General features: G+C 36.4%; 1 protein-coding gene and 2 long non-coding RNA genes across 3 annotated transcripts in view; 2 read left to right on the forward strand and 1 right to left on the reverse strand.

Moving 5' to 3' along the window:
• Nucleotides 1-11,086, forward strand: part of LOC145279068 (uncharacterized) — a 16,758-nt gene extending 5,672 nt beyond the window's left edge. The window contains exon 2 of the long non-coding RNA XR_013868391.1: nucleotides 8,392-11,086. This is a non-coding gene — a long non-coding RNA (uncharacterized LOC145279068). The remainder of the gene's footprint in view (nucleotides 1-8,391) is intronic.
• Nucleotides 11,087-25,352: 14,266 nt separating this feature from the next.
• On the forward strand, nucleotides 25,353-26,186 carry LOC145282655 (uncharacterized). Its single transcript, XM_080132255.1, has one exon. It carries the CDS (start codon nucleotides 25,353-25,355, stop codon nucleotides 26,184-26,186), a length of 834 nt encoding a protein of 277 aa, XP_079988381.1.
• A 12,202-nt stretch (nucleotides 26,187-38,388) lies between these two features.
• Nucleotides 38,389-51,717, reverse strand: LOC145279079 (uncharacterized). The gene is made up of 2 exons (XR_013868392.1): nucleotides 51,183-51,717; nucleotides 38,389-41,438 (listed from the first exon to the last, which is right to left on the reverse strand). It is a non-coding gene; the product is annotated as an uncharacterized LOC145279079 (long non-coding RNA).
• Nucleotides 51,718-72,089: the final 20,372 nt, after the last annotated feature.

A 72,089-nucleotide genomic window follows, 5' to 3' on the forward strand; every position in this document is an offset into this window, starting at 1 on the left:
TGACTAATTACTATAGAAAAAAATGACTAATTACTATAGAAAAAAAGGCTAATTACTATAGAAAAAATGACTAATTACTATAGAAAAAAATGACTAATTACTATAGAAAAAAAGGCTAATTACTATAGAAAAAATGACTAATTACTATAGAAAAAAATGACTAATTACTATAGAAAAAAATGACTAATTACTATAGAAAAAAATGACTAATTACTATAGAAAGAAATGACTAATTACTATAGAAAAATGAAATATGAAGAAATTAGAACAATAAAATTCAACAAATAAGAATAAAACTATAAAAAATGAGGTGACATTAAATTTAACAATGAAGCCATGAAAATATTAACAAAATAAAAACAAAAAACTTGAATTAAATTTGGCAAAACAATTCTAAGAATTTAGGAGATAAAACTCTCAATTCTAAAACAATTGAAGAAAATACTAAAACATATTGTAACGCAATTAAAATGAAAAATTAAATAATAAAATAATTTAATGAAACATTTAAGCAAAGGACATTTTTTTGTAAATATTGAAAATAATTTTAAACATTTACAGTCGTTAAAAAATAAATATAAAAAATAAAAACACATGCAGGGATATTAAAAATGGGAAATATTTAAGAATGACCTCGACATGGTGGGATCCTTCTACCGCTCCAGGAGATATCTCACTACTGATGCAATTCTCTATCTATATAAAAGCCAAGTACGTCCAAGGATGGAATACTGCTGCCATATCTGGGCAGGAGCTGCTAAAAATAGCCTATCCTGCCTTGACAGAATACAAAATAGATTTTGTGGCTTAATGGGGGATGCCCTTTTCTCTTCTTTGCAAGCTCTCTCCCACAGAAGAGACGTTGCAAGCCTATCTTTGTTTTATTGTTATTTCCATGGTAGGTGCTCACCTGAACTCCAGTCTCTGGTCACCCCTTGCCAATCTTTTACAAAAAACACCCGTCTAGCTGAATCCACTGTCAAAAACTTTCCCCACTCTTTATCTATGCCTAAATCAAAACGTAGATTCCATGAACAAAGCTTCTTTCTTAGAACTGCACGCCTGTGGAACTCTCTTCCATCTGCCTGCTTCCCTCCTGACTACAACTTGGATGTCTTCAAGTCCAATGTAAACAAATTCCTGATGAACCACCTCTTTAAGTAGACACTCTAAAATATCCACACTAACGTACTGTACTTACAATAACCCTTATCCATGAGTGGCTTCAGGGCCTTGATAAGTGGTGACCACCTTGTAAAAAAAAACAAAAAAAGAAAAAAAAAAAGACATGGATATTAATTTCTGAGAAAATAATATTCCACATGTACATTCCAAAATAATATAAGTGTAGGGGAATAAAAGGAACAACAACAGGTTACAGTGTAGATTAAGGAGTGATGTCCTTTGAAAAAGATAGACGGAGTTTGGACACGTGTAGAACTGACATGTAAATTCTCCCCTGCTGAAACAATGTCGGACAAAACAGAATAGAATTCTAGACCACGACCCCACCCTCGGCCGGTAAACCCACTAATGAAGTGAGTAATGTTTTATGGCGTTGTTTGTTATTGCAATGTTACGGTGTGTTCATGTTTATCACTAAATATTTGTCAATGTACTTGTGTTACATTTCCTATTTATTTATGCTAGTAGGTAGTTTGGTCATAACCTTAGCACTTACCACAGAAGCTTTCTTTTCTATTGAAATACCAAACTACAGATACATTGATTTAGTACATCAATAAGAAAATTACCCAATATTCACATTGTAATTGATACATTCAAGTAATGTTTTGAAGAATGCATTCGGCATTTGGTCATTAAAATTATACTCTGCTAATGTCTTTTTAATACGATTCTGTTTTTTGGGGTGGGGGTTGTAGAAGGTCTTCTGGTATCTCAGTACATCTATGCTTAAGAGGTGAGAATTTACTGATGGTCGATTTGGTCGGGTGAATTTAGAGGGGAATGAGGGATCATTGTAGTAAGTTTGTCACTTGTATTTATGCCATGTTTTTTAGATGTAGACCGAACGAATAGAATCTAGTTCTTTTGTCTAAGATGGAACTGATTCTATGAAATATTTCATTAGTCACAATATTAAATTTTTTAATGTCATATTGTACCAGTTCATTTTTGTAAAAAGACATTCAGCCAAGATGTTTTCAGATTTGGGATACATACACTTTCACATGTCTTTTAAACTGAATGATATATTAATTTGTAGATGAACATTTTTGCAAATAGGCTTAACAGAACCAATAAACTTTCATTGCTGTTACTTTTGAATAAATTTTGAGTTTGAAAGTATGGCTTTTCTATTTGTGGATTCTTTTGCCTCTGCAAGGAGTAAAATTTTGGATGTAAGAAATAATTTCTTTCAACATTAGCATATTCACCGTAGATTATTAAATATAGCTGTTCAAAGCAGACATTAGTAGTATGAATCTAGTCAGAGAAGCTTTGAATTTCATGTAATCAAAATTAGAAGAGCATAGTTCCATTCTATCGGATTAGTGTGTTCTATCACCCCCACATTATAAATAATATTGTCCAATTTTTTGTGATCATAATCGGCTGTCATATCAAATATTGCAACATGATTAGAAGTTGTTTGTAAGACCCTGTAGATTTGACAACAATATTCTATTCACGGGTTAATGGTGTCTGTATAAAACTGGTTAAAAACATTGGCGTAGCAGGTAATGCACCAATAGATTCATTTCTTACATAAATGCATCTGGGAAGTCGTTTATGAAAAGCAGGAATAATAAAGGTCAGTGATCGAACTCTCTGGCTCAGTTATATTTATGTAATGTTTTTAGATGTATAGTCAGCGAATGTGGATTCTTCTCTTGTCTAAGATGGATCTGATTATATTAAATATCCTTTTAAGTCATATTGTACAAATTCATTTTTATAAAAAAACGTCAGTGAAGACATTTTCAAAGATTTCAATACATACGGTTGCTACTCTTGTAATTTCATCTGGTTAAATTAGTCAAGTCTCAATTGTTAGATTTGACACACTGCTGCCAAAATTCCTTAGTTCAAAAACTCAACTCTCTGCTATTACTCTCTCAACTTCAAAAACACTTCTGCTGATCGAACTTTCTTCTTCAAAATCCAACTCCAGAATGAATGTTCTCTCTGAAAAATCAGCCCTCTTTTATCTCCAACTTGGAGCATTTCATTCCTATATCAGGTGGTAACATTGCAGACATATAAAGAGATAAGGCAGCCATTTTTATTTCTTTTTCTTCATTAATTTTTGTTCTACCCAGATTTACACAAATTGCACAGGGCAGGTTTGTAACAACTTTTGAAACATTTCAGACCACATTTCACTAGCCTTTTCAACTGAATATATAAATTCGTAAATGAGCATTAGCATATTCATGATCAAACAGACTTACCTGATTCAATTCTGTTGATCCAAAAAAGTGTATCACTAACGAGATGGTGAACTGTCATTGGATTGATTAATGAATCAAAGATTTTAACAAAAAGTGAGAAAAGATTATTGGAGTTATGATTATGTAAGTCAGTTTTTCCATAAAATTCTAGAAGATGACTATCAGTCAAGAAAGATTCAGAAATCCATTTGTTCTAGAATTTTGAGAGGACAGGGGTCAGCTACTGAGGATAACAACACTAGTATTTTACAATCAAAATTAATATTTTATAACCAGTTTTTAATATCTTTCAGTAATAAATTATCTAAAAATATTTTGTGTTATTCACCTTAAGTTGCCATTTAAAATTTTTAATGAGAAAAGTGAAGTTTTATATGTTTTTGGAAAGGTTTAAAGATAATGTCAGACAATTTTGTTTTGTTTCTTCATATAAAAATTAATTCTCTACTGCTTATTGCATTATATAATATCATTAAATATGCAGTGTTTATTCTATGATATAAAATCATTGATTCTCCAATGTTTATTCGATCATATGACATCATTAAATATGTGCTGTTAATTTCATCCTATAAATCATTTGGTTTGCATTGTTTATTTCATAGGATAAAATCAGTAAAGTTGCAATATTTATTTCATTAAAAGAAAATTGGAAAGACTGTCAGAAATGTGAGTATATAAAATGAACAGATTTCGATACTTTAAATATATTAATTAATGCAGGAACATTGGAGAAACCATCCTTTGATGTAACTATGTGCCAATAAACAACCATTCTTGTAGTGCATTACATCTAAGCAACAATTAATAATTTATATGTTAAACTTGACAATGCTTTCCTAGTCAGTCTGTTAGCACACTTGAAATGCAGTCAAGCACCTCAGTAATATTTCTGAACTACCTTTTGTGAATACTGATGATGTTTCAGCTAGAATGCTTCGGATGAATGAATTCTGCAATAAAAAAAATCAAGAAAATCAAGACACTAGAATCCCCTCACTAGAGGAATCAGGACTTCAAACCAAGTAGGCTCACGATCAATGAGTGTGAATTTGTGACCACCCTCTTAGGAGGTAACTCCAAGAACAAACTTTGCCATAAATTTGAGGATTCTATTTCTCCTCTTGTCAATTGATTCTTCACTGTACTCCCAACAAAATGTTATTATAATTTCCAAGGCCAATTTTATTATAGTAACAGCGATATTTCATGTTGTTTATTTCACCCCAGCATGGCTGCTATTTCTATGGTTTCATTTTAATTCTCATTATTGCCTTCAGCAATTATAACTAAATAACTCGCATGTTATTTCTTCTGTCCTTCACACTAGCAATTTTTTGGTTAAGTTCGACACTTGTCCAAACTTCCAACTTCCAAGCTTCTATACACGTAACACACTTTTGATTTGTTCAACTTGATGATAGCAACTAGCAAAAGTAGACATTTTGGGAACTCAATAATTTGTTTGTCATAGAGAGCTAACAAACTATTATCTATTGCTTTTATTTTAATTTTATTCTTTGTTGAACTTTCTCTAGTCTTTTTTTTCATACATTTTTAAGCCTTGGATTCTGAAACTGTTTTATCAGGTAATTGGACCACCCTATATAGTTATATATGTCTGCATTGCACTACCAATAATAATTTCCTTGATCAGTTTGATCTTCCTAAATCTAGCATATTCTTTTCTGCAATATAATGTAAAAGCACTCAGAATCAAGAAGTGCATTTTACTGTTTTTTCATGCATTAACACAGCAGAGAAATATTAACACAGCAGAGAAATATGGCTGCAATATCTCGTTTGTTCAAGCGAATAGCACCAACAATTGTGAATATTACTTATTTATAGAGGTAAAATCTTCATTTCACATTTCTTGATCCCATTATTGGCCATTTTCCAAGAGAATGATCCCACATGTCGAGGTCTAAATGGTGCCGGTGTTTGTGCACAAAAGTTAAGAGAATAGATGAAAAGGGCACAATGTGTTGTTACTTGACCTTTGAAGTGCCTGTCTACAAGTGCATATGCATAAATCCTTATGACTGTACAGACTGTGAGCTTTAAAGGAAAGTGGTATGATATGCATGAGTTGTGGGCTCAATGTAATGCAATCCATCATGCAAGCTATTATTACACTCTTGATATCATTTGGCCAATTTTGGATTAGCGAGCAAAGAACCAAAGTGGCTGCAGAATGGTGAGAGAGTGCTTGACAAGTTGACTGGCCGTCCTTTAATGACAACGATCGAAGAGATTGTTGCCAGAGTGCACTGAGAAGACTCCATACAAGGAAAGTGATGTCTGGGTGGTGCCGAGGTTAACATGTGGGCTGATGAAAGCTCCTTAGCCACTGGAGTATTGTTGAGACATAATGGTACCACAGTGGAGGATGCAAGCTGGTTAAAAAGGAAGGAGATACACAGCATATAAATCTGACAGTCTGATGTTGTGCTAAAAGGAGTGAACATTGCGTTGGTGTAGGTAGCAACCATGCTACATCTTTACACTTACTGCACAAATGGATCACAGACTCACAACAAGTGAAATTCTGATCATGTAATGGCTTGATATACTTGCAAGTTTGGTCAAGGAATATAAATTGTATGTAGATGCAGTCCTAGTGAGGTCAGAACATAACCAAGTGGTTTGATTTCATCAAAAAAGCAGATGAATCTTTGTACTGTGTGAGAGGCATGTCGCCAAGTAAGTATAACCTTGATTTAATGAAGTCTGTCCATCACCAAACTGGTTACCCTGGCAGAAGGTGGGTGTTATCCTTTGTTAAACAAGTTGATCCTACAATTCCTTAGGCGTTCATTAGGACTGTGGTAAAAAATTGACCCACGATGAACATGTTGGCCAAGTAGAAATTGAATGTTAGCGACACTTGCTTTTGGGTGGGAATATATGTAATCCACTACCAAGGCAAACACTACTTGTAGCTCATTGACTGTGGGCCCACACAGTTCTCAATCTAGTTTCATGTAAGACAATGGGATGCAGCAAGCCACTTAGAAGGCAGTTGACAATTATACAGTATTCTGTAACAGGGTCTTCAAGAACTTGGGTTAATGGGGAGTTTGACTGCACTTTCCTTGTGTATACATCCCCACTGGCAATGACATTGTGGAGTGGTATCATCAGAGTGTGAAGCAAATTGCAGAAATAAAACAGTGTTCTATCGCGGAAACAATCTATTGGCACAATGTTATCGTATGGATGATGTGTCGCCAGTCACTGTCTCAGCTAACCTGATTCATTGCTACTGCATTTGTCAGAAAGGTAATGATGGACCTCCTCTAGCCAATTTCAAACAGAAGCAGCAGAATAAATAGAATATGGGCAATCGTTTCTGGGTGAAGACTCCAATTAGGCGATGCACGCCCCCTTTATATGCAGGGGCATGTCAAAAAATTGAAAAGCCTATAGAATGTTCTTGTCAATGGGATAACCCACTATGTAAAATATTTGCACCCCATCATGGGCCTTGACATCATGTAGAGCAAAATTGACAACAAATCCTTAACCCAGGGTGTGTCATTGATTATCATTAACGAGTCATATGGTGATTCCTCTGAAGAAGATGCAGGTTTTTTTTACATCTTAACATTCTAAAATATTTTTTGCAAAGAACATATACAAACACATTTTATTTTTCAGATTTAAAGAAATCTCTTGATTCATTTGATATTTCTAATTTCCTTTTATAATATTTTATTATAGTTACATTTGAAACATTCCACTAAATATTGTTAAAACTCGTAAATCTTTCACCTGTAAAATTTAAGGCATGTTCAGTGTTTCTTCGCAAACCATTTCATACGGTTTTGATATACGTAAAAATACTTTTTAAAGAAATAACCATATTTAGTAGAATAAAAAGTCTAAAATAATGAAGTATATTATAAAATGTCTAAACACATGTTAATTTTATTTTATGTTCTATGCTATATCAACCATTTGTGAGTAATTTGGGTGATTTTAATATATTCTTCAATTTTTTTGTAAGCTATAAAAATGTGTAAATTTATATATCTATAAAAGTGAAATTGTCTGTGTGTGGACATTTCCCTACCAAACTACTCTGTCAATTTTCTGTCAATTTCCAATCAAGAGACTCAAGATTTGACATAAGGGCTATTGAGAATTGGGAAAATCTTTTTAATCGGTTTTCGGCCAGAAATTTTGTTGTGAACGGGTCAAAGTTCAACAATTTGACCTTTGAAAAGTCTACCAAACTCCATATCCAAGATTTAAAATTATAGATGAAGGTTACTTGGACATTGATCAAACGGTTTAATTTAATTTGAGCTCAAAACAATAAAGGTAAAGGGTCAAAATTGGGGTCAAAGTTTAAAAAAATTGACCTCTGCAGTCTCTACCTAATTACTCAGCTAATATTTGGTCTAAACATTTGAAATTTTACAAACATATGGAAAGCTTTCTAATCGGTTCTTGGCCGAAAATTTAGCTGCCAAGGGGTCAAAGTTCCAAAGATTTGACGTTTGTGGTCTCTAGCAAACTACCCAGCTAATTTTAGGTCTACACATTTGAAATTTTCCATTTTAATCAGTTTTGAGGCAAATATTTGGCTGCCAAGAGGTAAAAGTTGAAAGAGTTAACCTTTGCAGACTCTACTAAACTCATTCACCAATTTTGGGTCTAAACACTTGAAATTTGAGATGTAGGTTACTTGGATATGAGTCAAACTATGAGTATATATATAAATATGAACATAAAGTAATGAACAGTACATAGGGCCTGATCAAAGCCAGGCTGAACTGCTAGTTATTAAATAAATTGTTATATTTTAAAACTCATCTTCAGATTTTCTGGATATTTAGTTTGATTTTATAAAATAGAAATTTAATTATTAAATAAAGATTAACAAATATCCGCATATTCTAACATATTGTCTGTAAAGAACTTATATAAAATTATTGCTGAAAAATTACCGTTCTTTATTTTGCAGAATACTCAGCTACAAAGAAAAACAAAGGAAAAGTTAATGAAGTTTAAAGCGAAAAACGTCAGTAAACATATATGTGAACTATACAAGTTTTTTCTTGCATCAAATTATATATATATATATATATATATATATATATATATATATATATATATATATGGAAAACATTATTAGTATTTTTCCTACACTATTTTTCGAATTGGACAAAAACATTTAATTTTTCTTAATTCATTTTGTTTATGTTTTGTTTCAAACATGGAACAATAAGAAAACTAAAGAGACTTATACTAAAAAGTCGTGAATATTTTTTTACTTGAAAATGAACTCTAAATCAGAAACTAGACAGAAACCATATTCTTGTGAAATATGTGGCTTTTCTTTTACATGGAAACAAAACATGTTGCAACATAAGCGAACACATACTGGAGATAAGCCATATTCTTGTGAAATATGTGGCCATTCATTCACACAGAAACAAAATATGTTCATACATATGAGAACTCATACTGGTGAAAAACCATACTGTTGTGATGTATGTAGCTTTTCTTCTGCATATAAACAAAATATGTTGTCACATTTGCGAACACATAATAGAGAAACACCATATTCTTGTGAAGTATGTGGCTTTCCTTTTGCATATAAACATAACATGTTGGAACATATGCGAATACATACTGGAGAGAAACCATATTCTTGTGAGGTATGTGGACTTTCTTTTACACAGAAAGTAAACTTGTTGCAACATATGCGAACACATACTGGAGAGAGACCATATTCTTGTGAAGTATGTGGCTCTTCTTTTACAACTAAACAAAATATGTTGCGACATATGAAAACACACACTGGAGAAAAACCATATTCCTGTGAAATATGTGGTTTTTCTTTTACACAGAAAATAACTTTGTTGCAACATATGAGAATACATACTGGAGAGAAACCATATTCTTGTGAAGTATGTTCCTCCACTTTTACAAGGAAATACTTTTTGGTGACACATATGCGAACACATACTGGAGAGAAACCATATTCTTGCCAAGTATGTGGCTCTTCATTTACACAGAAATATTGCATGTTACAACATATGCGAACACATACTGGAGAGAAACGTAAATGTCACTCTCAAAAGACTTGTTCCTCTTAACATATCCCTCACGGAGCTGAATCAATTCACATATGCTGCAGGATTCTATATTGTGAGAAAAACATTCCCTCAATTCCAAAAACAATGCAAGTCCAAAACAAAAAATCTTACATCAACCTGGAAAAGAAAGCTCCAGAATCAGCTGAATAAAGCTAGAAAGGAATTATCTCAGATAAGACAATTCCTTATTGCTTCGACAATATAGGGGAGATTAAAGAACATCATCTACAGGCTCAGTTTCCAATATCAGGTAAAAATAGAGGACATTGAAAAAAATCTAGAAGGCAAGATATCAGCATTTACCAAAAGGATCCAAGCAAAGAAGAACAAACAAGGCAAAATATGATAATAAACTCTTCGGGAACAATGCTAGGCTATTCTATAGAAACCTTGTAAGAGACAAGATCACTGTAGAAAAACCACCAAAAGAGCAAGATCTAGAAAAGTATTGGAGGCCTTTGTTTGAGAATGAAGGCCCTTGCAACTTGGACGCCAATTGGATCCTGGAGATAACTAGTACTAATGAAAACAAGCCAGAAATACTAGAACCGAAGATAACATCTACAATGGTTAAACAAAAGTTGGACACATTCCAGATTAACAAAAACCTGGACTTGATAACTTCTCTAATTTCTGGCTTAAAAAACTAACAGCACTCCATATTCATTATAGTAGTTGCTTCACTAGACTGATGAAGGGTGAGGAAGCCACACCAACATGGCTATTAAAAGGTGATACCACTCTCATACCTAAAACGCTTGAGACATAATGCCCTGATAAGTACAGTTGCCAATCTGCTGCATTATTACTACTTACAAACTGTTCATTTGTTGTTGCAGACAGCATTTATGACTACCTTTCCTCAGGAACATACCTTAAAAAAGAACAGGCAGGGTGCAGGAGGAAGTGCTTAGGCACCAAGGACCAGCTGCTGATTGGCTCTACTAACTTAATGCACAACAAAAAGAACTCTTCTTCACCAGCAGCTAAACTGATGAATCGCCAAATAAGAACACTCTTACTCGTCATGAGAATTATGGCCATGATCTTTGCATATCATCCTCAAATGACAGAGTCCACTAAATATAGGGGATCATGTCCGAATACATAATGGTAAAACTAGGTCCAGAATAAGTAAAGTGATAAAACATTGCTCCCAACCAAAGTCATACTTGGTATTAATGGGAAATGGCGGAAATACGCGCTGAAATCACCGACATCTATTGTTAATAACTTGGTCAAAGATACCAGCAGCACAACCCTACCCTGACACAATATTTAGCTCACCCAAGCTGTTTCATCGACCAGAGTCAGGAACACCAAACCCAGCAACTTCAGAAGCAGGTTCTCGATCCATATCAGGACGACTAATATGCCAACAAAGATGGATGCAAGGCTACTCAAGTTCTTATCTTTCATCATCAAAGGATTTGGGAGGGGGAGTGTTATATATATGAAGGACAGTTACTGTGGATCTTCTTTTTTAGGGCTTTCAGCTAGTCCGCGGTTGGGTCTTCCAGCAATGTCGTTCTTGCAATAAAATTTATGTAAACATTCTCTGATGTCCATCTTCTTCCTTTTAGCTGTTGTAAAAACATCATGATTTCTTCTTTCTTTCAAGAACAAGAAATCTCATCTTCCAACGGTGAGACTATTTATTTCATCTCCACATTACTCATAAAGTGATAAACCTTGTTTATCACAACGTCATTACATTACCATGTGCTGAACGATGTATACTACACTATGGTCACAACTTGCATACTTGTGCCTATTATAGAAGTACTTAAATAGGATAGTATTGGATGACCGCATACCACTTGTTATCTCTCGATGTATATATTCCCTTATAAACTGTTGTGACCATAGGAAAAGAAAAAAAGAAGATACAAACAACATGGGGTTAAGGTATGAAGAATATATACTAAAAAATAAATACAAGAAAGGTTGCCATTATTTCCGAACAGTTCATTCAAAAATCTGTAGTTAGATGTTAGGTCGCAATATATTTTCCTTTCACGAGAGTATTAACCTCATGGTTTATATAATAGGTTTTTTAATTTCATTTTCACTCCAAACAAGGCAGTGCCACTTTGATGTAGGGGACTACTATCTGGGATATAAGTTGCAGGAATACTATGTAGAGAAATGAGCAGCAAGATGTCTATTCACATTACACTTGAACTTCTGCATGTAAGTACAGTTGAGGAAGCATGCACCCGGAAGGGAATTCCAGAATTTAGAGTAAAAGGTTTCCTTACATCTAAGGATCTCTACTATGTAGATGTTGGGCTTTGCTGTTTGTTGGGTTTGTCGTTGGTATTTATGTTGAGGAGGTACACATGGCTTGACGTTCATCGCATCATCCACCATTATAATACTTGTAAAACAGGGAGAGGGATGCAACATTTTGTTGATGAGACAGAGGTTGAAGCTTAGATGACAATTCAGGACCTATCAAGTTGGCGACTCTCTTTTGAACCCTGCGTAGGAGTGAGAGACTAGTAGCAGATGTACCAGCCCAAATGTGACAACAGTACTCCATACAGGGTCGAATGCTGGCCTTGTAGGGGTACAGGATATTTTCAGGCGTAAGTAGTTTTCTAGCACGGTAGAGGGAGCCTACCTTACTTGCAGAACCATTGGCAATGCTCTCGATGTATTAACAGTCTATTATGCGAGTACTGGAAAAAAAGGCGTGATTTGACATGAGGTTAATGTGTGGCAAGAATACAACGGTAGAGCAAAGGAGAAGGAAAAGAAGAGAAAAATGACTCACCTTGTATAAGAGGCATTTTAAAGCAAGTGTTGACATGGCAGAGTTTTGTGAACTAAGATATTTTAAAAATAAGCAGTAGACCATTATCGGAAAAGACTGGTAATAAGTGCCTTTTGATGAAACTGAAAAAAAAAGCTGAGTCGATTATTTTCGTTTTGTTTCCTTGTGACTGCCTCAGACACAACATGTGGGGCAAGTTTTAAAATGTAATGACACCATTAAAGAAGAATAACGACTACATTATATATTCTTATTTTGTGCCACAGGACCAGGCGTTTCAGAAAAAAAGGGTTTAGAATGAAGAGCAAAAGTAAAAAGAAAATAATATAAAAATTAACAGGAAATTAATAGAAATATTAATAGGAAAGAGTAAAAGACAGGAAATAAGATTTTCATGGAAGAATGCAGTTGCTAAAGAAGGGCTTAACACAAGCCCAGTCGAGAAAATAAAAAAAGACTTGCAGGATAGGTACGGCCAAAATGAATGCCGATGCTCAAAATGTATAACCATATTGACCCCCCCTTTACTTAAAAATTCACCAAGAATCAGGGAATTAACCAATTTCAATAAAATTTTCAATATTTATCAAATAATGATCGCGAAATATAATGAACTAATTTTTTTGTATCTAAATCTTAGTGGAAATGTATTATTTTGTTTAAACGAGAAATACCTTTACTAAAGTTATGGTTTTCAGTAGTAAATAAAAAAACGCCATAATTTATTTTTGCTCTTTTTATATAAATAAAGCATCGTAATTCGTAACAATAAAAAATAAAATAATTTTCACAGAAACATTACGAAAGAAGCTCCTAAATCCGTATTAATGAATTCGATATAGCTTGAAGAAAAATGAATTTCTCGAACTACCGCTATTACCATTGATTGCCTATTTAATATTTTCACACAAAAAATATTTCTACTTTTTTTTTTAAATTACAGATTTTGCATAATTTTTATATGCAAAATTTTAATAATTTCCTTGCTTGCAAGAATGTTAAACTTCCGGCGTAACATAATTTTTATATAATCTTGAACAATAATTAAAAAAACATTAATTTAAAAACAGGAACATAAAAAATAATTAAATTAAAAAATAATAAAAATTAATACAAACGTTCAGAATAGGAATGTACGGATGCACGTCTGGGAAAAAAAGAAATCTGACACCCTTACCTCCTTTTACGAGGGGCGTGTGGTAAGTACTGCTCCTGCCCCACTTCCATTTGTCTGATCTAGCTGAAATTTTGAATGTGCAATGATTTATATCTCTAAGGGTTATGTGGCAAATTACAGTTCTGAAGTAATTGTGGTTTCTGTTTTACAGGTGGTTGAACTGAGTCAGGTGGGAAATGGAGCCTGTTGAATGTCCAGCAGTGATCCAGTTTTTGTATTTGAAAAGACGCACACCAGAGGAGACTTTTGATAAAATGAAAGAAACTTATGGTGATAGTGCCCCATCATATGACCTTGTAAAACGCTGGCATCGTGAATTCAAACATGGCCGGAAGTCTGTGGAAACAATTCCTAGACCTCGTCGCCCCCCTTTCTGCCATTGATGAGGAATCTGTCCGTCAAGTTGAGACTGCCATTTTGGAAGATCGGCGCATTACTATTCGCCAAATAGCCTAAGATGTCAAGATTAATACAGAGTCTGTGGAAACTATCATTCATGACCATTTGCATATGCATAAAGTGTCTGCCAGATGGATTCTCAGGTTGCTCACACCATTTCAGAAGCAAGAACACGTTCAGTGCTCGAGGATGAATTTGGAGATGTTCCAAGAAGATAAGTCAAAGGTTTTCAAAAGACTGATTACACAGGATGAAACCTGGGTCCATCCCTATGATCCAGAGACCAAAGCCCAGTCACTTCAGTGGAAGCACTTGGACTCACCACCACCAAAGAAGGCAAGGGTGCAGCCCTCCGCCGGCAAGGTCATGCTCACAGTATTCTGGGACCAGGACAGAGGAGTGATGACCGATTTCCTGGCAAAGGGTACCACCATTACAGGAGCCTATTATGCTTCACTTTTGAGGAAATTAAGGGAAGCTATCAAAATCAAAAGGCGGGGCAAGATCAGCAAAGATACCCTCCTCCTGCAGGACAACGCTCCTGTCCACAACTTGCATTTCACTAGATCAGAAGCACGGGCATGTGGTTAGAAATCCTACCCCATCCTCCCTACTCTCCTGACCTTGCACCCGCTGACTTTCACCTCTTCCCAGCCATGAAGTTGTTTTTGAAAGGAAAGCGTTTGCCAGATGATGCAGCCTTGATTTCTGAAGTCACGTCATGGGTGAAGGACAAACCTGGGGTGTTCTACAAAAACGGTCTCCAAAGCTGCATCAAACGATGGGAGAAATGCATAACTCTGGGTGGTTCCTATGTAGAGAAAGACTAATAACTGTGCCTAGTTTCGTTGCTCTACTACTATGGGAAGTGTGTCAAGGGCATTACTTATTGCACGCCCCTCATACTATCATGACTTCATTTTGAAACAGCATTTCGATTGCCTATAATTTTTAAAATGGGAACCGGTGTGTCAATGTGATTATGTCATATATACGAAATCACTGTATTAACATGAAATAAACATTTATTTACGTGCTAGTAACCTTACTTTAAATTGTTCCAACATAAGTGTTTTCTTTTGTGGAATGTTCAAAATGAAAGATCAATCGATTGAGGATTCTGTGAAAATGGCATGAAGTTTGAAATTACTGATTTTTGTGATAAGAGTGTTGAGACACTTGTAGTCTGTCTAAACTGTACGAACGAACTGACTAAACCAAGATGGCCGACTCCTATTTATATCACCACAAGCAAGGGAGGTAACCATGTAACTGAAGCAAGGGAGGTAACCAATGTCTACATTAACATTGCTGCTGTCCTCAAGTGAATAATTTATTTCTGATTTAACAAGTCCCTTAGAAGCTCAGACGAAGCTCCTGCCTTGGTCAAACAATCAGAGACCTGATCACAACCCTTGATCCATTCTATCTGTATCTCTCCTCTACTCTTCATTTCCTTCAGCCTTGCTACATCTATTCTCAATCGTCGATCGCTTACCAGATTGTTGGAATTCAATGTCTCCACAAGTGATGCATTATCTGTCTTGCAGAGAACGTCTGGCAATTTAGATAACTGAAATACCTCTTGTATCATAACCGCAGTCAAAACACCAGCATCAGCTCCCTCATTCAGAGCAAGAGTCTCTGAGGCCAATGGGCTTTTTGTCACTCTGTCCAATTTCTTTGACGCCCAACACATGGGGGCCATTTTGTCAGTACTTCCTCCAATAAAGACAACAAAACCACCATGTGAAGATCCATCTTCCAGACTGGCATAAGAGGCATCAGTATAACACAAAATGTGTAAATCTGAGGGCTTTCCCAATTTTGGAAATGTTATAGAACCCTTCTTGGATTTCAATTTTGATAAGGCTTTATTCGCCTCAAATAAGGCTTTTACTTTGGGATGCTTTCCAGTGTTGCTCATTTTACACACATATCAGGGCGTGTTTGAGTTGAAACCCACATCATCTGACCTGCAAGTCTCTTCAACTCATGCTTTTCTTCTTCATTCAGTTCATCATTTTTCCTCAGTATCCTCCCTTTGCTTATTTCTATTGGAGATATGGAAGATACATATAGATCTTGTTCTACAGTGATCCCATTTTCCTGTTGATTAACATTCAGTCCAACATATTTGAATGTTCCACTTTCATGAGATCCCACCTTAAATTTTTCTTTCAATGTTGCAATCACATCCCTTTCAAACTCTGTGTTTCCACAGAAAACAAAATCATCCACGTGCATAGCAAGAATTCCAGTCAAATTTCCTTTAATATCATGCCACAAAAACAATGCATTATCATAAGCACTTGCTACTCCTTTTAATTCAATCAAAGCCTGAGTAACTCTCTTGTACCATGCCCGTGGAGCATCATTCAATCCATAGATGCATCTTTTTAATTTCCACACTTGAGATTTAGGACAAACATCAGATGGTGGCCTCAGGTACACATCTCTCTCTAAAATACCACCTTGCAAAAAGGCTGAGGTAAAATCTATGGTCTGCAGCATCCAATTCTTTATTGATGCGGTTAGCATGACCATTCGCATAGCTTCACGGCTACATGTTGGGGAGTCCGTTTTCAGATTACTATTTTCTTCATAGCCTCGTGCTACAAGGCGAGCTTTCATTGTTTTCTGATTATCCTTGAATTTTTCAGTAATCACCCATCTTGTGGATATTGTTTTTTGACCTGTGTATGGCACACATTCAAATACTTCATAGGTGTTCATGTTTTTTATTTCTTTATGCTTGGCATCCATTACAGCTTTCGACTGCTCTTGTTCAGCGGTGAGCAGGACTACATTTTCCTGTTCAGTATATTGGGGCACTTCTCTCCAATGATCAATATGATTCCAGTTGATACAAACTTGATCCTCGTTTTCATCCTCAGGTTCTATATTGATCCAATGACTATATTTGCCAGTTGATTTAGGCTGTACTAACATAACCTTTCCTTTCTTCCACTCCCCACTTCCATTTATTTTATAAGTTATGGTCTTATTTCGGCCAGGTTTTTCAGTCTTATCTCTTAAACTGGTAGAACTATCAACAACTTCTTCTCTGTCTATATCTTCACTTTCTACCACTTGTTTCTGCAACTCCTCCTCCTCAACTGAAAGGTATTCATTCTTCCCTTCTGTAGTGTTTCCCAGCATTTCAGCTTTTTTTGTTCTTTTTTCGTTGTTTTTATTCACTTTCATCAATTGGCACGGATGCATCCTATAAAATGCTCCGCCATGTCTGATTAAGAAAAACTGGCCTTCTCTGCCTAACACTTTTGCTGGACCACGCCATCCTTTAAAACCCTGCCTCCGATAATAGATTTGGTCTCCGGTAGCATAATCTTCATCAGCATAAGTTCTGACATTAGACCTGAGAGCTCTCCTAATTCTCTCACTGGACTCAGCTTCCAAAAAGTTTCTCCTTGCACTATGGAGAGCATTTAAATTTTTTCTCACCATGTCACTTGTAGTAGAGGACTCCATAGCAGGTAACTGGTCTGTCAGAATTGAGGGTGTATTTACATTGAAACCGAATACAAGTTCATTTGGACTGTGTCCAGAGTAATTGAGGAGGGCATTTTTTGCACAAATAGCCCATGCCAAGGCAATTTCAGGTTCACACTTCTCATCGTCAATTGTTTTTTTCATTGCCTCAGCAACTATCAAATTATGACGTTCTACAGTACCGTTGCTGAATGGACTTTCTGCGGCAGTAGTACAGGTCTCTATGTTGAGTTTTTCATTCATCTGTCTATAGTGTTCGTTGTTGAATTCACCCCCATTATCACTCAGAAAACGAACAGGAGATCCGAAATAGGTAATCCACATCATAAAGATGTTTTTGATGATCTCCTCCTTCTTCTTTGTTTTGATCAATGTTGCCGCTGAATACCTGGTAGCGGCATCAATGAGATGTAGTATCCACACCTCATTGTGGATGAACTCTTTCAAATCCATGCAAACTGTGTGATTAAATCTATTGCCAAGAGGCAATCCCACAACCGGTCGCAGTGGAGCTTTTTTAAATCTAAGGCAAATTTGACAGTTTTCACAAACCTCCTCAATCGCCTTTATAAATTCCTTGTCATTGAATTTGCCACTTTTTTTAACCAAGGAAACAAGTTTTTCCTTCGAGGCATGAGCAAACTGTCGATGAAGTTTTTCTGCTTTTTTTTTTCTGTGAAAGAACACTGACCAAAATTCTGAACATGTAATACAATGTTCTTAGTACCACTATGATCCAACAACTTATTTGTTAAGGGGAGACAATAGTGCCCTGAAGTTGTGGTCTTTAGTTCAATACATTTATCAAAAATACAGCACATATCTTTCCGGAAATCTAGCACTATTCCTGCTGTCTTCATTGATTTGTGACTTAATAGAAGAGGCAAGTCGTTTTTCACAATATCTGCTTCGATATAAACTCTTATACCTCCGAGTGTAACCGGAAATTTAGCAACTTTAATTGCTGTGACAGCCACTCCATCACCAAAACAAAAACTCCGGTCTGAGTTCGTATACTTCACTAGTTGCAGGTCACTTTCATTTAAAGTATCTAAATAAACATCAAGCCACACTTCGCCAGCCAATGTGCGAGTACAAGCAGAATCCAAGACTGCCATTCCAAATGTTTCCTTTACAAGGTTTGAGATTTTTTCATTTGTACTGTTCAAATAAATATTTTCTTGAATGAACAACGTAATGTGTATTTGTTCTGTCGCTTCCGTAAACCTGGGCGTATTTCTAGGACACTCTCTAATTAGATGGTTCGGAGACTGACATTTGTAACACAACAACACGTTTCCACTTCGGTCACATGGATTAGATTGCCCTCGACGAAAACGCCTTTTGTTGTTACCCGGTTTAGAATAATTATAGTTGACGATTTCGGGCTCTGATTTCACTGCCGGTACATTTTCATCACGATAAATGTCACCAAATACTTTCTTTATCGATTCCTTCATGTTTTGATACGTCAAAACAGAACACGTTGTCCGCGCTAATTTTTCGTTCTCTTCCGATATGTTAACCGCGTTCAAAACAAGAAAAGCTTGCACTCCTTCCGGTAGAATAATGTAGAATTTTTTTAATCTTTGGTACAAAAACTCATAACGAACAAGAAAGTCATTTATACTGGTACCTGACGATCTTTTATAAGTGTAAAATTCCTTAAAAGTCATGTAAGCGCGCGTGTGTTCATCCTTTAAATATATGTCATCCAGTTTCTTTATTAAGATCTTCAAGCCATCTCGTCCGCCGATGTCACTTGTTGGCAATTCACGGACACATTCTCTAATATTCGGTGGTAGCGTCAAAAACACTGCTGGCCCTTTTTTTTCCTCAGAAAGATCCGTGAACAACGACCACATTTCAACGTCTTGTTTCCAGTTCTCGTAAACATCCTCCCCCTCCAACAATGGAGGTTGTTTGTTCGAAGTTGCCATATCCGATATCCGATCTGTCTAGTGCTACAGACAAGCTGTACAAAAAAAAAAATTTTTTTTTTTTTTTTTTTTTTTCGTTTTGTCGCACACAGAGGGATATCTCTGCTACCATTTGTTGAGACACTTGTAGTCTGTCTAAACTGTACGAACGAACTGACTAAACCAAGATGGCCGACTCCTATTTATATCACCACAAGCAAGGGAGGTAACCATGTAACTGAAGCAAGGGAGGTAACCAATGTCTACATTAACAAAGAGGGCTGCACATGGGCTTAAAGGTTCATTTGGCTGTTTTTGTTTTTTATACAATCCATAAATCATATAAGCGAATGCATGTGTGTGTTCATATAGTAAGAAAAGTAATTTGAAATGAAATTGTTTAAAGAAAGATTTAAATTCTCGTTTGATGTGGTAACTTGCCATGATGGGAATTAAAGTTCATATTCATTGCGCGTAATATCAGTATTAGAGTTTTAACGTCTCGTTCAGACAAAGTTATCTTAAAAATGTGCTGCTCTCGAGAAATTGAAGAGGAAACTAATTTGAGTTTTGTCAGGAAAATCTTTATATACAGGCCTTCTCGAAAGTTCCAGCCTGTTCACTGTATTTTTACACAAGGGAGTATAACACAGTTTCTTTTGTTTTATGTGTGCGCTGGTCGCATCACGACGCCATGCACCTACGCATTCTTCATATGTATAGATGTTGAAATGGTGCATGCTATGAAATGTTTCTGCCGGGATTTATTCCAGCAGGGTATTGCGATTTCTACACATAAAAAACATATCCAATCCAAAAGAAGAAACAAACTAATTCTTTCAGTGGTTTATTTTCAGATGACAATCGGTCAAACAAGGCAAATATAATTTAAAGAAAACAAATGAAAGAATATTGGGATGCGACTTTTCCCTCTATCCTCGTAGTGTCCCTTTTTACATTTATCAATTTTTGACATTCTTCTGTCACTTTGTGCAAGTTCATTTCCGAGTCTTGTTCCATGATTGATAATATCATTGACCTTAAATCCTTGTCCTTCGGTGCTATCAGTCCCTGGACAAATATGTAGCACTTAAACATGTCCACTGATAAATCCTTTAATTTAAACAGTTTACACTGGGCGTTGACTTTGCCCGCATATGTGAGAATGTCATCAGTTTCGTCTTTTGACATATTTAAACACCTATACAATGTATGAAAAAGACTATCTCTTTCACCGAATATAACACACAAAATTTTCACCGTTTCAGAAAAAGAGATCTCTTCCGGTTTTTAGGCAATATCAAATTCGTGAATTTAGTATTTTCTTCTGTGCCCATTTTTTTAGTAATAGTATTATTTTTTCCTCATCCGACCACTTCTCGCATCGTTTTGTAAATATCGTTTCAAACCTACGATAATAGGCTGGAAAAGTGTCACCTTTTTCTGGGTCATATTTAAACTCTGAAAGCGAGTCCGCTATACCCTCAGCCGAAAAAAATCTGGATGCACCTTCCTTAGATTTTTCTGACAAAATCGTTTCACAAAATAAGCAATTATCCGTCGTTTGTTGTATTACAAGAGTTTCGAAATGTTCTTGTTGAATTAGCTTTGTTTTTGAAGATCCATTTGGGCTTTTTGTTGATCGATTAAACTCTCAGTTAACGTTTTTGTCAACGTCGCTATTTGTTCCGATGTCATTTTCTTTTTAAGTGTATCAATAGCAAGTTAACGTATACCACAGAGAAAAATAAAATATATATTGTTCAAAAACAAGATGCTTATTTTCACAGAAAATTGTCAACACATAGGAAAGTTCTGAAAAAAAAAATCACCGTTAAAATAACACTTGACAAAATTTCAAGAGACTCTTTTTTCGTCTACTTCAGCAGACACATGTAAACTTCTTTTAAGAAATTTTCTTTATCAAATAAACACAGATTCCTCAGTATTGTTCATTTGTTGTTTTTTTTTTATCGTATTAACCAAATACAAAAAACACGTAAAATATCTCTCATGAAGAAAGCCACAATTTACACACACACACACACACACACACACACACACACACACGTTATATAACGTCAACTCTTTGGGAGTTTAAAAAAGAGAAAAACGGAGTTTAACTCGTCAATAATATAAAAATTATTTTTTACTTGCGTAAATTTGTGGCAGACACCAGTCTTTCACTTTCTAAGAAGCTTTTTCTTCAATTAAAAGGGAACTTTGTGAACAACAATTTTCAGAATGTTCTCGGTTACCACGTGTTTTTTTTATTTTTTAGATGAATTTACAGTTCGTATCTCATCTTCGTCGCCAGTTGATATATCCTGCGGTGGGTGGCCATAATAAAAGGATATTCAAGAAAGGTATTTCACAAGGAAAATAAATGGATAAAGAGGTTCTGAAGTAATAAAGAAATAGAGAAGTTTATTGAGAATATTTACAGAGACAGCATGTTACGTTTTTAAGTGTTCCCGCCCAGGGAAGGCTCTCACAACTGGTGACCAGTGATAACGTTCTTTCGATAAAAAGTTCTAGCGGTGAATTGTCATCTCGCCATAACAATAAGAGACCCCTATCTACTATTCCTTTGAACGGAGATATACTCTTTGTTTTTACAAAGGAGTCACCACATATCAAAGCCCAGATGTCACTCAAGGATAAGGGTTAATCAGTGTACTATAGTCAATGGGACAATATCATGTTGATCGTGGAAATTTGATAAATTAAATTACTTAAAGGGACGGTTCATCAAAAGCTTGTTTACTTTGGACTAGAAAACGACTATATTATAATCAGCTGAAAAGCAGGGAAGTGAAATAAAATTTGGCAATAAGAAACCATAGATTGGAGCCCAGACGAGAACTTATCATGATCATAATAATAGAGCATAAACAGCCTCACGACGTTTTTTCTATAGGAAAGTGGTTCTAGCGATGAGAATAGGAATACTCTATTAGTCTACAAAGCTTATTTTGAACTCAGTCAATGCAAGATAGGGTGCTTCTATCAGGTTCGCCCATAGGTGACAACAGTACTCCATCTTAGGAGTACTTGGCTCTTATACAGGTAGAGAATTACATCGGCAGTGAGATATCTACTGGTGGTAGAATGAGCCCACTATTTTTCCAACGACCTTGGAAAGGATTTATATACGTCTCTCATTTTAGATCAGGAGTACGGTCAGACGCAGAAGCTTGTCAAAACATGGAGACCCCTCAAGACGAGAATCATTCATTTCAATTGATATCAAACGGATGTCAGAGTGTTGATGATGAAATGATAGAAGCTTGGATGTAGATGCATTATAATTAACCAGCCAACCCTTTCCATCAGGTGCTCAATATCAGAGGAGACAAAATCAGAGAGATCTTGGTCATTGCCGGCCTTTAAAGTGTTGCCATAGATGGTAGTGTCGTCAGCATCAATGTCAACGAGTGATTTACTCCTGATGGGAGATCATTGATGTAGATCAGGAAGAGAGTGGGCACAGGATGGACCCCTGAAGGACTCCAGCATTAATACTGTGAACTTCTGATTTCTGTTCATCAGATACTATTCTTATAAACCTATCAGAAATTATTCAATAATTCAGAAGACATTTCCAGCTATACCGCTGCTGGAGATCTTGTGGAATGATGCTTTTTTTAACATATTCTATCAAAGCTCTTAGATATGTGAAGAGCAATTGCTCTAGAAGGAAGTTTCTGTCTAGAGATTCGCTAATCCTATGGGATATAACACAGATTCCAGCAGTGTACTCATAACGAACAGGAGACTGATGAGTTTGTACCGAAAGGTGGTTATACTGATTTTTGTATGTTATGCTGTACAATGTAAACATTGTTCTCGTTTTGTGATTCTGAAATCGATCCAACTTTGGTTAATCATTCCAATTGTTATCTCTTATTCTGTAATTTTTAAACTGTTCTCAATACTTTGAGTTATATTCAAGATTCACCTTTGATCTATAATATATTCAGGATTCACCTCGTGTCTTGACTGCATTGACACTCATTCTCAAGCATACGTCTCAAATAGTCGCTAGCTTTTGTTTAATTTATTCCTTGATTGTATCTGAAAATGCTTTATGTTCCACAAAACAACCTTACATTATCCCTTTTTAATATTTTCTGAGATAGGGCAATTGTTTGTATTTCTCTTGCACTAAATTGTGTAATCAGTACATTACAAGAATAGAAAGAAATGTGAGCAACAACAATTAGATTAACAAAACCCAAACCATGTTAGATTGAGGATGAGGATTTACTATTTTGATGGAGATAAGTGGACGGTTGAATTGCAATGGGACGTAGAGGACACCTTTGTTGATAAACCAATTAACTAGAACAAAAGTAACCGCAGAGATAAAACTGCAATTGGAGGAGAGATAAAATCGAAGTTGGAGAAAAAAACTGAGAGGTGAATCAAAGAAATAATTTTAATACAATGGCCAAGAAAGGTTAAAGAAATTCTGCCATTCAGGTAGTGGTTTGGTCTATCAACAAGAATGTCAGTCCAGTTTTGGACTTCCAGGAGTTGAACAAGTATGTTGCATGCCACACTAAAGATAGAAGAGATCTATATGAGGAAGTCATGAAAGAGTGGAAGAAAATAGAACGAGCAACCAAAATCGTAAACTTAAATCAGCCTACTTACAAATTCACGGGACAATAAACTGCGGCAGTAATAATTGGCTTAACATAATGGTCAGATTTGTTTGACGAGATTAGAACTTGGACTAAATTCTGCACCACAAATTATGACAGCAATGCTTAAAACAGTGTTTACCAAGGATGATGAAGTGAAAAGAGCCACCTGCTCTCATATTGATGATGCACTGGTGGACGAGACAGAAAAGGTTTTTACAGTGTATGGGAGATTTATGATTTTTATCCTGTAGTCGGATGGTTGCTATCTGCATGTAGCTTTATTAAAAGGCAAATGGTGGGAGAATGCAATTGCTCAAGAGGTGCTGTGCATGACACAAGAAGTCATTTAGGAAATAAATATGTTACATCCTGTAAATGGTGAATAGCAAGTTGGTGTAGCAAGTTTTCACAGCAGATTTATGAGTTTTGGAGAAGAGTTTTAACAGCAGTTTCTAATTTGGAATAGGGACTTTTGACAGCAAAGTGTCGAGTTTTGGAGTAGCGAGGTTTGAGAGAAGTGTGACAAATTTTGGAGTAATGTGTTTTGAAAGCAGTGCATCGAATTAGCACATGTGTAGCGTCTACCCGGGAATTTATTTTGTCAGGACATTTGAACATTTCACCGTTTCCGGAGAGCTCCAAAAAAAAGACAAAAAAAGGCGTGGCGCCAAAATTCAAGAACTCTCTCGATCTCTTTTTGCTCGGCACCCGAGAAGTTAAGACGCGTTACTGTCACGCTCCGTCGTTTGTGCGCAACAGCTGCCAAACACCTTGTGCTGATTTCCCATTGATGAAACAATACACAAAAAGAAAGAAAAACATTCTTATCTTTCCTTCAGCTCCTTACTCGACGCATTTCCTAAAAAAGTTAATTTCCAACGTAACGTCAAAAAACATTGAACCGGTCAAGAAGGATTTCTTTTCTTTATTTTCGGACTAAAAATAACACGAGTGAGATATTCCAGGCAAATAAATTCACATCTATTACAAAGAGCTAAGTCTGATGATTTGTTTGTTTTTAATTGATTTTTCCAGATGTTTACTTTCGTATAAATGTTTTGAAAAATTAATCGTAAGTGAGATGCTCGTTGTTTTGCCCAGCGAGCACCCCGCTTCACTGGTGACCCCGCGCTTCACTGGTGACCCCGCGCTTCACTGGTGACCCCCCCCGCATCACTGGTGACCCCTCTTCTTCGTCAGACTTTGGCAGAACACTCAAGGAAATGTGGATATTACCTGTAATCACACAAGGGAAAATTCTCAGCGACTACGCGCACACCGAATGACGTACATGTCGACCTTAGCGGCGCATCAGTTTTTCTAGGCGCAGCGGATCTCACGGAGATTTTCTGCGATCATCATTCTCCTCAACGCGTTCCCCACGATGGACAGTGAGGCGCTTCCTTCAACGACGGCTACTCAGGCTATTTTGAGGATTCCTCCTTTTTGGACGCACGATCCAACATTATGGTTCGCACACGTAGAGGCCCAGTTCTACACGCAAAGGATTCTGAGCGATGTGACGAAATTCAACCACGTGGTGGCCGCATTAACGCATGAAGTAATGGCAGAGGTTCGCGACTTGATAATGGCACCCCCTGGATCGATCAGCTACGATTATTTCAAATCGGAATTGATTCGGAGGACAACCGATTCACAGCAGAAACGCCTTCGTCAACTTCTCGTAGAAGAAGAACTCGGAGATCGGAAACCATCGCAGTTACACAGACGTATGAAGCTGTTGATGGGTGAGAACTCACTACCGCCGGACATACTTAAACAACTCTTCATTAATAGACTGCCATCGAGTATTCAAATGATACTCGCCTCTTCGAATGACTCCACAACCATCGAGGAGCTAGCGGAATTAGCCGACAAAATTATGGACGTGACAGTTTCCATAGCCCCAGTTCACACGCCCAGCTCTAACGATGCCCTGCCTAACGTCGCAAACCCCTCCACGGATATACGCGAGGAACTAGAGCGACAGGATCAAATGATTCACGACCTGAGTGAACAGTTACGTGACCTCGAGCTCAAACCAAAAATGCATAAGCACCCCACGGAGCGAGTCCGTCCCCGGCGATTTAGCAGCACTCAGAACAGCGGTGGGTTCTGCAAGTACCACGCGCGTTTTGGTGAAAGAGCTTACCGATGCCACCAGCCATGTTCATATACGAAGAAACGTCTCTCGGGAAACGCCCAGGCCAGGCAGTAGGAGCGGCAGACACTCCTGGCAAGAACAACATTCGTCGCACCCTGTACGTGACTGATAGAACCACTGGTATACGATTTCTCGTTGATACCGGTGTGGAAGTCAGTATCATCCCTAAGAAGTTCGTGAAAGAGAAGCGTCCTCAATCAAATATATTTCTACACGCAGTGAACCACTCCTCTATTCCTACGTACGGAGAGACATCGATAACATTAAATCTTGGATTACAGTGCGCACTACGTTGGGTCTTCATCGTTGCAAAGCTACCCGTTCCGATTTTAGGGGCGGATTTTCTGCACCATTTCGGCATCCTTGTAGATGTCAAACGCGGCTAACTCATTGATAACAACACTGGACGTTCTGTGCAAGGCATAATCAGTGGGTCGACCGAGATCAGCCCAGTTATACGTAAAGACACCACGGATCCGTATACAGATTTGCTGCGAGGTTTCCCGGAATTAACTCGTCCTACATTTAACGGTGACAAAGTTAAACACGATGTCACTCATCATATCCAAACAAGGGGACCGCCTGTAAGCGCGCACCCGCGCAGACTTAAACCCGATCGTTTAAGGGCAGCTAAACAAGAATTTCAGCACATGTTGGATTTAGGCATTATTCGACCCTCTAATAGCAACTGGTCATCGCCACTCCACATGGTGCCAAAAAAATCAGCCGGCGAATGGCGCCCTTCTGGGGATTACTGCGCACTTAACAGTCGCACTACTCAGGACAATTACCCTATTCCGCATTTGCAAGACTTTTCTAACTCGCTTCACGGAAAAACAGTGTTCTCCAAAATCGACCTTGTTCGCGCGTACAACCAGATTCCCGTACACCCAGAGGATGTTTCTAAGACCGCGATCACAACTCCATTCGGCCTTTTCGAATTTTTGCACATGCCCTTTGGATTACGTAATGCAGGGCAATCTTTTCAACGCTTTATCGACGCAGTTTTGCGAGGACTACCGTTCTTCTATGCATATATCGACGATCTCCTCGTGGCAAGCGCACCAGAACGTGAACACTTACAGCATCTGCAGCAGTTATTTCACAGATTGACAGATTATGGCGTTATTATTAACCCCCAAAAATGTGAGTTTGGAGTTTTCTCACTTTCGTTTCTCGGCCATTTAATCAGCAAAGAAGGTATTCGTCCCCTTCCAGAGAAAGTACAATCTATAGTCGATTACCAAGCTCCCACTTCACTTCGTAAACTTCGAGAGTTCCTCGGTTTAATTAATTTCTATCGACGTTTCGTGCCCCATTGTGCTGAAATCGCTCAGCCATTTACCGACGTACTCAGAAATAAAAACAAAAAAAATGAGACGATTACATTAAGCGAAACGGAATTACGTTCCTTCGATAGGGTCAAGCAGGCATTAACAGAAGCGACAATGTTGGTTTTTCCCCGTCCAGATGCACCCCTAGCTTTATCCGTCGATGCATCCGACGTTGGCATTGGAGGTGTACTGCAACAATTAGTGGATAATACTTGGCAACCACTAGCTTTTTTCTCAAGGCGTCTTCAGCACGCTGAAACCAAATACAGCACCTTCAGCAGGGAACTTTTGGCCGCATACTGCGCAGTTAAACACTTTCGTTATATGTTGGAAGGATCCACTTTCACGCTTTTTATGGATTACAAACCGTTATCGCATGCTTTGCTTGCCAAGCCCGGAAAACACTCACCCAGGGAAGCTCGCCATTTGGATTTCATATCACAATTTACTGCGGATATCAAGTATATCAGAGGGAAGGAGAACGTAGTTGCAGATGCATTGTCGAGAATGCACATCGATGCCATTCAAGCGATTAACGGAATCGACCTTCACCAGATCGCCATCGACCAACGGGATGACGAAGAACTAAATCGCTTACGTCACTCCGAAAATCTAACTTTCAAGCAAGTCCCAGTACCTTGTTCCAACGAGACAATATGGTGCGATGTTTCGAACGGTCATGAACGCCCCTATGTACCCCTTAAGCATAGGCGAGCTGTCTTCTTTCAATTACACAACTTGTCACATCCTGGCATTTGTTCCACGCAGAAGCTGGTGACTTCTCGTTTCATCTGGACAGCCATTAACCGAGACGTTCGCGAATGGACCAAGAGTTGCGTCCCTTGCCAGAAATCGAAAGTACAGAGGCATATTAAAAGACCCCTTGCTACCTTCGCAACCCCTGAGGCACGCTTTCAACACGTTCACATAGATTTAGTGGGTCCACTCCCACATTCGAGAAACTGCACATACTTATTGACTTGCATCGACAGATTCTCTAGATGGCCTGAAGCCATCCCCATCGCAGATATTTCCGCAGAAACTGTTGCCCGAGCCCTGGTTACACATTGGATATCACGTTATGGTGTGCCTCACACCATCACAACCGATAGGGGCAGACAATTCGATTCCTATCTTTTTTCAGAGTTGTCTCGCCTACTGGGAATTAAACACATAAGGACTACCTCGTACCACCCGGCGGCAAACGGCATGATCGAGCGTCTGCACCGTCAGTTGAAAGCAGCTATTAGAGCGCATTCCGACCCTAACAGGTGGACAGAGTACCTCCCCTTCATTCTATTAGGCATTAGATCCACCATAAAAGCAGATATTGGCTTTACGCCTGCCGAAATGATTTACGGAACAACGCTAACTCTTCCTGGACAGATGGTCGCACCGACCACTCCTACACGCATGCCTGACCCAACAAGTTATACCTCTCGTGTGAGGGAATACTTGGCGAAACATTTTAACGTTGCCCCGAGAACACAGAACACACGCACTCACGTCCCCAAAGACATACAATCGTGGACTCATGTGTTTGTTCGGAACGATGGAGGCACAGCTCGACTGCAAACACCGTATTCCGGTCCCTTTAAGGTATTGAAACGCTACTCAAAGTTTTTCGTTATCGACATTGACGGAAGACCAGATTCAGTCAGTGTTGATCGCCTGAAGAAAGCTATTCTGGATGACGATGTGTTAGCACGCAAACGGACACAAAACACTGCAGTTCAGAACGGAAACTGCGATTCACCAGTAAGTACAACTTCTACCAAATCGGGCAGATTAGTGCAACGCAACGTCCTCATCGATTTGCTGTGTAGACCCAGTGACTTTTCCACTCTCTTTTGTTCGACATACTGTCTAGTAGGGGGGTATGTAGCGTCTACCCGGGAATTTATTTTGTCAGGACATTTGAACATTTCACCGTTTCCGGAGAGCTCCGAAAAAAAGACAAAAAAAGGCGTGGCGCCAAAATTCAAGAACTCTCTCGATCTCTTTTTGCTCGGCACCCGAGAAGTTAAGACGCGTTACTGTCACGCTCCGTCGCTTGTGCGCAACAGCCGCCACACACCTTGTGCTGATTTCCCATTGATGAAACAAAACACAAAAAGAAAGAAAAACATTCTTATCTTTCCTTCAGCTCCTTACTCGACGCATTTCCTAAAAAAATTAATTTCCAACGTAACGTCAAAAAACATTGAACCGGTCAAGAAGGATTTCTTTTCTTTATTTTCGGACTAAAAATAACACGAGTGAGATATTCCAGGCAAATAAATTCACATCTATTACAAAGAGCTAAGTCTGATGATTTGTTTGTTTTTAATTGATTTTTCCAGATGTTTACTTTCGTATAAATGTTTTGAAAAATTAATCGTAAGTGAGATGCTCGTTGTTTAGCCCAGCGAGCACCCCGCTTCACATGGAAATTGTTACTTCAAAAGTGTAGAATAGTTAACTACTATTAAACCATGGCCTCCAGATGTTTTTCATTTCTTCGTGTTGATAGAAAATTCAGCGTTATCTTATCTTTAATGAGGCTTCTGTAAACCATCCTGGAATTATCTGCAAATTAATTTACTCTTTTCGCTTTATGATCAAACACTTTAAAAAATTTTCCACTCTTTGTGTTGGGGTAAAAGTTTTAAGTGCATGAACCATTCTGTTCGATATGTTGCATGGTTATTTCACTCATGAAAGCATTAAATAGGATAATTCTTGCAAGTGAATTATCAACCTTTGTAATAGGTTTTAGAACCAGAAACTGCTCACAATGAACAATCTTCTCCTTAACCAACTTACCATATGAACTTATGTTTTCCGAATTCAAACCGTCATGTTTGAAATTTACTTATATTAAACATTTCCAGTATAGTTTATAATACCATCTGTGATGTTCTTGTCTGTTTAGACATAGGCCAGATCAATTTTAATTATAAGAAATAGATTCATATTTTGGAGTTGATTGATTAACTTATTTTCAAATAGCACAACACAAGGTTTAATTGTAGCTGACATTTACATGTTCGATAAAAATTTTAAAAGAATTTGAGACGCATCATTATTTTATGTGTATTTGAATTAATTGTGTAACTTGGATTTTTTTTTACACAGTGATCACCACTTACTAAGGCCCGGAAGCCACTCAGGGATAAGGGTTATTGCAAGTACATTACGTTAGTGTGGAGATTTGATGAAGTGTTTACTTAAGGTGGCGGTTGATTAAGAATTTGTTAACATTGGACTTGAAGACATCCCAGTTGTAGTCCGGTGGGAAGCAGGCAGACGGAACAGAGTTCCACAGGCGTGCAGTTCTAAGAAAGAAGCTTTGTTCATGGAATCCGCGTTTTGATTTAGGCACAGATATAGAGTGGGGGAAATTTTTCACAGTGGATTCAGCTAGACGGGTGTTTTTCGTGAAAGATTGGCGAGGGGGGACCAGAGATTGGAGTTCAGACAAGCACCTGGCATGGAAATAACGATAAAACAAGGATAGGCTCGCAACGTCTCTTCTGTGGGAGAGAGGTTGCAGGGTAGAGAAAAGGGCATCCCCCACTAAGCCACGAAGTCTATTTTGTACTCTGTCAAGGCAGGATAGGCTGTTTTTAGCGGCTCCTGCCCAGATATGGCAACAGTATTCCATCCTTGGACGTACTTGGCTTTTATATAGATAGAGAATTGCATCAGTAGTAAGATATCTTCTGGAGCGGTAGAAGGATCCCACCATCTTTCCAGCGACCTTGGCAACAGACTTGATGTACGTGTTCCATTTCAGATCAGGAGTAAAGGTCAAGCCCAGAAGCTTGTCAAAACACGGGGCCTCACCCAGACGAGAGCCATCCATCACAATTGATGCTAGATGGGGATCAGAGCGTTGATGATGTAAGGATAGGAGTTTGGTTTTGGATGCATTAAAGGTAACCAGCCACATCTTCCCCCACTGAACCATGCGCTCGAGATCAGAGGAGAGAAAATCAGAGAGAACTTTGTAATTTACAGCCTTTGATGTGTTGCTGTAGATGGTCGTGTCATCAGCATAGATGTCAACGAATGATTTAAGTATGTGTTTAGGGAGGTCATTGATGTAGATCAGGAAGAGAGTTGGGCCCAGGATTGACCCTTGAGGGACTCCAGCATTTATATTGCAGGCCTCCGATTTTTGTCCATCTACCACTACTCTTATGAGCCTATCGGAGAGAAATGATTTAATGATTGAGAAAACATTTCCAGTTATACCGAAGCTGGAAATCTTGTGAAGTAGACCCTTATGCCATACCTTGTCGAAGGCCTTTGATATGTCAAGAGCAATTGCCCTCGAAAGGAAGCCTTTGTCAAGAGATTCACTAATCCTGTGGGATATAACCGTCAGCACATCTGCGGTAGATCTTGCAGAGCGGAAACCATATTGTGTGTCACTAAGAAGGTTATTCCTGCTGAGGTGGTTGACTATTTCTCTATTTAATATGGATTCCAGCAACTTACTCATAACACACAGGAGACTTATTGGTCTGTACTGAGAGGGAGATGACTTATCACCTGATTTCTTAAATACAGGGCAAACTGATGAGGTCTTCCAGGGAGTCGGAAAGCACTTCTCCTTAAGGCAGCGCTTAAATAGTTTCGTAAGTATGGGAGCAAGTTCTGGTTGAAGCTTTTTTAACACTATAATTGGGATGCCATCAGGGCCAGTTGCTTTACATGAATCTAGGTTCTTGATTAGCTTGGCGACCTCATACACGGATATTTGTATGTTACCTAGCTTGTTCTGTATTATAGGAGGAAATATGGGGAGTTGATGGCCTTCGTCGCATAGGGTAGAATTAGCTGCAAAGTTCTTTGCAAATAGTTTGGCCTTGTCTGACGCTGACGAGATGACCTCTGGTCCATTGATAATGGTTGGGATAGAACGCACACTTCTGTTCAGGATCCTATTTGTTATTTGCCAAAACTGGTGGGAACCAAGCCGCTGATCAGCTACCTTGGATTTAACAGACTGGGCATATAGCTCTCTTGGATTTTTATTACTCTTTTACAGTGGTTGCTGGCAGTCCAGAAAGCAGCTTTAGTCTCAGTGCATCTATTACGTTGGTAGCTATGGAAAAAGTGATTTCTGTGCGCGATAGCAGCAGCACATTCTGGGGAGAACCATGGCTGGCTGTTAGGTTTTTGTTGGAATTTTTTACATGGTATGAATTGGTCTATGCCTACAATTAACCATTCGGTCAGGTCTGATACTATAGAGGATACTTCTTTTTTAAACATGGAGTGCAGAGGTAAATCAGATATGAATGTACGGAAGCTATCCCAGTCAGCCATAGAGTATCGGTATACAGTACGGTGGAGGGGTACGTCTGGGGGCTTCTTACATTTCGTTTTTATCTTAACTGATACGACGGAGTGGTCGGAGGATCCTAGAGGAGAATGAACGGAACATGAACATAGCTCAGGGGAAGTTGAGAGAAAAAGGTCTAAGAGGCTTGCATATTGACCGGGTGTATCGGGCACACGGGTGGGTTCGCGAACAATCTGAGTGAAGTCATAAACAATGGCAAAATCATGACAAAACCTCCCCTCATCATCTGTCTTATTTGAATGGGTCAGCCATTCCACGTTATGGACGTTGAAGTCGCCACAGATGTGGATGTTAGCCGAGGGATGTGCAGACAGTATGTGGTCTGTTTTCTCAGATATGCTCTTAAAGATAGTAACTCCGCTGTTGTGGGGCCGATAGAGGGCAAATATAAATGCAGTGGTGTTAGCAAGTGCAACCCGGAAGCACATATAGGGTAAATTAGGATCTCTCGATATATCCCTGCCACACGGGAAGCCATCCTTAATGTAGGCACATATTCCATGCCCATGGCGATCTTGGGTGTCAGATTTAGCTGTTTAATTAGAGTATCCGTTAATTATGAACTCATCTAGGGAAGTGGTCGGCCCTATTCCAGTTTCACTTAGAAATAATATGTCCGGTGTTGTCTCTTGTAATTGGGTTTCAACCTCTGAAAGGTTGGAATGTAGACCCCTGATGTTGGAGGAGACCTGGTAGTAGGGGTCTACGTTGGAAGATGGGGTTCTAGGTTTAATCGAGTTTTTATTCTGGAGATATTTCATGTTGAGGTTTGGGGATTTGTGGAATAGGTCGGCATACTTGGTTAGAGCAGTACAGAGAGGGAAAGTAAGTAAGAAAAATACAGGAAATATTTTTTGTCGCACACGAAAAGGTAAAGCCGTAACAATTATCCACTAGTATGGCATCGAGAGGCCCCACCAGAGACTACTGCATGGTCCAGATCCACTTACCTTATGGCAATACAGCAGTCCCAGTACTTTGCGCCTGCTGATAGGACAGCCTCCTTAGTGGTTAATCCAAGGTTCGGGTCCCTGACTATCAGGCGGATAACGTCAGCCCAGAAAAAACGTTTACCTCCAGCATCCTTACTAGTGACATGGCCACAAGGACAGACAGAGACAGAAAAATTTCCGACATCTCAGACTACTGGTCACCAAGTACTACCGACCTTTAAGCAGCTTTTTCTTCACCCTTTGTCAGAAAAATCACCCATTGAATGAGGACTGAATGACAAAATAGGAGAAGCGAGAGTTACTGGAGCTGCCGATAACACATCCACTGTATTATCTACTCTCCAGATGTTGTATTTATTGTGTTAATAAATGTCTCCCAAATCAAATTATTTTTAACGAAATAGTCCATCAAATTATCACAGTCGATCAAATTACTGTAGTTATTACATTTTTAAATGCATTGAGCGTTACAGGGTAATTATCAATAAGTGTCTTATTTTAAACTACATAATAATAATAATAAAAATAATAATAATAATAATAATAATAATAATGAGTTCATTTGATAACGTCTCCCTGACAAGAGATGAGCTTCATTCTCACGCCACAATAAATGTATTATTGAAAATTACGCATATATGAGTTCGTTTGATAACATCTCACTTAAAACAAATATGATACATTAGCAGAAGGACTCTTTATCAACCCTGGCTCAAAAACAGGAGTATAAAAAAATTGTGCTTACTTAATAATATTGGTGATTTTACAACAGCAGGGGTCTGAAGGTCGCTAAACCCTTCAGGGATTTCTAGTTTTTCAAACGTCTTTCCAGACGACTTCATATTCCACCTGATGATTGCGACGTCTTGTCAGACGAGTGGCACTCCGTATGTCACTGAACATCTATGTGCCCGAAGATGACATCATGCACACCCTTGGGTAGACATGACATTGATGACAGTCATTGGTTTGGATGAAACCAACAGCAACAGAACCTGCATCACTGTGCATTTTAATGTGATTAATGAAGCCTGTCTTGGACAACAGAGCACAGTCACACACCTTAAAGATCCCTAAATCTCCATGATTGGGTAGAAAGGTTTGTTTCCTTCATGCTCTCTTGAGCTACGCCTGCTTTATCTTGGCTGCTTCAGTGTTCTGCACCTTTTTATATCATATATATCCTCCACTGCTTGTGATAAGACGCTAGGGACTCCCAACAAGAATATGAAAGTTAACCAAACTCTCCTTGATGCTATCACAAGTACGTTTTTTGGGTTTGTGCTGGGGGTCTTTTGCCTAGAAGGAGCTCACTATCAAACAACTGTTTTGAGAGTCGATAGTCAAGCCAGACAAGATTACCCTTCCAACGCATCTGGTGTCTTAATAACAGTGGTTGCAATACTATTGGTTTTGGCCTTATTTAAGACACATATAACAGGGAGGAAACTGTCCCACTTTAAACCAAGAATGTGTCTAAAACAGTGCTAATGAAGTCTCGCACGTTCTTCTACACGCGACTGGTACAGGGTCCATGTTTCAGAGGCATAGAGTAGGGATGGCAATACACGTTTCATATACTGACATTTTCTTTGAGTTAGTTCACCATCAGACCAGACTCTATCTTGTAACCTTCAAAATGAGTCTGATGCCTTGCTGATTCTCTGTCTTATTTTCGCATCAAGAGTGCCATCATTTGATAAAGTACTACAAAAATAGAAAATTTTTAAAGATTTTGTGCTGCTTTCCATAAACGAAGATATCAGGTTCCACGCACAGATCACCAGGAGCGAAATCGTATATCATCTTAGTCTTTTTGATGCTGTCAGTTTGAAGCAGGTACAAGCATTCATTGAGACATCCATCAACAACTTCATATATACTGTGGAGTGTGTCACCAGGTCAGCATCATCAGCATACAACGGCTCTTAAACTCATCACTAACAAGTGTCTTGGTTTGGAATCTTCTGTGGTTCAACTCTTTTCCAGTCATTCAGAATCTAATGTAAACACCCATATCACAATTGCGGAAGTCATACCAAACCACAGCAGTCAGATATCGCGAAGACAATGTTGGTGCAGGGATATCACCCTACTTCACTCCATTATCAATGGAAAACTCTTCCGATGGCCGACCATTGAAGTTGACGCGACCTTGATGAAGTTGTTTGAACTGTAAGAGTTATTATAAGTTATTACACCTAGCATACCTACTGCCACTGCGGCAACTTGGGTTTTAACCCATGCATAGTCTTTCCTTCAATGTATTGAAATATTTCCTTCTTGGCAAACACAAGCCTACTTGCTACATTTCTCGTTAATTTTAGCAACAAGAGCAATAAAAATAATAATAACATTAATAATAAAAAAATAATAATAATAAACAGATAATTAGTATGACTACTCATATTAGACACTACCAGATAGTAAGTCATATCCTTGTAACACTTTCGGTTCATATATTTTACACCTAATTTGTATTTCGTGTTTATCTTCCATGATCCCAATCTTGGATCCACATCCAATATAATTTTCAATGATGCAAATATTTAAACTAAGTCTTTTCTGGAACATAATTTATGACACCAATAACAATATCAATTGTAAAATATTTTTTCATACAAAAATAATTGTAGCGTCAGTAATTATTAGGAAAATTAGGTTATTTTGAAATTATGCCAATATTCATGATAATGTTGTAACTTTCAATTCATTTCAAAATTTATAAAGTTATTTTAGAAAAAATTGATTGAAAAACTAGAACTCTTAGAAAATCTATCAAAAATAATAATGAGCAAGGAATGTATTTTATTTTGTTTTTGATCATCCATAGATATTCAACGCTATGCTAATTTTGTGTATAAACAAAGCTGATTGTTGTGTTTTTACAACTGACGACGGTGACATTATTCTTTATATATTAGAAAAATTTATTTTATTTAAACTTTGACATTAAATCATCTAAAATCATTTAAATCGCTTCAAAATTACTTCTTTCAAAAATTCTATTTTATTTGCAATCCAAAAGATTATTGTATATATAAACAAGAAAAAGTAGTATTAAAAACACTATAATTCTGAATTTAGCTGTTTTTACTTCATGAATTCACAGAGATTTTGCACTTTATTGAATATTTCACTTTCAATCAATTGACATGTTACCAAGATTTGAAAAATTTGAAATATGGGAGAGATCATGCACAAAAATATTTCCGCTCATACATTTTAGGAAAACCTTAAGAAATTAATACAAAATTGAATAAGTTTCGAAGAAGTAACAAAAATCTTACCATAAGTTTATTTTTACTAAACACACGTGTAAAAAATAACCATTACATAAGATCATTGCTTTAAGGCGTTGATAATCCAAAAATGAATCATTAACAGTTTATTTTGTTTTTTGCGGTAATATTATATCATTGTGATGATGATATCCTATATTAAAATTACACCATGTTACTTACAAGGGCATTAATTTTATAGTTCACTTTGGAGGTACCTAATGATCAGAAAGTGGTCATGTTCCTATATTTATTGTCACATTCAACATAGCAGTATTGAACTGAGTATTAATAAATATTACTTTTAATTTCTGATGTCATAAAATCATAATAATCTGCATGCGATAGTCCGTCAAAATAATGCATGTTGCAATTGACAACTATCAAGCTATTTACTTTCATATAAAGTAAATGAATAGCAATACAGGGTGACCCAAAACAAACGGGCCCCAACTCTAATTAGGCCTCGTTTCTTAGTGGTTTGTCCGAATGGAATGAAACTTTCGTCATAACTAGTTTATATTCAAAATATCACATCAAAACACTAGGGTCGGCGGCCTTTTTCCTCCGTTCTACAGCATATGTTCTAGATATACTTTCTGTTTTTTGGTCACCCTGTATTATTACACCGGCCTTTCTATGCATAAGGGAAATTACACCAGTTCTCATTATATATATAGTGCCAGTAATGTCTACATCGGTGAGAAGGAGCGACAGTACTCCATTGCCTAGCTGAGCGCTAGTCAGTTATACCCGTATTCCTACCTTTGTACTTGTGATGTTAATACATTTCGTTTGTTAAACTAACATCGACTTGATTTTCTTCTTTTACAAATACTTCTTTTTTAATATCAATACTATGCAAATGGAGTTACAAACTCTTATTGACTAGATTCAATATACCAATTGTTTGAATTATCTCAATTGTAATAGGAGGAACGGGTCTTACATAACAGTCTTTTCAAATCGATTATATCTCAGAATATTTAATTCATTAAAGACAACAGAAATAAAAAATTATTTCCATCAAATATAATGTAAATTGGTTAACAAATAATTGTCAACATTTCAAAGTATATTTGACAAAAAGTAAATATGAATAAAAAATAGCACTGGAATTTTATAGATGGTCTCATATACCAGCTCATGTTTATTTATCCTATAGTTTTTCCAACATTCATCAGCAATTTGTTTCATAAAAATGTTCCAAGAATTCCACTCTGAGAGATATTTTTAGGATTCAAAACATTTAAGTCACAAATTTAGCCTTTCTTGTATTATATTGTTATGCCATATACATTTTTTTAATATTCTTTTTCATAATTATTAGAATTTTCTTTGTGTTCGCATGTGTATTAAGCAACTTGTAAGAGATAAGTAAAAAATATCTGATAAATTTATGGTGCTTCTCTAGTACGAATTTTGCAAAAGTGAAACACACTTCACAACATTTTAATTCCTATGGAGTATATTTTCATATGACCATATAAATACATCAAATAAAGTAAAATATTTTACATGGTTTCCTTATATTCGTTTTTCATCTGAGCTCTAACATTGTGTAAATAAATATAACTAGAATATTTTCCATAATCTCTCTAGATTTTGCAAAATATTGGATTTTTAGAAAATACGTGGCACAAAAATAAATTGGTTTCATGTGATGCCCATTCATTTGTATGTAAAAATAATCCACACATTTCTCAATTATTTTAAATTGTAAATAGATCATCGTTAAATGAATTTAATTAACTGAAATCTTTTCTATAGTTTCCTTATTTTTTATAAAAGATGCATAACAAAATTACATTGATTTTCATGTGATGCAAATTCATTTGTCTAAAAATAGTTACATAGTTCATATTTATATATTGTCTATGCAGTATTTTATACATAATATATCTATGTAAAAGAAAGAAAAAGCCAAAAGAATGTTGTTCTCCACCGATATGTGTTTGCATATGCAGCAGCGGATGCGACTTAATAAAGTTTTGATCATGCATGCGTTTGAATGTGTTGCAACATTTGCTGCTGATTTTCTTATTAGCCAAATACATTATGAGAATAAAGCTTTCTATGTAACATCTTATAAAAAATATATTTATGTAAATAAGAAGCAAAATATGTTACAAGAAATTATTTTGTGTATGATGTGTTCGCATGCAAGAGATTTATTTTCTCCCTCTGTAAAGCCAGCACCATTAGGGACGCTTACTTCAACTAGGGTTGTTAATTTCTCCACCTTGTCCCATATCATTATGCCTCGTTTTCTAGGTATGTAGTTGTAGGAACCTCGTAGTCATAGTGGATTTCCAATTGCTCTTTTTGTTATATCTTCCCAAGGCTATGTAACAAAATATACATATATATATATAACAAATTTCCCGAATTTCCATTACTAACGATTACTATATTGTCCAATTGACTACTGCACTTTTCAACCCTTATCCTCAGGTGGCCTCTGGGCCTTATTGTCCAATTGACTACTGTGCACTTTTCAACTCTTATCCTCGAGTGGCCTCTGGGCCTTGATAAGTGGAAATGCCTAAGTAACAAAAAATAGGTATAAAACAAATTTCCCGAATTTGACTACTGTGCACTTTTCAACTCTTATGCTCGAGTGGCCTCTGGGCCTTGATAAGTGGTAATGCCCATTTTTACAAAATATATATATACATATATAACAAAATAGGTTGTAGTCGCTGAATAACTCATCCTCCCGGTAAAGCGGTTCCATCTACTACACGGATATTCAAGTTCTTAAAGATTTTCCAGTGGAGATATTTACACACTCCATTGTGTCGCATTCTATAATAGCCGCCCCCCAACAGGACATTACAACTGGATGTCAGGTGGCTTTGTATATGTTTGCATATATGTCATCAAATTAGATGTATTTGTATAAGAGCCACATATTTCACAATAATAAAGTTTTTCTCAAGTATGTGTTTTCATATGTAGCAACATATTTCGTTTCTGTGTATAAGAAAAGCCACATACTTCACAAGAATATGGTTTCTCTCCAGTATGTGTTCGTAAATGTTGAAACATATTTTGTTTTCGTGCAAAAGATGCGCCACATACATCACAAGAATATGGTTTCTCTCCAGTATGTTCTCGCATATGTTGAGATAAATTAGATTTTCTTGCAGAACAAAAGCCACATATTTCACAAGAATATGGTTTCTCTCCAGTGTGTGTTCGCACATGGGTTGCCAAATCATCTTGGGTTACCCAAGAAAAGCCACATACTTCACAAGAATATGGTTTCTCTCCAGTATGTCTTCGCCTATGTCGCAACATGCTTTGTTTTGTTATAAAAGAAGAGTTACATATATTACAAGAATATGGTTTCTCTCCAGTATGTGTTTTCATATGTTTCAGCATGCCTTGATTTGTCGCAAAAGAAGATTTGCATAGTTTACATGAATATGGTTTCTCTCCAGTATGTGTTCGCACATGCCTTACCAAATCAGTTTGGATTACAAAAGAAAAGCCACATACTTCACAAGTATATGGTTTCTCTCCAGTATGTCTTCGCATATGTTGTAACATTATATATTTGTATGCAAAAGAAGAGCCACATACTTCACAAGAAAATGGTTTATATTCAGTATGTGTTCGCAAATGTTGTAACATATGATGTTTATGTTTAAAAGAAATTCCACATACTTCACAAGAATTTGGTTTCTCTCCAGTATGTGTTTCCATATGTCGCAACATGCTTTGTTTTGTTATAAAAGGAGAGTTACATATATTACAAGAATATGCTTTCTCTTCAGTATGTGTTTGCATATGTTTCTGCATGCTTTGATTTGTTGCAAAAGAAGATTTGCATAGTTTACATGAATATGGTTTCTCTCCAGTATGTGTTCGCACATGTCTTACTAAATCAGTTTTGATTACAAAAGAAACACCACAGACTTCACAAGTATATGGTTTCTCTCCGGTATGTCTTCGCATATGTTGTAACATTAGATATTTGTATGCAAAAGAAGAGCCACATACTTCACAAGAAAATGGTTTATATTCAGTATGTGTTCGCAAATGTTGCAACATGTGATGCTTGTGTTTAAAAGAAATTCCACATACTTCACAAGAATATGGTTTCTCTCCAGTATGTGTTTCCATACTCAACATGGGGTTTCACTGTCATATGCACCCATAAGTGTTATGCTGTTTCAAATCTTCTCTAGTTTGGTTTCCGCTGATTAAGTCTAGGAATAAGAGAAATACACTTAAAGTTAATAGGTATTGGTTTTCTTATACATCATAAAAAATCCTTTTTGATTAAGGAAAATATTGTAGGCTTTAAAATGATTTCTTTCATTTCAGAGTTTTACCCATTTAGATTTGTTTTCTTCTATTGATTGCTGCATATTCTGCAAAATAAAAACAATAAAAAATAATTTCATGAAAAGATATTAAATATATGCATGTTTTGCGAACAAAATATTTTTTGAGATTAAGGTATAAGCACAGTTTTTTTTAAATAAAAATAGGCTTCAGTATAGTCAATTAAAGGCAAAAATTAAAAGTTATCTCCGATATTATTAAGTCTTTAAAAGTACAAGAATATTTTTGCAATGCTTATCCATCAAGAAAATGAATGGATTCATTTTGTATAGATAATATGGAACTAAATATAGATAAATTTTCACAAAACTTTAAAAGTAGCATCCAAAATGTAATGTTTTAAATATAATTTACAAATCTTATTTGGTTTACAAAAGAAATAACTTCTTCCTAATATTTTAAAAGTGCTAATCATTTATTGATGATCTTCAAAAACTGTTGCAAAACGCGTACTGCATCCTGGATGTAAGGGCTATGAATTGTATCAAGTTTAAAGGAAACTATGGAGGTAGTTAAGTTTATGTCTTCATATTATATTTAAATTTCTGCATTTTAGTACCAGGCATGAAAGCTAGAAATAGTGAGGCAATTCCAAAAATCTAGCACTTTGAGTGAAAAACTATTAGAATAGAAGATTTTCTTGCATCTAATGATCTCAACAGTGATGGCGGAATTTCGATGTTTGTCCGGTAAGTAATATATACATTTTATGATTATATACATTGAAGGAGTCCTAATGCTATGAGTTCATCAGAGCACAATTCATTAAAGTATGTCCCATTATTTGGATTCGTTAGATTACTTATCTTGATTCTCACTGTCACATTTAGGTTGATGTAACCTCCAACCTTCTTCAGCTATATCTTGTTAAACTCGGAAATTTGGACAGAATTTCAAACAGAACCCTATCTTTACTTCACGTGGGGTGCATGCTCTAGTTTTCTCAGCCATGACTGGATAGAGGTTCTAAGCAGTTTTCAATCACCCACACTGAGAATTGAACCTTCAACAATCAGGAGGATATCATGTTTACAATTGATTTTTCCAAGTACTTTAACCACTGTGCCACAAGTCCTTGCAAACAGTCCTAGTAAGAATTTGGGTTAGGGTTAAACCTTTTTGTTCTAGTTGTACATACCACTATTACTAATCATTATTACTATAGCTATTTTATGTATCATTCTACTAATACTGTGCACAAGGAGCTGAGACACAGTGGTTAGAGTATTTGGAGAAATCAATTGTAAAAGTGATATTCTTTTGAAGGTTGAAGGGTCAATCAATGCAGACGACCAAAAAATACAATTGTAAATTACTCAAGAACTCTATCCAGTGATGGCTGATGGAATGAGAGCATACTACTTCAGTGACGTAAATAAAAGATTCCGGTCAAAATTCTGTCCAATTCCCAAGTTCAGTAGCTTAATTAGGAGTTTCAAATAAGCAGTTGCCTGTATTTGCTGATTAACACCTCTAAGGGTTTATGGCTTTCCTTCCTACCTTCAGTTCAAGGTTACTCATGTCTTCTATGTAAGAAATATTCTATGAGTTTTTGGATAGTCTGTTCAAGTATTCATTTCAAAATCATTTAATAAAAATTGCATGATTATCCAGAAATTTACAGATTTATAAAAAGTCGATCTTCAGTCAATTAGAAAACTAACGAGCTATTGATATGCAGAACTGGACAGAAGGCAAGAAATGCAATATTTTTTGTTATTTTTTATTTGCATAGAAAAAATGTTTTGTAATAATTTATAAAAAATGAAAAAGTATACCTTAATTTCAATATTTCTGAAGATTATAAAAAGTACATTAAGTACCCATATTTTTGTAATAAAAGCGGACATGCTTATCTAATAATATATTTTAATGTGCACAATTAAGATTTTACGTTTCTCTAAAATATCCATACTAAACTTGGGATTAGTTTTAAATTCAGTAATACTCTGAAGTTATTGATGACGTCTGTTTAACTATATTTTTCCTTATAATATAAAAACCTTTGTAAAAAATTATTAAAATCTTTTTTGTATTTCAGTATGAACTACCTACTATGTCAATTTTATTGATTCTCTGAAAATATTATTTAAATGATAATGGATAGGGAGTGTGATGCAATTCCCGTCTATTTTTTGCAGTACTGTCCATCCATATTTCTTTCAATTATTTGTTAGTAGAAATTATTCCATTTTTAGAAGTTATACTTTTAGTGGCCCAAAATCTCAATTTTTTCATTTTTAAAATTTTCAATATCATAAAAACACTTCTTATGACACAAAGATTTAATTCACGGGAAGGAAGAGACTGATATGGCAATAATTGAGCTGGTCAATTCTGTCAACAAATTCTTGTACACATGTACCACATAGAAAGTTTTCTAGTTATCAGGGAAGCAACATTCAGCAAAGCATTTCTTGTAGAGTTTGAGGACTTGGGCTAGCTTAGCTGAGTATTAATTAATACAGCTGGGATGAGGTCAGGTGCACACACTTGGCAGTGTCTAAGGTTTTTAATGATATCGCAAACATGAGATCATCAAGTGTGCAAGGATAGTTGAACAATGTTAAATGAATCAGGAGAGAATGAGATTTGCTATATTCCGTGTTTGCTTTGCACCATTCAGTTTTATCACTGGAAAATTGTTTGGCAGAAAGAGAAAATATATTTCTTCATGTGAATCTCAGGTGTGTTTTTTATCTTCTCAATCAGCCATTTTATTGTACATTGTTTTTTGAGCGATGGCTCCTTAATTGGTGCTGGGAAATCACAAGCTGATCGGCATTTCTGAAAGGATTACGAACATGTGTCACCCAATCGTTAGGTACCCTAGTTAGGAATAGATCTATTAGTATAGCTTGTTTATCTTCACCTTCTGAGAGGCAAGTCGAAAATAGGATTGTGTAAGGAATTGAGCCATATAGAAACTATGAGTGCAGTATCCTACTTCGAGAAACCAAACATATTACTGTGGTGGACATTAAAAACACCAAACACGTATACGTGAGCATTATTATCTGGGCTACTTTTAAGCTTCAAGGGAGGTGAATTGGTTATCTAAGGTAAGTGCTGCATCTATACTTTTAGAGACATGGTCGATTAGGATACAGTGCTCAGTCATAGGACAATGTTGAAGATTTTTATTTTGGATGTCATTTAATTTTTGCTTAGGATTGCATTATATAGTGTAACCCGGATATAAGAGACTCGATATGAGATAACCCCAGATATAAGACATATTTTCTCTGGTACCCGTCCTCTCTGATGTAAGAAAGTTCATTTTCAGAGACAGTGTGATGTTGTAAATCAGTCAGAGGTGAGTTAAAGAGAGAGTGAAGTTCAATAACTTAATTTTGACCAGTCTAGATGTAGTACTTACCAACAAAACAAACGCCCACGTGTTTGTGCCTTGTGTAGGCATGCGTGACAACAAAACTTGGGTTTTTATAAGCGGAAGTCTCAAGGTTGTCAGGAATCTCCGGGCATATACGCAAGAGGAGGGATTGAGAGAGTGGTATAAAAGGCAGGTCGAGTGAGAATGTTGTTGTTGTTGTCATTGGACGTTACAGTAATGCGTGCGTTAGCAGTTGATTAAGACGTTGTTTTTTTTGTGTTAAGTCGCGCAACTTGGTGAAGGTCATATAAGTCGTGCACCTCGGTGAAGGTGAAGGTCATACTAGAGACACGGTGTGTCCGACCTGTGTCTGTAGGAGTCACCCTCTACTTTATCATTTTGCTTTGTGTGTCTAAGGATAGCCCATCTGCTTTTTTGTTGACTTTGTTTCTTGTTGAATTTATTTGGACAGCACTTTCACTTTACCCACTGTTCTGTTGAGTCAGAAGTTAATTTTGCCACTGAAAACTGGTTGCTTGCGATCGTTGTTATCATTGCGATTAGTGATTTCAGCGTCAGCATCTCAACAAAAACTCTGAGCATTTCTAAACAGTTGGAGCTCATCGATGATGTCAAAGTAAAGAAACTCAATGCGGCCAAAAAGTATGGAATTGGTTATTCAACAGCAGCAAAAATTCTCAAGAAAGAAGACGATCTCTGTTCTTGCATGCAAAGGAACATAAAAGCAAGCCAATATCGTTTTTCAAAAAAATTCATGGCGAATCAATGTCAGCAGATTATGGTTCTATCAACAAATGGGTGACAAACGTTTTGCCACAACTTTGATATGATCCAAAAGATGTTTGGAACTATGATTAAACGTGACTTTTCTAACAAGCCATGCCATCTGGATCATGGTGACTAGCCAGCGACGAACAGTCAAATAGGACAAAAGACAGACTCATGATGCTTCAGTTCACATGGCAGTGAGAAGCAAGCTGTAGTTGTTGATAAGTTGGCAAAACCACTGCTTTAAAAATGGCAAAACTCTGCCAGTTTCTTACTTCATTAATGATAAGGTCTGGATGACTAGTCAGCTGTTTACTCATATTATGAAAACGCTTATTCGAAAAATCATTGCTCAAAATCGAAAGATTATTCTGTTTTAAGACAATGGAACTTTTCATAACTTACTGCTGGTTACAAATCTGTCAAACATCAAATTGTCGCTCATACTACAAAAGACCATCAGTCTCATTCAAACTTTGGATCAAGCCATCATTTGTTAATTCAAAGTGTATTATCATTGGAAACTTGTTCAAATGCAAATAGCAGTGATCGATGCTACACTGCCACTGCTGCTGTCCAAAGTGGTCAAGCAGATCACTGTTTTGAAGGCCATGCACATGATAAAATGAGCACTTTTCATGGTCAAACTGTCAACAATTCAAAATTCTTTTAAATAGGCCAGTTTTGTCATTGAATCACAGGCTGAAATGGAAGAAATACTTGACGAAAATTACCAAGTTTCTCCACTTCGGGTATAGAGCAAACAGATTTTGACAAATTTATCAGCTTAGATGATGATACACAGACATCACACGTGGTATAAAATCAGATGATCAAGATTTTGATGAAGATGATGATGCTGAAAGCACAAGTTCTGAAGTTTCTGAAAGTGACAAACCAGTGCCAAATTCTTTGGTTGCATTAAATGTGCTTGAAACTCTGACAGCCTACTTTGAAGCAAAAAGCAGTAATACTGATAGCGCATTGAAAATGATTTATAGACTGAATGAAAGTTTTCATGATGCTAGCAAAGAGATTTTTGTACAATCGTTTTAATCATAATAGTTTTCATGAATTTTTGTTTGTCAAATAATTTACACTGCTAAACTACAGATCTGCCTATATATATATACATATATATATTCGATTAGTGGAAATTGTATAGAATTACCGGCCCTCATGCAGTTTAGATAAACCAGAATATAAGGAAAATACAGGAGCATATATTCTGGGCTCCACCGCCTGTAGAATGTAATTTGATTATTGTAAAAGATTTTTTAAAATTAAATTATTGTTTGATTATTAATTACTTAATTATTATGGAAAATATAATTATTGTTAAAAATATTTTTCCAATTAAAAAGGTTATATTTAAGTAAAGAAAATTGATGAACTGTTGAAAGTTAAACATTTTACTTAATTTTAAAATTATGTTTATTTAAGAAAAATACCTGTATTTCCAAAATTTCTGTATTTAATAAAAACCATTTTAAAAAAATTGTTTATTTAATAAAAATCATTTAATAAAAGATTTATGTATTTAATAAAAATCATTCAAATAAAGCATTCCTGTATTTAATGAAAATCATTTAATGAAAAGTTTCTATATTTAACAAAAATAATTTCATATTTATGTATAAAGTACATATAAATACATATAAATATTCTGTATTTAATAAAATCTTTTAATAAAAAATTGTTTTTAATAAAAATGATTCAACAAAAGTTTCTGTACTTAGTAAATCAGTTTAATGAAAAACTCAGTATTTAATAAAAATCATTTAATAAAAGATTTCTACATTTAATAAACATCATTTAATAAAAGATTTCTACATTTAATAAAAATCATTTAATAAAAAATTTCTGCATTTAATAAAAAATCATTCAATAGAAAATTTCTGTATTTAATATATATCATTTAATAAAAAATTTGTGTATTTAATTATAATAATTTTAACAAATATTATTGTATTTATTAAAATTATTTAATAAAAATCATTTATTAAAAGATGCCCTACAACCTCTCTCCCACAGAAGAGATGTTGCGAGCCTATCTTTGTTTTATTATTATTTCCATGACAAGTGCTCGTCCGAGTTCCAATCTCTGGTCCTCCCCTCGCTAATCTTTCACGATAAAGACCAGTCTAGCTGAAACCACTGTAAATAATTTTCCCCATTCTTTATTTGTGTTTAAATCAAAACATAGATTCCATGAACAAAACTTCTTTCTTAGAAGTGCACGCCTGTGGAACTCTCTTCCGTTTGCCTGTTTCCCACTTGACTCCAAAACTTTTAAGGATTAACAAAAACAACTTTTTTCTATTTACACAAAACTTTTTAGTGTAAGTAACAAAACAAACGTATTTAAACAAAATATATTTAAATGAATGGGTATCTTTCTGAGTGCATTTTTTAAAAATATGTTTACAGAACTTTTTAATAAAAGCAACAATAATAATAATTAATATAATTATATTAAAAAAATGTTAAAAATAAAAAGAATGAACTATATTAATGACAAAACATTAGAAACTGAGAATTTCAGTCACTAAACTTACTTGTATTTAATTTGCCCTTGTATAATAGTAAGCAAATAGCAAGTTTTCTTTAAAAATAAAAATGATAAAAAGATTTGTATTACACTTCATCTTTATAAAAAATAAGTTATAAAAGATATGTGAATAAAATATATTTTTTAAATCTTGATTATTTATACTTGTTGCTTATATTTGTGATTTTATTATGCAAAAAATTGCCTCAGTCTAGAAGGATTTCTCCTTCACTGACCACCTACATACATAGCACTTTAAATAAATGTTGAATTGTATTAAAAACGCACGAAACAAAATTTAAAAAACACACACACACTGTACATAAAAATCAATCTTGGTTGCAAAAATCCGAACAAGTCAGTTATTTTATATTTGTTTTTGCCATTAAAAGTTTGGTTATAATAATTTTATTTACATTTTTTTTTTAAATTATGTATTTTTTAATTGACACCATCTGAAATTCTCAGTTATAACGTCGGCTTATCTATTTATTTGGTATTATTTAACAACCTGGCCTAGTGTAGTATAAACACCCCCAACCACCCCATGTTAAGAACGGTTTTTGGAATAAACCCCCCTAACCTCCCCATGTTAAGAACGGCTTTTGAAGTTGGGGGTGTTTATTCTGAAAGCCGTTCTTAACACAGGGAGGTTGGGTTGTTTATAATACACTGGGGTACGTCGTAAAAATATACCATTTATTTACATTTATATTATTATTATTATTATTATTATTATTATTAAAAAGTTCTGTAAATATATATAAAAAAACGCACTCAGAAAGATAAATACTTCATTTTATTAACTTACATTAAAAAGTTTTGTGTAAATAGAATTTTTTTTTTTAATCCTTAAAAGTTTTGTAAATATTTAATATTAAAAAAACATGTTTTGTAAATAAATATATTTTTTTAAATCTTAAAAGGTTTTGTAAATATATTTTTAAAAAATCTTGCTTGCGAACATTCGACCATGTCTGCTATGTGACGAGTTTACAAACAACCAACGGCAATGTCAAGGTCGAACAATCAGTGTCACTTGAAAGTGTTTGCCAGTATTTGTCGGAGTATCAAATCTTTACTTGATCCCAATTTAATAAAAAAAAAATTCTGTATTTAATATAAAAAATTCTGTATTTAATAAAATCATTGAATAAAAATTTCTGTATTTAATAAAAAAATCTGTATTTCATAAAAACATTTAATTAAAAAATTCTGTATTAAATAAACGTATTTAATAAAAAATATTGTGTATTTAATAAAAGTCATTTAATAAAAAAATTTCTGTATTTAATATAAATCATTAAATAAAAAATTCTGTATTTAATTAAAATCATTTAATAAAAAATTCTGTATTTAATAAAAAAACCGTTGAATAAAAAAATTCTGTATTTAATAAAAATCATTTAATAAAAAAGTCTGTATTTAATGAAATCATTTAATAAAAATACTGTATTTAATAAAAATCATTTAATAAAAAATTCCGTATTTAATAAAAATTATTTAATAAAAAAATATTATGTATTTAATAAAATCATTTTATAAAAAATATTATGTATTTAATAAAAGCATTTACTAAAAACAGTATGTATTTAATAAAAACATTTAATAAAAAGTATTGTGTATTTAATAAAAATAATTTAATAAAAAAATTATGTATTTAATAAAATCATGTAATAAAACATATTCTGTATTTAATAAATATCATTTAATAAAAAATATCCATATTTAATAAAAATTATTTGATAAAACAATTTCCGTATATAATAATATCATTTAATAAAAAATATTGTTTTCTAACATTGTTTTACTTTAATTCTATTACGTCAATTTCAATATTGTTCTATTTTAAGTTTTAAATTCTGTTACAATAATTACATTAATTTCAATATCCCATCAAATTACAATCTTACAATCGTTCTAGTCCAAATATCTCCACATATTTTCCTTATATTTTGCTTTATCTAAACTACAAGAGGCCGAATTCCCGGTCTTTGTTACATGCAAATTAGAGATTTTTTTTTTACAAGGTGGTCACCACTTATCAAAGCCAGGAAGCCACTCAGAGATAAGGGTTATTGTAAGTACAGTACGTTAGTGTGGAGATTTAATAAAGTGTCTACTTAAGGGAGCGGTTCATCATGAATTTGTTTACGTTGGACTTGAAGACATCCAGGTTGTAGTCAGGTGGGAAGCAGAAAGATGGAACAGAATTCCACAGGCGTGCAGTTCTAAGAAAGAAGCTTTGTTCATGGAATCTACGTTTTGATTTAGGCATAGATAAAGAGTGGGGAAAGTTTTTGACAGTGGATTCAGCTAGACGGGTGTTTTTTGTAAAAGATTGGCGAGGGAGGACCAGAGACTGGAGTTCAGACGAGCAACTGCCATGGAAATAACGATAAAACAAAGACAGGCTTGCAACGTCTCTTCTGTGGGAGAGAGGTTGCAGGGAAGAGAAAATAGCATCCCCACTAAGCCACGAAGTCTATTTTGTACTCTGTCAAGGCAGGATAGGCTCTTTTTATGGCAGCAGTATTCCATCCTTGGACGTACTTGGCTTTTATATAGATAGAGAATGGCACCAGTAGTGAGATATCTTCTGGAGCGGTAGAAGGATCTTTCTAGCGACCTTGGCAACAGACTTGATGATGTACGTGTTCCATTTCAGATCAGGAGTAAAGGTCAAGCCCAGAAGCTTGTCAAAACATGGGGCTTCTCCTAGACGAGAGCCATCCATTTCAATTGATGCCAGATGGGGATGAGCGTTGATGATATAAAGATATTGTCTCATTTCTATATCAAAATCAAAGAGAATCATAATAGTTCACACACGTCCTCGAAGCAAAAGGGGGCCCATAAAAACAATTAAATTCAAGGGTACTAGTGCACTCATTGATCCGTGCTGAAATAATAACGTTATTATTTAAAAAGCCATTCTTAACATGGTAAGGGGGTGTTTTGTACCTATTCTGTACTTTAACCTTACAATTGAATAAAAAAAAAACATATAATAAAACTTTAATTAAACTTGGAAATACGATTAAATAAATAGCACGGATCAGTAAGTGCATTAACACCAATTCAAGTATAACTTACCTTTCAGTTGATAAATTGCTTTCAAGAAAAAAACGATTATAAATTTGTTAATTAATTCGAAACGAGCGAGTTTGACGGGTGGAAGTCTAAATTTAAGATGGCCGTCGGAAAAGCAACTGCGCAGAAAATTAAAGAATAATTTAAACTTACCATTGCGAAACTGTCGAACTTTTCAATGAATATTAAGGATAAAATTATTATTTAATTTATTGCAAAGTTTAATGTTGACAAAACTAAATAGCACAGGGCCGATAAAATTTCATTTTGTCCGGTTGACGTTTTTAACTTGCGTTGTTGTGTATTTGAAACATGCAAAAAATTTATGTCAACACAGAAGAAAAGTGACTTTTTTTGTCATTGAAATGTTTTTAGTAACAAAAATAACTAATAGTGAAAATATTTTTTGTCTGAATATAAAATAAATTCAATTACTTATTAACTATTTTTTGTCAAAATTGAACTGAAATGAACAAATTTCCAACAAAACGTTATAATAAAAAGACTCAAATAATAATAAAAACAGTCCAATCACACAAATGAGTCATCGTTACCCCCCACCCCCGTCGCCCCTTCCGCTGCTATAGCCGAACTTTTAACTTTAATACGTAGAGGCAGCTCATAGAGGACTGACCTGTTTATGTGCACCTCCGCTGGGCGCTGCTGCTCCGTTTACAGTCAACATTGAAAGTCTCTCTTTGTAAAATAGAAAGTTTTCTAAAGCAGTGCTTTCCAACTGAGATTTAAAAACCCGCTAGATCAGGAAGAAGAAATCTCCAGATTGCCGTCTGAAATTTTCAAAAACCGTGAATTCGAACCAAAAAGAAAAATCTCCAAAAAGGTAATACCCCCCCCCCACACTATATTTTAATTTCCTACGCTACATAAAGATATCAAAGATTTAAAATACGGGGAGATATTTGGACTACACCATTTGTAATTTGACCTATTTACAATGCTTCCCCACGAGACAGAGTTAAACACCAGGGTCGTTTTTTAACGTAAATTCGTTTTATGATATGAAGAAATTACTAGGTGGACAGGAAGTGGGTACTCATTTTACGTTAAATTAATATAGGAAAGCGATCCCCCACTTTTTGAAAAGGTAATTTCGGTATTATTATACAAACACCGTGACAGCGTTAGGGTTAGGGTTAGGGTTTAGGGTTAGGGTTAATTCGCTGTCACGGTGTTTGTATAAATTTACCGTAATTTCTTCATATCATGAAAACTACCGCCCCAAATTTAAATGTGATATTCGTTTTCAGCACCACCGAAACCTTTAAACGTCGTCATTTAAAAGTTTTTTGGGGAGTTGGAAAGAAACTTGACATTGACCAAATTTTTTATTGTGTAATATTTAAAACATTGATCAATACAAATAATACGTGGGTTAACAAATAAAAACAAAGAAATAATTAAATATAAAGTTTTACAATGATTAAATGTGTTTTATTTTATAATTTCAAAGATTTATTTTATAATTTTAAATTTTAAACAACGAACAATACAAATAATACGTTGGTCAACAAATAATTAAAAAAATAATGACAGATAAAGTTTTAAAATGATTAAATGTGTTTTACTTTATAATTTAAAATTTTTATTTTATAATTTAAAATTTTAAATATTGAACAATACAAACAATACGTTGATTAACAAATAAAAAAAGAAAGAATGCAAGATGAAGTTTAAAATTCTTTTGAATTCTATTTTTTTTTTATTTGGTAAACAACGTGATTAATTTAAATTAAATTTTAATCATAGCATTACATTTTCAATAATCACGTAAATATAAACATACGTTTGTTTACATTAAACCCTATATACCGGTGCGGATTCAACGTGTCCCCTTTTGTGGTAATAAAGTTCGAGGCTATTTGTACAACTAAACGGCAAATCTGCCAACCTTAGCATATCTATCTATCTATCTATATATATATATATATATATATATATATATATATATATTTAAATAAGGGGGTAGTCACCAACAATGTGTATTTTTTAAGATTATTTTATTATTCCGTGTCTTGGTTTTTCATTGAGAATTATGTTTGGATCATTGTAATAATGTTTTTAAATCATTGAAATCGTTTTTAACGCGTTTCAGACATTCTGTGAAGCGTCCTCGTCAGAAATTATTTTCAAATGTGTTGGAGGTGTGTGTGTGTGTATATATATATATATATATATATATATATATATATATATATATATATATATATAAAGAGAGGTGTGCTTGCGTTGGATGAGTCCATCGGTCGGTGGATCAAGGAACTAACATATGCAAAGCATGGCAAAGGTATTTACATAAAAGGGGTAGGAGGATGGTAGGAGGTAGTTAAAATCTAAAAGCATGTGTTCTTTCTTCCCCTTTTTTCTAGTCAGTCAAATTTCAGCTATCGTGGCAGCTCGACCAGGCGTTTTACTTGCTCCAGAAAATATTTTTCATACTGTTATATATGTTACCATAACATAGGCTGACATATATTCGGTGGGTTTATAATAGTATTTTGTATATTTTTTATTTTTAACTCCTTTTCCCAAACTTACCGTGTGAAAGAGAGAGTTGGGCGCCATTTTTTTAATTTTCCAATAGATCGGTAAACATTGAATGTTTTTCGAGCTGAATACACGTTACATTAAATAAAAGCACTAGAAAATTATCCCGTTAGATAGAAAAGTAACTTATCTTGCCTTTGGTAACATTTATTTGTTATATATTTGTTTTTTGACAACTTTTTCGAATCTATGTGTATAGACTAGTAATACAAACCCCATCCATCTCTCTATTTTTATAGTTACACTAGGTCTGTTGACCAAGCTAAAGGGACGAATTTAGCATTTACAGTCATGCGTGAACATTTTACATCTTCTTCTATTGTTATTATTATTATTATTATTATTATTATTATTATTATTATTATTAATAATAATAATAATAATAATGGTACTTGTACAATTTAATCAACACATTAAAAAAATGAAAATATCGGAAAAATTTTAAATTGTACGTATCCGTTAGATAGGGATTGCCAAACGATTGTGAAGATTGGACCGCATGTTCCGTGACGTCAGATTTGTGTGTACTTTACGAACTATGGAAAAGCAGAAGCGACTTAATGATTTTTTTTAAACCTTTGTTTATCTTTTTCAAACTGCAATTAATAATTAATCTTTGTTATAATTTTGTTAGGTTTTAAGATTTACACAGTTTAATGATTTATAATATCATAATCATTTGTATATTAAATATGAAATACGGTTTTACTGAATGTTCTTTTGTTTACGTACGGGCTTCCATATTTTGTTCAGTAAAAAGAGACAAACAAAATATGAGGGAGGGGGGCTATAAAATGCTTAATATTGTGCAATAATATTTTCAAATTGGTTTTAATCTGGCGATAAAATAGCTGACGAGTCATGTTTATATTAAAACTTAATATTTAAAAAAAATTAAACACAATTAATTAAAAATCTATGTTGTAACGGAACATTTTGAAATAATGGAATTTTAATCGTTTTAATCTTTAAAAATTAATTAATGTTTACGAAGTTTCTTTTTCTTGGCAATTCAACTGATTACAGTATGTATTAATTCGAAAAAACGCTATTTAAAAAAAAAACATAATAATATTAGGTTTATATCAATTTTTTAATTGCAACTTTAAGGTAAATTTTTGTTCAATATGTGTATTTAAATTTTTAAAAGATAAATATTTTTTACTTATTTGAACGCTTATGTTTCATAATGAATAGAAATTTCGATAGATTTAAATATATTTTGTTCGAATTTCGAATCAATAAATATGGGGGGGGGGACACGCACTAAAAAAATATTTCCCCTCGTATATTTTATGAAAACTGCATTTTCTAGGTAATTTCATTCTAAAATGGATAAGTATAAAAAATTTCACGAAAATCTGACCATTAGTTGATTTTTGCTAGATTTATTAATGTGGTCAGAAGCTAAGAAAAACAGAAGTTTTACTGTGGGTGTGCAGTGAGTGAGTTCAGACTGAGAAAAGGAAAAACAAAGATGGCGGCCAGCATTTTATTACATGCGTTCTCACAAAATCTTGTGTGCACGTGAAGCTGGAAACTACAAAACGAGCTTCATTTTTCAGTGCTGGAGAGATTCCAGATCTGGCAGGAGAGTAGGTGCAACAGGAGTGGAAATTCTACTTTCTCGAATTTATTCCCTTTTGTGTGTTTGAGGTGACCCCTCTCCCCCTCGGGAGGCGCACTGCAGTTTAAGGACCGTGGCCCCCCCTTTTTTTTTAAAGATTGTATTTTCAAGCTATTTCGGCAATGGCCGCTGGCTTAAGCAACATGATTAAGCCTTTTAATGGCGACGGTGATGTGGAGACGTTGCTTTAAAAAGTAGACCTTGTGGCAAGGATTCAAAAGTTGAACGATGTGGCCGCAGTAATACCACTGTTTCTAGAAGGGGATGCGCTGGCCCTCTATTTGGAGCTCAGCAAGCGAGATCAGGGTGACGCGGATGCCATCGAGGGTCGACTGATCGAAGCTTTTGCAGAGGGGCCTTTCGATGCCTTTAATAAGTTGAAGGAGAAGAGGTGGACTGGTGAATCTGTTGATTTCTATGCAAATAACATAAGGAGATTGGTTGAGTTGTCTAGCATCAGGAGACACGCCACGAGTCACATAGTCAAAATGACATTCATGACCGAGTTCCCGGGAGAGATATCTAAACGTTTGCAGCAGGTCCCAGGAGTGGAGATGCTGGATGTCAGTGAGCTGCTCAAAACTATAAAGATCTTGGTGAGCACCCAGCCCACGGAATCTGGAGGGACAACAGCAACGGTATAGCAGGATGTGGGCAGGAGTCTGCCGAACCCAAGGGTGGCATGCTTCAAATGTGGGGGACCACATATGAAAAGAGACTGCAGGAAGTTCTTGCAACGGACAGTGTATTATAAATGCAATCGGAGAGGCCATTTAGTGGTGAAATGCATGAGTTCGGGAAACTGGCAAGGGGAAGCTGAAGCGCCAGCGGCCACCCCCGATTCGAGAATAGTGGCACACTCGCAGCAGATGCCCAAGCAGAAGATCGTGGTGGAAGGATGGGGAGTTATGGCCCTGATCGACACTGGCTGTACAACTCCCATGGTGCACACAACCCTGGTCGGAAGATGGAAAGGGAAGGGTGAAGTAGTGGCATTCAATGGGTCGCGAGTAAAGTGTCGAGGGAGGAAGACCGTCACTATTGATATTGCTAAACACTGGATGAGGGTCCATCCAATTGTCAACGATCATCTGGTGCCTGGCGTTCAAGCCATCATTGGAATGGATATGATATGGCGACTTGGAGGCGTTACCAACACATGCAAAAATGTGAGGTTCGGACTAGCTGAGTGCGCAATGACAGAGCAAGCTTCTGGAGGGACCAACAAGGCTGGTGAGGAAAGAAAAATGTCGATCAAAGATCAGGACTTCCGAGACGAATTCGACGGAGAGCAGTGGACTGTGGAATGGGCATGGAAACATCAAGCGCCATCGCTGACAAACAGGGTGGCATGCTACACTAATTCGCTCAGAGGAAGGGCGAGAAAGGAGTTTGAACAAGAAGTGGACCGATGGATTGGGGAGGGGATACTGCTGCCTTGGACGGATGATGTTGAGTCGGGCATTTTGCCATTGATGGCCACTCTGCAACCAACTAAAGGGAAAGTAAGACTGGTCCTGGATTTCCAAGAGCTGAACCAACATGTTGAGGGCCATACTGCAGGCGACACCGTAGATGTGTGCAGTGAGACCATCAGAGAATGAAGGCAGATGAATGGGGCGTCTACGTTGGTAGATCTAAAATCTGCCTATTTGCAACTCTGCATCGCCAAGAAGTTCTGGAAATACCAGTTAGTCAGGTACAAAGGCAAAACCTACTGCATTATGCAAGTGGGGTTCGGATTGAATTCGGCATCCAAGATCATGTCAACAAACCTCAGGAAGATTCTGGAAACAATGGGAAAAGATGGGGCAGTGAATTTATACATAGACGACATTCTTGTGAATGAGACTCTGGTAACTGCCAAGGAGGTGGTGGCTCATTTGAAGAGGTTTGAGTTGGTCACCAAAGCACCGGAAAAATTAGACGGAGGGGCTGCTTTGGGGCTAAGGCTGAAACAAGGTGCGTTGGGCAGCCTAGAGTTTTGAAGGGGAACAAGATCCCACAACTGAAGCAAGAGCTCAACAGACGGGAACTTTTTTCCATACGCGGGAAGTTGATCAAACATTACCCCGTTGCTGGCTGGCTTAGACCAGCATGCTGCTACATAAAGAGGCGTGCCAAAGGAAGAGGATGGAATGATAAAGTGGGAGGAAGAATGGTCGCCATGATGGAAGAGCTCCTGAAAGAAGCAGAATGGCAAGACCCAGTCCGGGGAACCTGGAACATACCATGAACATTGGATGAAGACGTGTGGTGTGATGCAAGCAGCATTGCAACAGGGGTCGTCTTGGAAGTTGGAGGAGTGGTTGCAGAAGATGCGGCCTGGTTAAGGAAGAAGAATGATGTCAGCCACATCAATGTAGTGGAATTAGATGCGATAATCAAAGTGGTCAATCTCGCCTTGAAATGGGGACTGCATGACATCTGCATCAAAACAGACTCTGCCACTGTGTTTACTTGGCTAAAGTCCCTCATTTCAAGCGAAAAAAGGATAAGATAAGATAAGAGGCAGCAGAGATGTTAGTGAAGCGCAGGCTTAGAATGCTAGCTGAGCTGATGCAGGAGTTTTGTTTGAAGCTCTGTGTAGACATGGTGGCTTCTGAGAAGAACCAAGTAGATGCTCTCAGGAGAGTGAAGAAGAGCTGACTTGTGCCAAAGAAAGATGTTGTTGCTGCATCGGATCTAGATGATGTTGGCGTGCGAGAGCTGCACAATCTGTACCATATGGGGGTAGAGAGGACGTGGTACTTCGTGAAGAAAGTCGACCCGAGTGTCAGCAAGGAGCAAATGAGGCAAGTGGTCAGGACATGCGACAGATGTCAGTGGATTGATCCTGCTCCAAGCACACATGAAGCTGGTCAAGTGGGGGTGAGTGGTACCTGGGAGAGACTGGCATGCGATGTCATCCATTATAGGGATGGACTTTACCTGACCATGATTGACTGCGGGCCCGGGCAATTTGCTCTATGGAAGAAGCTACGCGAAGGAACAGGCAATGAAATAGCGGAAATCCTCGGTGAGGTGTTTTTGGAGCGAGGTCCCATGGAAGAGCTGTTAACCGACAACGGGACCGCATTCAAATCAGTAGCAGTGATGGAAGTGATGAAGAAATGGAATATCCAACAATCAAATAATGATTGCGGAATATAATGAACTAATTATTTTATTTAAATCTTAGTGGAAATCTATTATTTTGTTTAAACAGAAAATAACTTTACTAAAGTTATGGTTTTACCTTTACTAAAGTTATGGTTTTACCTTTACTAAAGTTATGGTTTTACCGTTACTAAAGTTATCGTTTTACGTGGTGAATAAAAAATGCAAGAATTTATAAAAGCATCGTCATTTGTAACAAAAAAAAATGTTTTACAGTAACATTATGAAAAAAGCTCCTAAAGTCCATTCGATATAAGTCGAAGAAAAATGAATTTCTCGAACTACCGATATTACCATTGAATTAAGCATTTTTTATTTAATATTTTCACACAAAAAATTATAATAGCAAAAATATTTCTACTTTTTTTTTTAAACTACAGATTTTGCATAATTTTTATATGCAAGATTTTAATAATTTCCTTGCTCACAATAATGTGAAACTTTCGGCGTAACATAATTTTTATATAATCTTGAACAATACTGTATATCGATACTCTACAGCTGACTGGGATAGCTTTTGTACATTTATATCTGATCTACCTCTAAATTCCATGTCTAAAAAGGATGTGTCCTCAGTAGTATCAGACCTGACCGAATGGTTAATTGTAGGCATAGACCGATTCATAGCATTCAAAAAATTTCAACAAAAACCTAACAGCCAGCCATGGTTCTCCCCAGATTGTGCTGCTGCCATCGCATACAGAAATCACTTTTTCCATAGCTACCAACGTAATAGATGAACTGTGACTAGAGCTGCTTTCAGGACTGCCAGCAACCACTGTAAAAGAGTAATAAAAAATGCAAGAGAGCTGAGCAGCGGCTTGGTTCCCACCAGTTCTGGCAAATAGCAAACAGGATCCTGAACAGAAGTGTGTGTTCTATCCCAACCATCATCAATGGACCTGAGGTCATCTCGTCAGCATCAGACAAGGCCAAACGATTTGCCAATAACTTTGCAGCTAATTCTACCCTATGCAACCAAGGCCATCAACTCCCCGTATTTCCTCCTATAACAGACATGCTATGCAACATACAAATATCTGCGTGCGAGGTTGCTAAGTTAATCAAGAACCTTGATTCCAGTAAGGCAACTGGCCCTGACGGCATTCCAATTATAGTGCTGAAAAAGCTTCAACCAGAACTTGCCCCCATACTTAGAAAACTGTTTAAGCGTTGCCTTTAGAAGTGCTTTCCAACATCTTGGAAAACCTCATCAGTATGCCCTGTATTTAAGAAATCAGGTGATGTCGTCTCCCTCTCAGTACAGACCAATAAGTCTTCTGTGTTTCATGAGTAAGTTGCTGGAATCCATATTAAATAGAGAAATAGTCAACCACCTCAGCAGAAACAACCTTCTTAGTGACATGCAATATGGTTTCCGTTCTGCCAGATCTACAGCAGATGTGCTAATGGTTATATCTCATGGGATTAGTGAATCTCTTGACAAAGGCTTCCTCTCTAGGGCAATTGCTCTTGACATATCAGAAGCCTTTAATAAGGTATGGCATAAGGGCCTACTTCACAAGACAGTATAACTGGCTACAGTATAACTGGAAATGTTTTCTCAATCATTAAATCATTTCTCTCTGTTAGGCTCATAAGAGTAGTGGTTGATGGGCAAAAATCAGAGGCCCCCAGTATTAATGCTGGAGTCCCTCAGGGGTCTATCCTGGGCCCAACTCTCTTCTTGATCTACATCAATAATCTCCCAAAACACATAATTAAATCATTCGTTGATATCTATGCTGATTCTCTCTCCTCTGATCTCAAGCGTGTGGTACAGTGGAGGAAGACGTGGCTGGTTACTTTTAATGCATCTAAAACTAAGCTCCTATCAACGCTCTGATCCCCATCTGGCATCAATTGAAATGGATGACTCTCGACTAGGGGAAGCTCCATGTTTTGATAAGCTTCTGGGATTGACCTTTACTCCTGACCTGAAATGGAACATGTAAATCAAGTCTATTGGCAAGGTCGCTGGAAAAATGGTAGGATTGCATCAGTAGTGAGATATCTTCTGGAGCAGTAGCTCCAGAAGATATCTCACTGCTGATCAGTGGTGTATCTAGGGTATGGCAGGCATGGCCCGTGCCATGGGCGCCACTCTGACATGGGCGCAAAAATTGCTTGACAAAAATTAAAATTAGTAGTTAGGCATATCTAAGGTATAAATTATTAAGAAGGAGCGCACATTCAAACTTTGCCATGGGCGCCATTTTACATAGGTACGCCACTGCTACTGATGCAATTCTCTATCTATATAAAAGCCAAGTACATCCAAAGATGGAGTACTGTTGCCACATCTGGGCAGGAGCTGCTAAAAACAGCCTATTCTGCCTTAACAGAGTACAAAATAGGCTTTGGAGCTTAGTGGGGGATGCCCTTTTCTCTCCACTGCGATCTCTCTCCCACAGGAGAGACGTTGCAAGCCTATCTTTGTTTACTAAATTTTATTGTGTTGCATTTTTGACAAATGGTAAATTACTTGCTCTTTGAGGGCTAATTTAGTTATTTTTGTATAAACAAGGTTTTTTTTTATTTAATTCAATATCTTAGGACTTTACTAATTATGTTTGAAATGGACCCAGAAAACTAATATTTATCTTATAAAGGATTTTTGCAATGAATTTATTTAACTTGAAAATTTAGCTGAATTGGTTAGAGCGCCATGAACCCAGTCTTCATAACTTTTTTCACATGTACAAATATTTTTTTCCTTTAGGAAATTAAGTTTAGTCTTTAATTTTTCAAATACAATCAAAAAGTAGTCGGAAACCTACAAAAAATTATGATAAATCGGCTTTCAAAACTAGGTCCCCCTATTTTTGCCCGCCCATTTTTGCCCGTACCTAATTTTCTGTATGTTTACGTGAGAAGCCAGTTCCTCTTGCTATTGGGATTTTTTAAAGTTAGTTTTCACTCTCCTAGCCTTATCCCAGCCAAGGGACCCGCAAGGCAGCAGAGCAGAGGTTGGTGGTGTGTCAGGGCGTGTCCACACACTGGTGGGCCATGGCATAGAACCTCTGGGAGCTCCTACTGCTCAGAAATCCCCTGACATTTAGGCTGGTGCTGCAAGGCACCAGTATCCGTGTGTGGCCACGAGGAGGCATGTCAAAGGTCTCAACACTGGAGAGGCTTATTATACTGGCAAAGAAGGCTTACGCATTCTTCTTTGTATTCACCGAAAGGCTAGCCAGCAACAGGAACTGGAAGTGAAAAGCATGCAAGCAAGAACTTAGCACTAACACTGCTGCTGCAGTGCTGCACTAGACGCATCACAGTGCCCTGTCTTTGTTTCACCTAATGTTTTAAATGCAAAAAAATCAAACAACTTTTAATAATAATTTGGGTGAGAAGACGATTTTTCTAAAAGTCAAATTGAACAAGAAGAACGGCAACACAAAAAGATAAATTTTGCATCAGTTAATATTAAGTATTATTTTTATTTAAGAAAAAAAATCGATAAATTATGAATTTATTTATTTTTAAGGCAGTTTTGTACTTTCAACCGGTTATGTTCTATAAGTTTTATTTCAATTAATGTAAATTACCCCCCCCTATATATTTAGATTAACTTTCTAAATAATGTTATTTATTTCAGCGCGGTTCCAATAGTGCACACGTACCACCCCTGTCCTCTTCCCCAATATAAACAGAATTTTTATAAAATTATTGTGAAATTCTAACGGTATGAAACTCGGTAAATGTCGGCGCATTACTTACGGAAAAACGGTTAATTAAACTGCAGAAATCCTGTAATTGAATAACCACACCTCCTCCTCCTCAAATAAAAAAAAAAAAAAGAACGCAAAACAATGTTTGGTGCTTATGTTTTTGTAAACCGCTCGTGAAAACTTTTTTTTTCTTAGATTTAAATTAAAAAGCATTAAAAACTATGCGGGATAAAAAAAACAAAAAATAAACCACCTAAAAAAAAAAATTATTTTTTTAACTTTCTTATTTCAAATGACTGCTTAAAAATTCCTATGCTACCGTTAGCGGTGAAATAGTCCCACGGTCCAGGGGCTTATGCCATGCAAACGGTAAATTTGTGGCAGGTTTGATTATCAGATTCGTTGTCAGCGACCTCAAATACCTGTACGAGCCTTTTTCAATTCTCACACAAAACACACATTCATATTTCAAGCTGTTATATACATACGCGCACACAAACATACGCGCCCACGTCCACACATGTACACATATGCACATTCGCGTACATACACTCACATTCACGTATATATACACACACGCTTACGTATACACATGTACTCACACACGCGAACACGAACACACACATGGACGACGTCACTTCCGCTTTCTAAGGAAATACACATGCGCAAAAGACACTCCAGAAGCGAGTATAAAACATGGAGACAAGCTGTTTCTAATCCTCTTTTTAGGACCAACTCTCAACTAGAGAGGTTGGGCGAACAAGCCGCCGCCGTTTCGGCGCGCGCGCATGCGCACCTCACGCCCACTTCCTACTATGTATGGGGCACGAGCTAATGACTGTATGTATACATTCTCCCTCTTTCTCTCTCCATCTACTACTGGCCACTAAGAACACCTTCGCGTAGCTGACTACTAACTGATGACAACTCTAATATCCTCTTCCTTGCCTACACGCTGGATTCTCATTTCCACTACAACACTCACTTCAATTCCCACGCGCGAACAAACAATAATGACCCAAACTTGAGATGAAAACACATTTCCTTTTCTTGCTACAACACCAGTCCTGCAACGGACATTGGTTACATACGCGCGGACATGTTATAACTAAAATGTTCATTTCTTTCAACAGCAAATAAACGACGTTTATCTTATCCATTACTTGAGTCTTTGTTTCCTTCAATTCCCATTCGTTTCATTATTCTTTTGTAACGGGATTGGGGTATTTATTATCCTAGTCCCCTACATACCCTTAAAAATACAAATTAGAGTGGTTGGGGTTCTGTCATAGTGTAAGGTAACATTTACCCAAATGGAAAATAATTTCCAAATTTACATCAGAAAATCAAAAGAAAGTTGTGCAATTCTGTCGAAAAATAGTGATTATCATTTTATATTAAATTTATTTAAAGGAATTGTCCTCCTCTAAAGAATAAAAAAAATTGGGAACAAACAAAAACAAATGTTTTTTGTTGCGAGTTGCATCGTGAGTGGAAAAGATTAAAAATAAGCTGAAATTCTAAGGAGGGAAATTATCAACACGTGAACGATAGCGAGAAGAAATCTTTATTGAACACAAGCAAAGGATTATTTGATAGTTTACAAACAAAGGGAGACAATAAAAATAAAAGTTATCACACTTTTAACATGAGTTATCGGACTTGTAACAAATTTCAAGCCTTTTTTTTTTCAACTTTTATAACTTTTCTTCTTTTATTATAGTATTTTAAGTAAATGTTACCTTACGCCAAAACAGGACACCGCCAACTCTAATTTGTTTTTTTTGGGGTATTCGAGGTCGCTGACAACGAATCTGATAATCAAACTCGCCGCAAATTTACCGTTTGCATGATATGAACCCCTAGACCTTGGGATTATTTTGTGCCATTTCATCGCCTTTGGTAGTGTTTTTCTTACATAATACGTTCATGTATGAACGGGCGTAGTGGGGTGTCATATCACATCGCGTAGGAATCTTTCAAATAAGAAAGTTAAAAAAAAAATGTGTTTTTTTAATTTATCAAAAAATAAAGTTTTCACGGGCGGTTTGCAAAAATATAACCACCAAACATATTTTTATGATTTTCCTTCTTTTTAGGGGCGGGTATTCCATTAAGCGGTGCTTCTGCAGTTTAATTAACCGTTTTTCCGTAAGCAATGTGCCGACATTTACCATTTCACAAAAATTGCTGAAGAAGCAGTTTACGAAAAGGAAACAAGTTAGTGAAGTTAATTAACGAACTAAAAGATATAACAATGTTAAGCAACAAAATAAACTTATTACACAAAACAGGGGCTTTTTTCGTAATGTTCCTGTAAAAATTATTTTATTTTTATTTTATTGTTACAAATTACGATGCTTTATTTACATAAAAAACGCAAAAATAAATTCTTGCTGCAATACGACGTTACGTATATAATTGTAATGAATACACATAAGACACGAGGTTACGAGTAACTGCTTTATTCGGCCATCTTGGAGGAACTACTTACTACGAGTCAATACAAGGGAGGTAACTCTTATAATTTACAGAGTTCCTCTTCATTGAGAAAAAGTGTTTATTACCACAGACACACACACACACACACACACACACACACACACACATATATATATATATATATATATATATATATATATATATATATATATATCATTTATTGTCTATTTGAATAAATTTCTTGTATTTCTGGGGGGCTCAACGTGTTCTTTTGTGTCGGCCCTGGGTTGTTATTTTGGGCTGTTTTTTTTGTTTTTTTTACAAGGTGGTCACCACTTATCAAGGCTCGGAAGCCACTCGGGGATAAGGGTTATTGTAAGTACAGTACGTTAGTGTGGATATTTAAAGTGTTTACTTAAGGGGGCGTTTCATTAGGAATTTGTTTACGTTGGACTTGAAGACATCCAAGTTGTAGTCAGGAGGGAAGCAGGTAGATGGAAAAGAGTTCCACAGGCGTGCAGTTCTAAGAAAGAAGCTTTGTTCATGGAATCTACGTTTTGACTTAGGCATAGATAAAGAGTGGGGAAAGTTTTTGACAGTGGATTCAGCTAGACTGGTGTTTTTCGTAAAAGATTGACGAGGGGGATCAGAGATTGAAGCACCTGCCATGGAAATAATGATAAAACAAAGATAGGCGTGCAACGTCTCTTCTGTGGGAGAGGTTGCAGGGAAGAGAAAAGGGCATCCCCCACTAAGCCACGAAGTCTATTTTGTACTCTGTCAAGGCAGGATAGGCTGTTTTAGCAGCTCCTGCCCAGATATGGCAGCAGTATTCCATCCTTGGACGTACTTGGCTTTTATATAGATAGAGATTGCATCAGTAGTGAGATATCTTCTGGAGCGGTAGAAGGATCCCACCATCTTTCCAGCGACCTTGGCAACAGACTTGATGTACGAGGTCCATTTCAGATCAGGAGTGAAGGTCAAGCCCAGAAGCTTGTCAAAACATGGGGCTTCTCCTAGACGAGAGTCATCCATTTAAATTGATGCCAGATGGGGATCAGAGCGTTGATGATGTAAAGATAGGAGTTTTGTTTTAGATGCATTAAAGGTAACCAGCCACGTCTTCCCTCACTGAACGACTCATTCAAGATCAGAGGAGAGAGAATCAGATAGAACTTTGTCATTTACAGCCTTTGATGAGTTGCCGTAGATGGTTGTGTCATCAGCATAGATGTCAGCGAATGATTTAAGTATGTGTTTAGGAAGATCATTGATGTAGATCAGGAAGAGAGTTGGGCCCAGGATGGACCCCTGAGGGATTCCAGCATTAATACTGAAGGCCTCTGATTTTTGTCCATCCACCACTCCTCTTATGAGCCTATCAGAGAGAAATGATTTAATGATAGAGAGAATATTTCCAGTTATACTGTAGCTGGAGATCTTGTGAAGTAGGCCTTTATGCCATACCTTGTCGAAGACCTTTGATATGTCAAAAGCCATTGCCCTGGAAAGGAAGCCTTTGTCAAGAGATTAACTAATCCTATGCGATATAACCGTTAGCACATCTGCGGTAGATCTTGCAGAGCGGAAACCATACTGCGTGTCACTAAGAAGGTTATTCCTGCTGAGGTGGTTGACTACTTCTTTATTTAATATTGATTCCAGCAACTTACTCATGACTCACAGGAGACTTATTGGTCTGTACTGAGAGGGAGATGACTTATCACCTGATTTCTTAAATACAGGGCATACTGATGAGGTTTTCCAGGGTGTTGGAAAGCACCTCTCCTTAAGGCAACGTTTAAACAGTTTCGTAAGTATGGGAGCAAGTTCTTGTTGAAGTTTTTTTAACACTATAATTGGGATGTCGTCACAGCCAGTAGCTTTACTGGAATCAAGGTTCTTGATTAGCTTGACGACCTCATGCACAGATATTTGTATGTCACCTAGCGTGTTCTGTGTTATAGGAGGAAATATGGGGAGTTAATGGCCTTCATCGCATAGGGTAGAATTAGCTGCAAAGTTCTTGGCAAATAGTATGGCCTTGTCTGAAGCTGAGAAGATGACCTCTGGTCCATTGATAATGGTTGGGATAGAACGCACACTTCTGTTCAGAATCCTATTTGTTATTTGCCAAAACTGGTGGGAACCAAGCCGCTGATCAGCTGCTTTGGATTTAACAGACTGGGCATGTAGCTCTCTTGCATTTTTTATTACTCTTTTACAATGGTTGCTGGCGTTCCTGAAAGCAGCTTTAGTCTCAGTGCATCTATTACGTTGGTAGCTATGGAAAAAGTGATTTCTGTGCACAATGGCAGCAGCACATTCTGGGGAGAACCATGGCTGGCTGTAAGGTTTTTGTTGGAAGTTTTTAGATGGTATGAATCGGTCTATGTCTACAATTAACCATTCGGTCAGGTCTGATACTATAGAGGACACATCCTTCTTAAACATGGAATGCAGAGGTAGATCAGATATAAATGTACGAAGCTATCCCAGTCAGCCATGGAGTATAGGTATACAGTACGGTGGCAGGGTACGTCTGGGGACTTATGACATTTCATTTTTTTCTTAACTGATACGACAGAGTGGTCGGAGGATCCTAGAGGAGAAAGAACGGAACATGAACATAGCTCAGGGAAAGTTGAGAGAAAAAGGTCTAGGAGGCTTGCATATTAACGTGTAGTATCGGGCACATTGGTGGGCTCACAAACAATCTGAGTGAGGTCATAAGCAATGGCAAAATCATGACAGACCTCCCCTCATCATCCGTCTTATTTGAGTTGGTCAGCCATTCCACGTTATGGACGTTGAAGTCACCACAGATGTGGATGTTAGCTGAGGGGTGTGCAGACACGATGTTGTCTATTTTCTCAGATATGCTCTTAAAGATAGTAACTTCGCTGTTGTGGGGCCGATAGAGGGCAAATATAAATGCAGTGGTGTAAGCAAGTGCAACCCAGAAGCACATATGAGGTAAATTAGGATCTTCTCTAGAGATATCCCTGCCACATGGGAAGCCATCTTTAATGTAGGCACATATTCCTTGCCCATGGCGATCTTGGAGGTCAGATTTAGATGTTAAATTAGAGTATCCGTTAATTATGAACTCATCTAGGGAAGTGGTCGGCCCTATTCCAGTTTCACTTAGAAAGAGTATGTCCGGTGTTGTCTCCTGTAATTGGGTTTCAACCTCTGGAAGGTTGGAACGTAGATCCCTGATGTTGGAGAAGGAGACATGGTAGTAGGGGTCTACGTTGGAAGATGGGGTTCTAGGTTTATTCAAGTTTTTATTCTGGAGATGTTTCATGTTGAGGTTTTGGGATTTGTGGAACAGGTCGGCATACTTGGTTAGAGCAGTACAGAGAGGGAAAGTAAGAGAGGTAGCAGGCTTTTCTTCACCTTTTGTCAGAAAAATCACTCATTTGCATGAGGACTGAGGGACAAAAAAGGAGAAACGAGAGTTACTGGAGCTGCCGATAACACATGCACTGTATTATCTACTCTACATGTTGGTTCGATTCAATTGGTTGACTTGAGTTGTCTGATGGATGTATCCATCGTTGATGTTAGATCGAGCTCTAGCCTCCAATATATCAGGGTGCTCTTGGGACGGTGGTGTTATATTATCCCAAGTGTTCTGTTGCATGGGTGTGTTACACATGGTTTGTCTCCGGGAATTATGTAGCTCTTGTAGGTGTCATCTGTTGCGTCTCAGAAATCTTCCGTCACTGTGCATTTTGACGATGTAGCTAGATGGTTCCGTGCATTTCTCGATCACTGTCGCCGGTTGCCAGGTGTCATTTTCCTGTGTGACAGACACTTTACTACCAACAATTAATTCCGGGACGTCTTTTGCATTCTTGCTGTAGTGTCATTGTTTTTTTTTTTGTTTTTGGCCCACAATCGTTTCCTGATCTAATTATCTTTTGGTGTATCCGTGTTTAACAGGTTGGGAGTTGATCTTACTTTCCTATTGTATAGGATTTCTGCCGGGGATGGCAGATGGCTGTCAAGTGGGGTTGTTCTGAGGCATATACGTAGGCCACCTTTTTTTTTTTTTTTTGGCTGCATGCAATTGCATTCACCCAGTTCGTTGGTTCCTTTACTTTTTCAATTATCCCCAAGTATTTCATTTTTTCTTGTTTAAGTTCTTCCCTGAGGTGAACTGGGAATTTTCTGGCTGGTTGGACCACTGGCATTGCATCTTCATCAAGATATATCTTTTGAAGGTCTGGGAATTTCCCTACCCCTTGAAATCTATCCAGGTATTCTCTTGCTAGGTCTTCGATGTTCTGCATTTGTTTTAGAGTGTGCACTTTAGTGATGCTGCAGTTGATAGTTACTAGACCAAGTCGTATGCATGGTCTTAGACCCAGTATCGTGGTGTCACTGTCACATAAAAAATTTAGCTTTGATGATTGCTGAATCCTTGTATCCTATTTTTAATATTATAGAACCATAGTGGGTTATTTTTGTCCCATTAGCGGCCCACGGGGTAGTTAACTCTTGTTTTGGGTAGGTAGGGGTTATCGCCCTTAGTCCATTTTTTATTTTGTCCGGTTTCCGGTAGCCATTTTGTGGGTATATTTTATTATATATTCTGACGGGTAGGATATTTCCGTTTACCCCTGTGTCGACTTTCATTCGTATTTTATCTTTTATTTTCTGCATCTTCGCAGTCTATATTGGCAAAAATTTCTTCGCGTTTGTCATTGTCTGCATTTACTGTGTATAAGTATATGTCATCGTCGTCTTGGTCAGATTCGTCGCCTTCTTTGGTTGCTAAGTTTATTTTTTTCTTTCTGTAGCTTTGTTGCTTGTTAAATCCATTCGGGTGAGTTTGTTTCCTGGCTCTGTATGAGCTATTCTCCTGCCTTAATTTGGGAGTATTATTTTTTGTTCTTCCGAACTTGTAGGTTCGTTAAACAGTACTGTTCAAAGTGGTGTAACCCGTTACATCTCCTGCATGTTTTGTTGGAAGGCATAACATTCTTCTTTCTTTTTTTTGTGAATCTTTCCACATCTCGTGCAGCTGGTTTTTTTTTTTAGATACCTCATGGTATTCTTTGTATTTCCCTTCGTTGGCATCTTTGTACCACGATTTGTCTTTTGTGGTGGCTTCGTACGCCCTGATGCTTTCTATTGCTGATTTGAGAGTCAATTCTGGTTTAACTATCAGGTTTCTTCTTTCGTCAGCACTCCTAAGCCCTTTTATTATTTGTTCCAGGATGCGCTCGTCTTTGTTGTTACCGAAGTCGCATCTGTCGGCTTTAGTTTTCAGTCTGACTAGGTAGTCGTCCACTGTGTCTTCGTTCTGCCGCATTGACGAAAATTTCAAGCGCTCGACCCATTTGTTTGGTTTTTGAAGCACATGGGTTTCAAACACCATGAATTTTTGGATATTTCTTTTTGCTCGCTTGTGAGTTGGGCATTTTTTAATAGTTTGCGACCCTTTGGTCCGGTGCTCAGCAGAATGTAATTGTATTTCAATTTTTCTTCAACTTCGTTTATAATGAAGTATGACGATATAAAGTCGACCCATTCGTTATAGTCCTCGTGTTTATTTTCGTTCGTCCAGTCCAGGACGGGCAGTGCCATGTTGAATGCTCCTTTTTTTATTTTCAGAGAGAAAAGTTGTTTTTTTTTTTGTAGAAAATAGTGTACTCACTTTTTGTGATAGGCCTTTTTTTCTTCTTCTTTTGGACATCATTATTTTTTTTTTTGGGGGGGGGGTTGTTTGGTACCCGCTGCCACTATGCAATGCGACAGTGCGACTGCGACACTACGTATATAATTGTAATGAATACACTTAAGACACGAGGTTACGAGTAACTGCTTTATTCGGCCATCTTGGAGGAACTACCACCTCTACGACTCAATACAAGGGAGGTAACTCTTATAATTTACAGAGTTATCCTACTGTTACGCTTGCGTTCTTTATTTACTACTGAAAACCATAACTTTAGTAAAGGTGTTTGTTGTTTAAACAAAAGAATACATTTTCACTAAGATTTAAATAAAAATAATTAGTTTATTATATTCCGCGATCAGTATTTGAAAAATACTGAAGATTTGATTAAAATTGGTTAATTTCCTGATTTTTGGTGATTTTTAAAGTAAAGGGAGGGATCAAACTGTTTATACATTTTGAGCATCGGCATTCATTTTGCCGGAACCTAATATTAATTAATCAACAAAATTTAAATAAACTTGTTAATTAATCAAGAAGTTGCTGTCCAATTGGCCAAAGAAGAATACTTTCCTTATTTAAGAGAGAGAAAAAAACACTTTATCTTGTGCAGAATCTTTGAACGTTGTAATTGTTTCCTTTTTTTTTTTTTTAAATACATTTGTACATAGTAAAAAAAAAACTGTAATCATAGACAGAAATGACTGAGTACCTAAAATAAAGAAAAACAGATTTCTTACTTTTTAATTTTTTATTTTCGTTATAAAAAAAAAATTACATTGACGGGTTAAGTTCTTCAAAATCTCCTTCAAAAACATTTTCTATTTTCGTTGATTTGTGTACGTTAATTTATTATGCGCCCAAATTATACCTTGCAAAATGAAATAATAGAATAGTAAAAATAAATAAATAAAAATTAAACTTTAATCATAGCCAGAAATTGACGGTTTAAATACTTCAAAAAAGTTTTAAACAACCTGACGCTGACTGATTACCAAAAATAAGGAAAAACAAATTTCTTTTTTTTCCCTGTAATCTCCCCCCCCCATTTAACATTCTTTCATTGTTTAACTGATTATTTCAGCGTCCCAAATTATATCTTGCAAAATATGCTTATTTTTCTTATGTCTATGCTGGTTATCTCCCTTAGATTTAATGATCGTTGACAAAAGCGCCTTATATTTCTTATCTATATATCTATAAAAGCGAACGTGCCTGTCTGTCTGTCTGTCTGTGTGTCTGTCTGTCTGTGTACATTTCCCTACGCAATAACTCTGTCAATTTTTAGTCTATAGACTCGAAATTTGAAATACCGGGTACTGAGATTTGGGAAAATCGATGTGACGGGTGTCAGCCAGAAATTTGGCTGTTAAGGGGTCAAATTTCAACGATTTGACCTTTAAGAACTCTACCAAACTCCTCCGACAATTTTGGGTCTAGACACTTGAAAGTTTAGATATAGGTTCCTTGAACCTGGATCTAACTTAATAAAGTGATTTGAGCCCGAAACTATAAATTTTAAGGGGTCATAATAGGGGTCAAAGTTTTAAAAAATTAACCATTTTTTTTTTGTTTTTTTGCTTTTTTTGCACAGCATACACCTCCAAACACCCGAGCAACGCCGGGCACCCCTGCTAGTATATTTTAATCTAACAAAATATAACAGTATTATTATGGATTGAGTTATGTTTGATAAAAGTTTATTAAAATTGTTCTTTAGTTTGCATTTAAACAATCATTTATAATAT

Source organism: Euprymna scolopes, chromosome 1 (genome assembly GCF_053919585.1).
Source record: "Euprymna scolopes isolate OS-2025 chromosome 1, ASM5391958v1, whole genome shotgun sequence".
In the NCBI taxonomy this organism is placed as follows: Eukaryota; Metazoa; Mollusca; class Cephalopoda; order Sepiida; family Sepiolidae; genus Euprymna; species Euprymna scolopes.

What these genes read in the sequence shown, in the direction of transcription:
- LOC145282655 (XM_080132255.1), top strand. Translation starts at nt 25,353, where the DNA reads ATGGACAGTGAGGCGCTTCCTTCAACGACGGCTACTCAGGCTATTTTG.